This window comes from Cibotium barometz, chromosome 15 (assembly GCF_041138505.1).
Source record: "Cibotium barometz isolate CiBa-2024 chromosome 15, ASM4113850v1, whole genome shotgun sequence".
Taxonomy (NCBI): domain Eukaryota; kingdom Viridiplantae; phylum Streptophyta; class Polypodiopsida; order Cyatheales; family Cibotiaceae; genus Cibotium; species Cibotium barometz.
The window spans coordinates 1,710,585-1,782,673 of record NC_141060.1 but is presented as its reverse complement, the minus strand read 5'-3'; the positions used below and the strand labels follow the sequence as shown (position 1 = coordinate 1,782,673).

At 42.5% G+C, this 72,089-nt stretch overlaps 1 protein-coding gene and 1 pseudogene across 5 annotated transcripts; both read left to right on the top strand.

The window, feature by feature from the left end:
* Window positions 1-16,530: 16,530 nt before the first annotated feature.
* Window positions 16,531-30,243, top strand: LOC147630838 (putative pentatricopeptide repeat-containing protein At1g68930 pseudogene; annotated as a pseudogene). 3 transcript variants are annotated; one of them, XR_015267490.1, is made up of 5 exons: window positions 16,534-16,986; window positions 17,097-18,478; window positions 29,424-29,531; window positions 29,694-29,741; window positions 29,877-30,243. The product of XR_015267490.1 is annotated as a putative pentatricopeptide repeat-containing protein At1g68930 pseudogene, transcript variant X3 (transcript). The 3 variants fall into 3 exon arrangements; XR_015267488.1 differs by having other exon boundaries at window positions 16,531-18,478; XR_015267489.1 differs by having other exon boundaries at window positions 16,531-18,478; window positions 28,937-29,531.
* Window positions 30,244-53,077: 22,834 nt separating this feature from the next.
* Window positions 53,078-57,593, top strand: LOC147630837 (uncharacterized). 2 transcript variants are annotated; one of them, XR_015267486.1, is made up of 6 exons: window positions 53,078-54,396; window positions 54,633-54,701; window positions 54,780-54,848; window positions 55,228-56,315; window positions 56,411-56,478; window positions 56,577-57,593. XR_015267486.1 is itself a non-coding variant. In XM_086809215.1 (6 exons), exons 1-6 carry the CDS (start codon window positions 53,428-53,430, stop codon window positions 56,698-56,700), a joined length of 1,386 nt encoding a protein of 461 aa, XP_086665341.1. In that variant the 5' UTR covers window positions 53,078-53,427; the 3' UTR covers window positions 56,701-57,593. The 2 variants fall into 2 exon arrangements, 1 of the variants encoding a protein (XP_086665341.1); XM_086809215.1 differs by having other exon boundaries at window positions 56,229-56,315.
* Window positions 57,594-72,089: the final 14,496 nt, after the last annotated feature.

Genomic DNA, 72,089 nt, shown 5'->3' with positions numbered 1-72,089 from the left:
CCTTTGGTGTATTGGGTCTTTTGAGTTTTATAGTCACTCAAATATTTCCTTCATCTATGGAGATTATGTTCTTAGACACCATGTGTCCTATAATTACGCCTTGTCTCACCATAAACTTGCACTTTTCACGGTTCAAGCACAGTTTGTATCGTCTTCATGCCTTTTTAACAGTAGCCTTAAATGGGGTATGTGCTCTCCTCTCAAGTTTGAGTTTACATAGAGATCATCCATTAAGATCTCTAAAAATTTCCTTAGGAATTTCTTGTATGCTATACACATGTCTTTGAAATGTATTTATTGGTGCATTGGTTAAACCAAACATTATTACTTTATTTTGCAAATGTTCCCCATTCTCTAGTGTGAATGCTATTTTGTGCTGGTCCTCTAGGTCTATGGATACTTGGTTCTACCTTAAAAATCCATATATATGCTTCTTTTCCTACCACTCTCTTAAGCACATGTTCAGTGTATGGCAGCAAGTAATGATCTCTTACCATGGCTATATTTACTTTTTTCAAATTAATGCACATGCATATCTTACCATTCTTCTTGGGAAATCAATGATGACTGGAAATACCCAATGTGTGTGTTTGATCTCATAAATTGAAACCCGTACTGATAAATGTTGAGAAATGTGGTGCCATTGAGGACAAGGAAGAGGTAGGAAGTGAGTATAAATAGCTAAGCAAGAGCAAAGGGAATTATCCCACATTGATGTGTAAGCCAAAAGGTGTACCTCCTCATATAAAAGGGGACCATTTTCAAGCAATGAACATATCACTTGCACTTATCTGAAGTTTCTTTATGTATCCAAGCTAATTTATCTTGGTGTCTAATTGTACTTGAGTGTATCTTAATTAGCACGCACTCATGATGAGTTTTCTTTGTTTTTATCCACCTTAGATTACTATTGTCATTAGTATAAGATTAGTTTCTAATTAGATAGATGCCTTGTCATTAGGAGAGCTCGATCCATGTTCTTAACATGGTATCATATCTTAGCTCTATCTCTCTTAGTTTAGGTTTAGATCATTAGCAAAGTGATTAGTGTTAGGTTACTTAATTAGGGCTTAATCTCCAAGCTGTCAAGAGAGGCTACTAGCATCAACATTCAGTGAGATTGGTTGAGCTGAATTATTTTCTCAATCTTAGTAGCACAGGAAAGAGAGAGAGAGAGAGAGAGAGAGAGAGAGAGAGAGTCTACAATGGGAAATCTTCTCCATTGAAAGACTGCCGCCGCTTCTCAGAAGTGGCATATTGATCCAGACCCTGCAGATGTGGACTCTAATTGGTGCATATGGGCATATGCTGCGTGCCCCTTGGCTCGGCTCCAATGGGACCCTGGCGAGTACGAGTGGCATGATCCTTATGTGTCCCCCAAGGCCATAGAGATCACCTTTTTCCATACACTGTTCGGTTGGGGAGGCATATTTTGACTGCGAGGAGGATGGTCTCTCCAGCTGCATCAGAGCATTGGCGGCTATAGGGACTCTCACAGGAGTTCTTGGAGGATTTTTGGACCAGGCTCTGGCTAGCAGACAGGCACGTAGGATCTCGGCTTTTCAGTGGTGGTTGGTTGCCCACAGGGGCTCTGTAGTTGGCACCTGACAGTGGCCTTCCACTGGCCTTCGTCCGCTGTGGCCACCCATTGGAGACACAGCAACATTGCCTATGGGACTGTCCACAGGCGCAGCAGATTTGGCTGAGGATTCTGCGCATTTTGGCCCCCCTCTCTCCAGAGGGAATGTATACGTGGGGAGCCGCTGCTTGGTCGACTTGGGGGCCAACCTCGCCTTGTTTCTTCACCGAATTTCTCGACAGCCGGCTAGACACAGGAGAGGGATTTACAATGGGAGCTCCTCAGTAGCCTCACCATATGGTTCACCTGGAGAGCCCGTTGTTTTAGGGCTTTTGAGGGGAGATTGGAGCCACCAACAGAGACTGTTCGGGCTATCTGGTAGGAGTTGATTCACACCCTGCGAGGACAGTATGACCGCATCTCGGGGTGACTCGGATGATTGAGCGATCTTACGACGCCAGGCTTTCCACACCACTTGGCGCAGCGGCCCTTTCTATACTCTACACGCGGGTACCCTATACCCCTGCTGGCACTACAGGCCATCTGTTTGGATTTCCCCCCCTCCTATTGTATGATATAGCCTCTCAGTTTATTTGTACTTTTCTGCACCTAGGGAGAGTCTCCCTAGCTGCCTTGATTGGTCTCTGCTCTGCCTTCTTATGAGCAGGAGAGAGTTTGTAGTCCATTGTGCTTTTTTATAACTAATGAAAGGATCTTTTCATGGGGAAAAAAAACACTATCAAGTATTTGAGTTACTTAGGAAGCATTGCTAAAGAAAGTAAATGTGAATTCTTTGTAAAAGACATTCAATACTTAGGCCACATAATCTCGAAAGATGGCATTTGTATGGATCCAGTGAAGTTGAAGCCATATTGAAATGGCCACATCCAATTTTTCTTGGTTTGTCTGGATTCTATATAAAGTATGTTCGAGATTATGCTAAGATAGTTGTTCCCATGACGCATCACCTTAAAGGAAAGGGAAAGACCTTCATTTGGGGGGATTCCCAGCAAAGAATGGAAAAACTTAAGGTAGCTATAGCTATAGCTCCCATTCTCCCAGTTGTCGATCCAAATCAACCTTCTGTGTGGAAGAGACGAATGCTAGTAATGATGCAGTAGGAGCAGTCCTCTTACAAGGGGGGAAACCTATTGCATTTGAAAGTAAAAAGTTGGACAGAGCTCAACAAAATTATTCAGCTTATGAAAGGGAGTTATATGCTATAATTCATGCCTTAAAGAAGTGGAGGAATTATTGATATGGTGCCAAATTTGAGATAATATTTGATCATGAGCGTATGAAATGGCTATCTAGTCAAAGAGAGTTGAAGGAATGCAAAGCTCGATGGACAGAGTTGCTCCAAGAGTTTGACTTTCAACTGAGATATAGAAAAGGATGTTACAATGTGGTAGCCAATTCATTGAGTCGCATGCCCATGGTTAACGAGTTGAGTTTTACTCAAATCAAGAGTGATTTTTTGGAATCACTCAAGGGGAAGTGCGTTGATGATCTACATTATGCACTTCCCCTTGAGTTATGGGGAAGTGCGTTGATGATCTACATTATGCCCACATGTGGAGTGTCATAGAGAAGAGGGATCCCTTGACTATATAAATAAAGATAGCCCCGTTAACGAGATTGACACTTCCACTAGCGGTAAGAGATCTCTCAAGGAGACATGTCGCTTATAAGTGATGAAAGAAATCATTGGAAGAATTTTTCCATCGATAATGGCTACCTACTTTCCAAAGTTAAAGTATGTATCCCTTCAGACTCAAACATTAGGCACCGTATTTTATATGAATGTCATGATAGTCCGAGTGCTAGTCATCTTAGAATACAAAAGACATATGCACTAGTTAAGAGCCAATTTTATTGGTCTAGCATAAGTAAGGACGTCTAACACTATATCTTAAAATGCCAAAAGTTCTAAGTCTAGGTGATTTATTAAGTCCACCAGAGATCCCAAATGGCAAGTGGGAGAGTATCTCAATGGACTTTATAGTTGTATTACCTAAAACGAACAGAGGCCACGATTCGGTTTGGGTGGTCGTGGATAGGTTGACTAAAATGGGTTGATTTATTTTGACAAAAATGACAATAACTATGCCTCAATTAGCCAGGCTATTCATTGAAAATATCTATCGATTATATGGCTTACCTGCTGCCGATATAGTTAGTGATAGAGATAGAAAGTTTCATAGAGTCATTTTTGGCGTGTTGTGTTTAAGAAATTGGACACCATGCTAAGTATGAGGACAACTGATCATCCTCAAAGTGATGGTCAAACCTAGAGATTCAACTAAGTCTTGGAAGATATGCTATGAGCATATGTAAGCAAAAAACAAACCAATATTTACCCATATTGGAATTTGCTTATAATAGTGCCAAACCTTCGTCAACAACGGGATTTAGTCCATTTATGTTGATGTATGGTTTTCAACCACGAGCTCTAGTGGCCATTGGACTCGAGAAAGAAAAGATACAAAAGGTTAACGATTTTCTTTAAGATCTCGAAGAGATGACGAAAATCATGAAGATAATGTTAAGAGCACAGGACCGTGCTAAACATTATGCAGACAAAGATCATAGACAAATCATCTTTGAGAAAGGTGATAAAGTGTTTTTAAAGGTTCCCACACACTCCAAATCTTTGAAAATGGGGAGAATTCTGAAGCTATCTCCAAGGTATTGTGGTCCATTTACAATACTTAAAAAAGTAGGTAGTGTTGCTTATAAGTTAGCTTTACGAAAAAGCTCTAAAGTTCATCCAGTTTTTCATGTCAATAGACTAAAAAAGAAGTTGGGTGATGATGATAATCTCGTCAGTCAAGAGATCCTAGTAGAACTTATCGAACCCCCATCCCTACCACACAAATCAGAAAAAGTCTTAGATTTCCAAGAGAAAAGAACTCGACACTCTGTACGACATGAGTGTTTAGTCAAGTGGAAGGATATACTAGAAGAAGGTTCTACTTGGGAAAAAAAGTAAGCACACTCAGAAAGATGTTTCCAAATCTCATTTTTGAGGACAAAAACTCTTAAGGGGGGAGTAATGTCAAGACAATGGAATTATCGGGAGCCTAGAGAGCTCAACCTGTTGGGAAAAGCATAATGAGTGATAATACAAGCTTAATGTGAGTAAGGAATGATAAATGAGCTATGGTGGTTCAAGATAATCCATGGTGGTCACATGAGCAAAAAGATAATTAACTAGCACTTAATCAAGGATTAAGAGAACATAATGACAGCATGATAAGGAGCTTCTACATAGCATAAAAATTCATGTTTTTCTCATTAGGAGGGTCACCATTTTATAGCCAAGGTGTACATGGTTGAGTGACATCACTGCTTACATATCATCAAGAGCATCCAAGGCCATCTCCCCCCACATGGCTCCCTAGAATATAGCCTCCAGAGCATCTTCTGAAACTCGCCTATCTCAAGTGGGGGTTTACCCTTCATTCACCTGGATTCTCTTCATATTACATGGTCCTTTTACATTTCATTGTGTGCCTTAACCTTAGACCATGACATTGATCATATATTCCAACACCCTCCCTTGATCATGGCATGGTATGTTGCCCTCCCTTGATCCAAACATTACATGAAATAAAAAGCTTAACTCATAAGGAGTATAGCTCTACAGTACATAAAAGAAATTAGCATTGCTCATAGGGAGCATAGCTTCTACATTGCGAAATGAAAACATTCCTACATGAAAACATTCCTCTCCCATACCCCATCATCATCATAGCATCATCATCATCATGTCCATGGGCATCATCATCATTTGTTGGTCATGGAGACCCAACTCCCCATCAATCCCCCCTTGAGGGCTACATGGCCTACTGAGAGATATTGTGGGCATCATAATAACACATAACCTACATCATCGGTGGTTAGAGGTGTCCATACATAAACATTTGGGTAAGAGAGGGCATAAACATTGTTGGCTTTAGAAAGCCCATTCTGCATCTTCCGCTTCATCAAAAGAGGTAGTAACATTGTTACATGCTTGAATTGCTTCTTCGGAATCATTCGAAGTGCTTGCAATATTTGCCTGGTTGGTGTAACATTTGTCGGCGAGGTGACCTGGCTTTCCACATTTGGTGCATATTCGCTTTGGCTTGTCTTTGTGGTAGCAATTCTTGGCAAGATGTCCTGTCCTTCCACAATGTGTACATTGGAGTGTTTTGCCGACTTGCTTTTGAACAAGGTATGCCTGGTTTGAGACAAGATCAATGGCTCTACCTTTCAACTTCTTCTCTTCTTCTAAGAGAACACTCTCTATTCCCTCCAAAGTGGGATCTTGCATGTACTTTAAGGTTGGCATGAGTGTATCATACTCGGATGGCATTGACTTTAGGAGGATGGCTATGGCATCACTCTCCTTGACTGGTTCATTGATGGCTTCGAGCTGGGCCATCAAGCTCTTCATGGTGTTGATGTGAGATGCAAGTGTCTCATCAACCTTGTACTCTAGACTGTAAAAGTCTACTTTAAGACTGATTTTGCTGTGGAGGCCTTGAGCACCAAAGGATTTATCCAGTGAATTCCAAGCAATTTGTGAAGATGTTCCATTACCAATGTAATGTATATAACTATCTTCAACTCCAAGGGCAATGAGAGCTAATGCTTCCTCATCCTTGGTTTGCCAAGAGACTTCTCCTTCTCGTGTGGCAGGTTTAGGTATAGTACCATTGACTATGCCCCAAACTCCTTCTTTCATTAGTAAAAACCTCATTTTGACTTGCCAAGTGTGGAAGTCATGACCGTTGAATTTCTTGATGAAAGAGGATGATATGTAAGTTGATTCCATGATTGGATTTGAACAATGCAAAGTATTAAAAGCTAGAATCCCCCTTCACCATATAGATGCATAATATTACTCAAGAATTCCCCAAACCCATAAGCCTTTGCATAGTAATAATAACTGGGCCTAGACTTGATTTTCATCCTAGGTTTTCTAGTTTTGCTTTTGGGTTTCAATGATTTCTTGATATAAGCTTCATTAGATGATTCCGCATCCGAAGGCATGATTGCAAAGAGATATTCAACTCAATATGCATATTAGAATGTCATCTCAATAGATAATTACTATTAAGTATATGATGATTAACGGAGGTGATTAATTCAAAGAGAAAAAACTGCCCCAAAAATAGAGTGAGCTTTGAGCAATTGAATGAAGCTCTTCCCAAATGAGAAACATAAAATGCTTTAAACCAAGTGAAAACCAAGGTGTTGGCTTTAAACTCAGCACTCAAACATGTCAAGATGCTGCTTCAATCTTTGGAAATCTTCTCTGCAACACAGCATGTACTGTCACTGATAAATTAGTTCAAACAGCAGCTACAGTGGACCGTTGCTCATGAAAATTAACACGTGGGAGCTTCATAGCATCAATGTTATGCTCACAAGAGGAATTAGCAAACCATTCATCGTACGGCGCTAATTTGACGAATTTCGTTGCGCAAAAGCGTGCTGTTGTTGCAGAGTTGATTACGCTGCGTGTAGTCGTGGGAGCTCAAATGGAGCTGGGCGTCGATGGAGCCGGCTGTTAGCTTTCTTTTGAATCAAAAAGCTTGTGATTTGATGGACTATAGAGCTCATATGAAGCAAAAGACCAGCAGGGGTGAGTTGGAGCTTTAATGGAAAGCTTGAAAAATGAGAAATCTAATTAATGTGGTTAATTACTATGCCTAAGGATAATCATGGCTCTGATACCATGTTGGGAAAATCATAATGAGTGATAATACAAGCTTAATGTGAGTAAGGAATGATAAATGAGCTATGGTGGTTCAAGATAATCCATGGTGGTCACATGAGCAAAAAGATAATTAACTAGCACTTAATCAAGGATTAAGAGAACATAATGACAGCATGATAAGGAGCTTCTACATAGCATAAAAATTTGTGTTTTTCTCATTAGGAGGGTCACCATTTTATAGCCAAGGTGTACATGGTTGAGTGACATCACTGCTTACATATCATCAAGAGCATCCAAGGCCATCTCCCCCCACATGGCTCCCTAGAATATAGCCTCCAGAGCATCTTCTGAAACTCGCCTATCTCAAGTGGGGGTTTACCCTTCATTCACCTGGATTCTCTTCATATTACATGGTCCTTTTACATTTCATTGTGTGCCTTAACCTTAGACCATGACATTGATCATATATTCCAACACAACCATCTAAGCAAATCACGGGCAGGGTTTAGCGAAGCCAAAAATGACTGGATATGGACTCTAGGGTGATCATGCACTAATAAGAGTGGCACTAATAAGAGTGGCACTAATAAGAGTGGCCGGGCACATGTGAAGAGAAACTAGCTAATAAAAGAGTTGGGTCCAATCTTAGAGGGTCATGTTTTATTTTGGCTGTGGTTGGGAGGAGAACCTAGAGCTCTCAGCACCCTTCTTTGGGGTAGAAGAACGTGCAGTCATGGCTGACTAACACCATGTGGATGATGATTTAGGGAGTCTCAATCGGGACCCTTTTTGGGTGATTGACATAACTAGAGAAAGCTTGGAAGATTGGATAGCCTCTATGCAGGAATACTTTAAACTTTCCAACTACTCTGAAGAAGCAAATAAGGCTATTATGGTTTGACTTAAACTTGATGGTCCTACCAAGAGTTGGTGAAAATTGGCATTCCTAACTCAAGGTTTAAATAAATGTGGTCTCTCTTGGACTCACATAAAAGATATATTAAAGAGTCTTTACCTTCTCCCTACTCACAACCAAAGATGAACGAATTTTGCTCTTGTATGTAGAGGAATCGCCCTATGGAAGCTCACCACAAGGAATTTATCTAAGTTTCCAAGTACACGCCTGATATGTACTCTCTCTCTCTCTCTCTCTCTCTCTCTCTCTCTCTCTCTCTCTCTCTCTCTCATAATACTTTCCCATTTGGTTGATCGAGATTTGAACTGATTCTAGTGGGCCTTCCATTTCTTCAACTAATTCCAAATCGTCTGATCAGTAAGGGTAATTCTTCCTTAGTTTCCATATTAGCTTGCATTCTCCCTTCCACCTAGTCTTTTAAATCAATCCAAAGTTGGGGGTTTCCTCTCAGGCAAGTTTCAATTTGCATTTTTATCGCTACCAGAGAGAAACATTTTAAGCCCTGTCACATCCATGGGTATTCAAAATCAACCAATATTATTGATGTATGATTCTAGGTTAGGATTTATCAAGTCATATAGAGGATACTCTCCTCTTTCCTCAGAAATCCTTGAGAATAAACCATTCTTCCCTTCTTCAAAGTCGGTCGCACCCTCATTGTGTTTTGGCACAGGATCTAGGACATTCAACTATTTTAATTCCCACGTAGTGTTTCATATAGGATCGATTGTTTTAGTAGCACCCCTGTTGGCTTGCAACCGTTCCTCATGTTGAGATGTCAAGCTCAACATGAGCTAACACTCACAAGGCACCAACATATATTTGCCAGAGATTCTATTAGCTAGACTACACTGACTAGTCCACATCTATCTACTCCACTTTAGCATATTCACATTATGGAGGACCGCTTGTATATGCTCTAGTATGTGTGTTAGTCACTTTATCCCTTTTGTAAACCTCTTTTGTTAGAGAAGTAGAAGAACAATTTTCAGCCTCTCACATTGTGCTCTCTTCTAGGGTTTGTGAGAGTGTGTGTGTGTGCTTGCAAGAGCTCAAGCTCCCTTCTCCCTTGTATCTTTTCATGGTATCATAGCCTAGTTTAGGCTAAGGAGCTAAGCAAAAAGCAAGAGAAGCACATGAAGCAGTACGAGGATAAGAGCGTCATCTACTCTTCCTCCTTTGTGTTGGCTACTACACCCTTGTATTTTAGGAGCTCTTCGGGAGAGGCGCCGACAAACAAACTCCCATTGAGGAGCTTTATTCGCGGGAGTAGAGCTTAAGGGCAACAATACAATCCTTTGGACACAGTGTTTCAAGCCGAAAATGCATTTTGGGCACGTCTGGACCTCTGTTTTTTAGTTCGCCAGGCGTTCATGGGCACTGCGGGTAAGTTTTGATTCTTTGCAAAATTATATCTTTAATACTACAGAAAGGGTGATTGGTTATGCAGACACTGTGTGTACTGCAAAGAGGTCTTATAATTGTCATTGGGTATATGTATGCAAATTGAGGTCATTGGTTATGATAGTTAGGGTGTAGTATAGCACCACTGCAAAGAATATAGCAGTTTGTGTAGGTGAAACAAGAGTGTTATTTTTTGGTGAGTTTGTGTTGTAGACAAGATGTCGAATGATGGAATTAACTAGATTGTTGCAAAAAAGCTTGACAAGAACAACTTCCATGCTTGGAGATTTAGATTAACAAATTTCTTGAAGGGAAAAGGCTATTGGGACTACATTGAAGGTGGACACGAGGAGGCACCAGAGATACCGAAGATTAATCCAACAGCTATAGATGTAAAAGAATACAAGGATTAGAATCAAGGAGCAAGGAAAGTCATGTATTGGCACACATGACACTATGATTGGGCATATATAGGAGGATGCTAAGTCACCCAAGAAAGCATGGGACACCTTGGTGAAGCTGTGTATAAAACTAATACCAAGGCATAAAAGATTCAATCGAAGAATGAGCTTAACACTGTAGAGAAGAAAAACATGTATGTGAATGATTATGCCTTGAAGATCAAGGGCATTGTGGAATCCCTTGCATCTATTGGTGTTTCTGTTGATGTAATGGTAAGGTGGAAGTATGTCCACCACATGGTCTGGGGCCACAATACAAGACATTTAAGATGTCTATTCAGACTCGAGAAAACATTCCCAACTTTACAGATTTGGTGTCAATGTTGATCATTAAAGAGAAGAATTTGGGTGAAGATCAACAGTCTTTACAAAACAAAAACAGTTCAGAAAGCAGTAGGCCTTCTATACAAGTTCAAAGGATGAGGTAGAGGTCATGGACATGGCCAAGGTGGTGGCCGAAGGTAATCAAAATTATGGTCAGCACAGCAACACCAACAATCCCACGAATCACAACAACAATACATAGGTGGAAGAGGCTAGTTTAGAGGTAGGGGGAGTCAAAGAGGTCATGGTAATTGGCAAAGGCAATATAATGATACACGAGGCTATTTTTACTATGGTAAGCCTGGACATGTGCATGCAGATTGCTATATAAGAAGCATAATGATATTCAAAATGGAAAAGTGCAGCAAAATAACTATGCGTCCTCTAGCAGAAATAATAAGGATAATGAGAGGTATTTTGTTATGTAACATGAGTTAATGCTGTGTCTGGAAATGATGTAGCGGATGTAAGGATGATATATGGTATGTTGATTCAGGTGCTTCAAACCACATGACAAGTCATGGTGAGTGGTTCAAGGAAATAAAGAGTCTTGAAAGACCAGGTTTTGTTAAAACAGGGGATGACACTGCTTATCCGATTGCCCAAAGAATCTAGTTTCTATTGGCTAGATGATTGAGCAAGGTTTGCAGGTGCGATTCAACCCTGATGGTTGTTATGTAGAAGACTTTAAAGATAAGTGTAGGTTGGTTGTAAAAGGTATCAAAGTGGGCAGAATGTTTACATTGAATGTAAATATGCCTGAAGTGAGTGCTGCAATGTTTGCAAATGGTTTAGGAGTTGTTGTAGATACAGACATTTGGCATAAGAGAATTGGGCATGTAAATGTGCAAAGAATGAAGTCTATGCAGACTAAAGAAATTATGACAGGGTTGCCTAAGTTTAAGGTTGAAGGTATGTCTGCATGTGAATTATGTCAATTTGGAAAGAAAATAAAGCATGTATTTCCACAAGACAGAAATGTAAGTAGGAATGTACTAGATGTTGTGCATTCAGATGTATGGGGTCCTGCGAAGACTATGTCTATGGTGGGTACAGGTAGTATGTAACATTCATTGATGACCACACGAGGAAAGTGTGGGTGTATTTCATGAAGGAGAAGAGTGAAGTTTTCACTCATTTTCAAAATTTCAGTGATAGCTGAAAAGCAGACAGGAAAACATGTGAAAGTGCCTAAGGTTAGATGGAGGGGAAGAATACTTCTCCAATGAGTTCTTTGATTTCTTGCGAAAGAATGGCATTCAAAGATAGTTTACATGTAGATACTCTCTGTAGCAAAATGGAGTTGTTGAGCAGAAAAACAAGCACATTGTTGAGATTATGTGAGTATTAATGGGCAGAGAAGAATATGCTACATAACTATTGGGATGAGGCTGTGTCTTTATCAGTTTATATCATGAATAGGACTCCTATTGTAGCCATACATGATGTAACACCAGAGGAGAAGTTTACTGGCAAGAAACCTGATTTGTCGCACTTGAAAGTTTTTGGATGCATTGCATATGTGCATGTGCGAGATAAGTTGCTTACTAAGTTGGATCCAAAGGCAAAAAAATGTGTGTTTATTGGGTATTCCCTTGAGAAAAAGGGATATAGATTTTATAATCTTGCTACGAGTGAATTGAGGGTAAGCAGGGATGTTGTATTTGATGAGATGAGTAGTTAGTATGGTACTGAAAAAGATGTTGTTGGGGCTGATATAAGTGGAAATGTGGTTGCACAGAATGCAAGTTAGCAATCACAGTCATTGAGTGGACCAGGAGAGTCCTCATGGATTGGTTCTATTGATAGACCATAGAGTGGTAAGCTATGTCATAATACCAGTCCTGGAAATGTAGTTGGTACAACACATAAAGGCAAAGAGAAAGTGGTTGAGCCCCTTGGTATACGTGATATTTCTGCAGGGCATTCTCTTGTTGATGGAGAATCTAGTGGCTCGAAGATGAGCCTTGATAAGGAGCTTGGGATTCTAGCAATGAGGACACCTAGTGTAAAGAAGGTTTTGGAAGCCATGAATGCAAAGTTACGAAGATCTAGAAGAGTCAAAAATCTTATACAAAGATTGACTTACGATGGTTATGTGGCACATCACTATGCTTACATGGCAAAATTTGTGCAGGTTGTAGAGCCCACATGTTTTGATGAGGCTATGGGAAATGTGTATTGGGAGAATGCTATAGATGAGGAGATGGATGCATTGTATGGAAATGAGACTTGGGATTTGGTGCCATTGCGTGAAGGCAAGAAAGCTATTGGATGTAAGTGGGTGTATAAGGTGAAACATAACAGTGATGTTACCATAAGCAAGTATAAGGATAGATTGGAAGCTATTGGATGTAAGTGGGTGTATATGGTGAAACATAACAGTGATGGTACCATAAGCAAGTATAAGGATAGATTGGTAGCCACCAAAAGGATATGCGTAGACACATGGGATTGATTACGAGGAGACGTTTGCCCCGGTTACAACTGTGAGAGCTTTGATTGTGGTGGTTGCAGAGCTAAAGACTGGTTTTTACATAAGATGGATGTAAAAAATGCATTCTTACATGGTGACTTGCAAGAAGAAGTGTATATGGATCAGCCACCTAGTTTTGAGGATACATGTCACCTAGTGTATATATGTAAGCTTCATAAGGCCTTGTATGGGCTAAAGCAAGCTCCACAAGTATTGCATGACAAGATTGTTGAGTATCTTGTCACTATTGGTTTTCATATGGCAGATGCAGATCACCCTATATATGTAAGCTTCGTAAGGCCTTGCATGGGCTAAAGCAAGCTCCACAAGTATTGCATGACAAGATTGCTGAGTATCTTATCACTATTGGTTTTCATATGGTATATGCAGATCACTCTTTGTATGTGTGCAAGAGTGATAAGGGTATCGTGATCATCACCATCTATGTAGATGATCTTATTGTTGGGGGTGGCAACCTAGAAGCATGTGAAAAGTCTTCTCAAAAGGAAGTTTGAAATGAAGGATTTGGGAGATCTGCGCTACTTTTTGGGCATTGAGGTCATTCGCACACTTGATGGTATTTGGCTGTCACATAGAGACAATATATAGTGGACATGTTGTCCAAGTATGGGATGGCTGGTTGTAAATCAATCTCAGTGCCATTAGATCAAAATGGCAAGCTCAGTGCAGATGTAGGTTATGTGTTGGAGGACCCCACTATGTATACGAAGATTGTGGGGAGTTTCATATAAGTCACGATCAGCAGGCCAGATTGGAGTTACACTGTTGGCTTAGAGAGCCAGTTTATGCAGGTTCCGCGGAAACCACATCTTGACAGTGTGCGACCCACACTTCGGTATTTGAGGGCCATTATTGATTATGCATTGTTTATGCAATAGGTGTACCATTAGAGCTATATGGGTAGATGCAGATTGGGCAGGTAGCATCTCAGAAGAGGAGATCTACTAGTGGATTTTATGTTTTCATTGGGGAGTGCTGTTGTGACATGGAGCAGCAAGAAGCAGCCCGCAGTTGCCTTGTCGAGTACAAAGGTAGACTATAGAGGAGCTGCGGTGGCAACGTGTGAGGTGGCTTAGTTACGTAAGCTACTTGTTGCTGATTTGGGGTTGCAAGTGGAGAGAAAGGTTGTCATATATTATGACAATCTTAGCAGTTTACAGTTGGCTAGGAACCCAGTTTTCCATGTGCGGACGAAACACATTGAGGTACATTACCACTTCATAAGGAAGAGAGCAAGCGACATCGACTTGGCCTACGTTAGGACACAGGATCATGTCGCTGACATCTTCACAAAGGCCTTGGGAGCTACAGATTTCAAGATATGCTTGGAGTTTACGAGCTGTAGTTGAGCTTAAGGGGGAGGGTTGAGATGTCAAGACCAACATGAGCTGACACTCACGAGGGTTGAGATGTCAAGACCAACATGAGCTTAAGGGGGAGGGTTGAGATGTCAAGACCAACATGAGCTAACACTCACGAGGCGCTTGTGTGACTGTTTGACATTTACATCACTCGCAGGTTTGGTAGCTGGTACCAACATATCTTTGCCAGAGATTCTATAAGACTATACTGACTAGTCCACATCTACCTACTCCACTTTAGTGTATTCACATTATGGACCGCTTGTATATACTCTAGTATATGTGTTAGTTACTTTATCTCTTTTGTAGACCTCTTTTGTTGGAGAAGAAGAACAATTTTCAGCCTCTCACCTTGTGTGTTATCTTCTAGGGTTTGTGAGAGTGTGTATGCCCTTGCAAGAACTCAAGCTCCCTTCTCCCCTACATCTTTTCACCTCGAACTTCTTTTGTCTTTCCTGAACTAGGGCTCGTGCAACCTCCAGTTTCTCTATTTTCTTATGGGCATTTGGGTACTTCCCACCCCTCTAGGTGTTTTGGGTTCGATGGGCTGGTTTAGCTTCTTTTTGTGTCACCACTTTCTTTCTTTCTATCAACACATTCTCATGGCTTGACTTGATGGTGGATGCAATATTAAGTGTTCCCATCCGAACCATCCTATATCACCATTGCTGAGTCTAATTGTCCCACTTTCTTAGCACTTATTCTTATTCTTCCTGATATATGAGTACAAGACATACCTAAACGTTGTTTATTGTTCTCTAGGGTCTTTTGTGCTTACACATGAGGCATGACGCTCTCAGTGGTGTCGTAACCCTTGATCGCACCCCAATCATTCGGAGTCCCGTGGTTGGGTTAGTGGTCGTCGACGTCTCTCCTGTGCTTCTGTAGGGACAATCCTTGATTAGGTGATCAATTTCGCATTTCAGACAACTCAAACCTAGGTGTGTACTAGCTTGGGTAGTCTACAGGTTTATTACATTGACCTTGAGGACACTCACAAGGTCAGCCACACATGGTGAGGTCCTTGGCAGTGATAACATTGTAGTAGGGCTCTCCTTGTTGTGGTGTTAATATCCTTGCCCTTCCATTGCACTATAGCTCGGAGCACTGGTATTGGTGTGTTCCCTTGCATTAGAAAATATTCCAGGGTTACCTCATCTAACTCCTCCATGGTGTGTTGAGGTTCCCATACATAATCTCCTTGCATTAGAAAATATTACAAGGTTACCTCCCAAGTGTCATCTAACTCCTCCATGGTTTGTCGAGGTTCCCATACATAATTTCCTTCTTTTGGAACCTCTTCAATGATCATTTGATTCATTGGTAGTTCTCTAGGTGTCGGTGGTTGTGGTGGTAGGAAAGGTGGTGGTATAGGCACTTCAGGTACTCTATACATTCCCCTTGTTTGGTTTTACACATTTGATATGCTTGCCCCTAGAGCATTCCCTTGCCTCAATGGTGCTGGTAAAGCTAAATATTGTTGTGTAGGAGGCAACTGAGGCAATTGAGGTACTTTGTGGTTATTGTGGCTACTCCTTGAGGTGCTCTAGGACTAAGGTCCTAGAGGTGGTATTCTTCCACATGGTGTGTCAAGTCTTGTAGGTTGCCTTGGACTCAAGGACGAGTGACATTGTGGACTTAAAGGGTAGAGTTAGCTAGAGCTAGCTCGTCCTAGGGGTGTTCTATGACTCAAGTCCTAAAGGTACACATTATAGAGATAGCTCTATGACTCAAGTCCTACAGGTGCACATTATAGAGATAGCTCTAAGACTTAAGTATCAGAAGAGCAACTCTAAAACTTGAGTCCTAGAGGTGCTGTAGGAATTCAGTCCTTGAGGTGCATGTGGTAAAGTAAGCTCTAGGGCTCAAGTCTTATAGTTACTCGTTTTATAGATTTAAGTTCTAGATGTGATTTTGGATTCAAGTCCCAAAGGCGCTTCTAGGATTTGAGGTGTCAAGCTAGATATATTATTATACACCATGTGTGTATTCTTTCTAAAATAAAAGAAACATAAGACATATTAAATGTTTCCAGAGATAGAAGATATTACTAAATGTTTCCAGAGATGGAAGATATTACTAAATGTTTTAAACATTGAACACTAAATTAAAAGAAGACATATGAAATGTTGAAAGAAATAGAAGACATAAAATATATTGACAACGTCATGCTTATAAGTTTAAAGCTTGTTTTCTTGTGATTTGAACAAATAGTGGAGACCACAAAATATCAAAAGTGTGGTACTGAGCAATGATGCTGGCGACGAGAGGAGGTGAGTGAAAGGTATACCTTACATATTTATTTATGCCACGTCAGTGGCATTAATAAATATGCATACTGAACGTTTTCTGAATATGCATACTGTCAAATATGTGCAGACAACGTTTTTTTTGGTTGCCATTAATTAATTATGCAGGAATAACTGCTCTTAACATTTTGCAGGTTTCTAACAAAATGTGAATGAATTTGAAGGTATACATCATATAATACATGGGTATTGTTAATGCACTCTCTAAGACGAAAAATACAAACCCTGGCGAAGCTAATGCGCCCACGGTACAGCGCCAGGCTTCTGTCTGAACAAGAGTCGTTGAGTGCAGCACTGAAAGAACTGGAACGCATGTGCAGACAGGGAACACAAGTTCCTGACGAGGTCTTCTGTTCTCTGCTGCAAGAATGCCTGAGAAAAAAAGACTTAGCAATCGGGAGAAAAGCTCACGCTCTCATCATCAGGTGTGGATCCTATCCAAAATTTCTCTTGAAAAATAACCTCATTCGCATGTTTTCTGCCTGTGGAAGCTTAGCAGAAGCAAAACAGGTTTTTCTCACTATTTGTGCTCCAGATGTGTATACCTGGCAAGCAATCTTATCCGCACATGTAGCATGCGGACATAGTGAGCAAGCCATCGATTTGTACCACACGTTGAGATCTTCCAGTGTCAAGCCAAATGATTATGTATATGTGGCTGCCTTAAAGGCTTGTGCTAGTGCCACAATGGTAGCTCAGGGCAGGGTAATTCATAATCACATCCTGCAGTCGTGCAAGGATATCAGCTTGCATGTTGGAAGTGTCTTGGTTGACATGTATGCGAAGTGTGGATGTGTAAGTGAGGCGAGCAAAATGTTTGACCGCTTGCCTGCACGAGATTTAGTGCTATGGAATGCGATGATTGCAGGATATACTCAACATGGGCTCGATAAGGAGGCTTTCTTGCTGTTTGAGGAGATGCAAGCTGAGGGCATTACACCAGACACTATCACATTTGCGTGTGTGTTCAAAGTATGTGGCAGTGCAGGTGCCATAGAAGAGGGCAAGCATATCCATTCTCTGATGCTTAAGACTGGGTGCAAGCCAAATTTGTTTGTTGGCAATACCTTAATTGACATGTATGGAAAGTGTGGCCTTTTTGGTGAGGCTAAACAATTATTTAATGACTTGCCAGAACGCGATGTGGTTTCATGGACTGCAATGATGAATGCACATGAGCAGCTTAACGATTGGAAGATGGCCATACAGTGTTTTGAGGAAATGCAAAGGCAGGGTGTGAAGCCAGATGGGGCAACATTCAGATGTCTTTTGACTGCCTGCAGTCACGCAGGACTAGTGAATCAAGGTCAACTTTACTTTCAGAAAATGAAAGGACATTATGGTATAACTCCTACGGTGGAACACATTATCTGCATGGCTGATCTTCTTGCGAGATCAGGGCAGTTGTATGAGGCAGAAAAGCTTCTTCTTACCGCACCTTCTCAGCATGATGCTGGGTGGACATCTTTGCTGTCTGCTTGCAAAAGTCATGGTAATGTGGAGCTTGGAAGGCGATGTTTTGATCATGCTGTAAAGATTAATCCTACTTATGGCTCAGGATACACGCTTATGTCAAGCATATATGCAGATGCACAAAGTTGGGAACATGTGTATGAAATAGAAGAGCTTAGAAAGCATGCTGGTGTATGAAAAGCTTTGATTGAGAAAAGCCACAGCGTAGAGGAGTTTATTGGTGTGGATAAAACTCATCCCCAGAGCCATGAAATTTGTGCTAAGCTGAAGTCCCTTTGCTTAAAAATGAAGGAAGCACTTAGCAGGCTATCAACCGCAATGAAAATCGAGCCCCTTTTAGACGAGGAGAGAGAGATATCTTTTTGAAGTCTTGCTGAAAGTTAGACATAGCCTTTGGGCTTCTCAATGGTCTTCAAGGCACAAGGCATTCACCTCACACGGCTGGTAAGTTCATTTTTGAATAGTAGTTCTGGTTTATGTGGGTGAAGAATTTAAACATATTTGGCATAATAGCAAAAATGATGGGTTTGTAATGCACAAAATTGTGGAGCACTAAGTGTAAGGTTTTTAGGGACATGCCTCCTATTAACACTTCTCTATTGGGTTATTAGGGCAGGCTGTCGGCAGGTAAGAGTGTATTATGCTTGCCAAAAAACTGCCCAAGTACACAATTTGTCTTTCTTTTCTTGTAGTTAAGAAAGCTACCTTTGATGGCCCTTTTGTGATCACTAACTTGATCCCTTTAAATCTAGAAGTACAAGCTTACAAGATTGTCCAATTATAAAGCATGTTTGCCTGGGTATGATTTGCACGCGTGAAATTATTTTCCAGTGTGGACATCGCCTGGTTTTTAATGCTCTGCACTGTGTTTGCTCGTGTTCCCAGATTTGGTCATCATCTCCTGTGTATTCTGACATGGTATTAGAGCCCTAGGCTCTTGATAGTTCTTGGGATTTGTGTGAGCAAGAGGGGGACTGTTGTGTTGCTGAATGGTGGACTGTTTTGGACTGTTCGGGAAGAGGAGAAGTAAGAGGAAGGCGGGCTGATTTGTTGGACAACCACTTGCAGGTTTAAGTTCTTCTTTGTTCCCACCCACCGACCCTTTTTCAGTTACATCCCCGCAATGGCAGATCTGCATGAGATGGCTGAGAGACATGTGAAGATCCCTACACTCCCCACGTTCTCGGTGGACGGGAACAACTACGGCATATGGAAAGTTATGATGGAATCTGTTCTGGAGTCATACGACCTTGCTGATTTCATCGTTGTTGGGGTTCCATGGCCAGAGGTAGAGGAAGGGGAGTTACCGTCGATTTGTAAGGACTGGGAGGCACAGGCACAGTTGTGGGATCGTGTCAACGCGAGGGTCCGTTCATTTATCTCCCTCAACTGCACACCGCAGGTAATCAATCATATCAAGCATATGATTCTGGCCAGAGGTATATGGCAGCATTTGGCTTCTCTTTATAACAGGGTATCGCCCATGAAGAGGATTTCCTTGGAAGTATAGATGTGGGTTATGAGGCCGGCAAAGTCGTCGACGATGCGGGAGCATATTAACAATCTGCAGGCTCTTTAGCAGGAAGTTCTTCTGGCTGGGAAGGAGATATCATCAGAGGACATGGCCATAACGTTGTTGTTGCATTTGCCCTCTCAGTATTCAGCATTCTACTCGTCTTTGATTACCAGTGGCAGGCTCAACACCATCACGTGGGAGGAACTTGTGTCCATGGTCTTGGACCAGGAGGAAAGATTCTCGAACCCTCCACAGGGCAGAGGTTCGGAGGCCTTAACTGGCCAACGGTCGCAAGGCCGTAACAAGGGCAAAGGGAAGGCTTCATCGGAGAAGTCTTTTGAGAAGAAGTCCGACGCTGACCACGAGAAACTGAAGGCAGAGAGGATCTGTAATGATTGTGGCGAGAAAGGCCACTATTGGAGGCAGTGTCCCAAGCAGAAGACCGAGAAGGGTGAAGACTCCTTAGCAGCAATGGTGAAGACTCTAGCTTTTGTGCACCTGGAGGTGATGGACACCGATGTTTCATTTTCTTCAGGCAGGGAGGAGGTTGGAGGACTCGCTGCTACGGATACCGGGAGTGGATTCTAGACAATGGTACTTCCAGGCACATGACTCCTACCCGTTCAGATTTATAGGATCTCTGCAGGTATTTTGGTCACATTCTTATTGGGGATACATCCACTATCCCAGTTCATAGTGAGGGCAGGTTGGAGATAGTTCTCGATGGCAGAGGGGGGAAGCATTCCTCCTAGGTGTTGTATGTTCCTACACTTGGTTTTCATTTGTTGTCAGTGCATCAGGTTTGCAAGACTGGCATACGGGTGGAGTTTGATTAGCATTTTGTTGCTCTCTGGGCCAAGGCAACAGGCCAGGTAGTTTGGAAAGGCGGAGTGGAGAATGGAGTTTACAAACTTTAAGCACTCTCTCTCCCAGGTCCTCAGTTTTGTGATGAGTGGCAGTCTGGTAGTGGCCACTTAAGTGTGGATACGCTGCAGTGCAGACTTTCTGGGACTAGATGGAGGATAGCTTGCTAGTTGATGGCAGCAGTTGGCAGGAACTTTCCAGTACAGATGTTGGTAGTTCTTGTGTTCGTCAGTCAGAGGAAACTTTACAGGTAACTTATGCTTTGATGTCTCGTAGTATTCGGGACAAAGAAACTCCTGTAGATGAGGAAGTTCTTTCCATGGGGACCTCTTGGAAAGCCGGGTAGGTGGCAGTTGATTACTTGCAGAAGGAGGTGGATCCTGTTAGAAGTCATCTCCTGTCTAGATTTATACACCAGGGCCTTTGTTGTGGGTGTGCCCGCCCTTATGAGGTGTTTTATCATTTTTCCCCACTCTCCGTATTTTTCCCCTATTTTTTCCCATTTTTCTGAGGCTTGGGAGGGCTGCCAGGTGATGCCAGGAGCACTCTGAAGCTGGCCGACTGCATCTGTAGCAGTCGTGGGCTGTCTGAGTGCTGGCCGACTTGTTCTGTGCAGACATGGGGCACCAGATGCTGGCCGACTGCTGTTTTTCAGCAGTCGTGGGTTTTGTCCAGTCGTGGGCCTCTTCCAGTGCTGGCCGACTGCCCTCTAGGGGAGTATATATAGCTCCTCAGCCCCCATACCTCATTTGTATCATATTCGGGATCTTCTTGTGTATATCAGAGCAGAGTTACACGCCTACATCTCTCTCTTTTTGTGCTGTTTTTTCTGCCTGCGTTTTTGCTCTTGTGTTCCCAGATTTGGTCATCATCTCCGCTGCATATTCTGACATGGTATCAGAGCCTAGGCTCTAGATAGGTCTTGGGATTTGTGTGAGCAAGAGTGGGGCTGTTTTGTGGCTGATTGGTGGACTGTTTTGGGCTGATCGGGAAGAGGAGAAGCAAGAGGAAGGCGGGCTGATTTGCTGGACAGCCACTTGCAGGGATCAGTTCTTCTTTGTTCCCACCCACCCACCCTTTTCAGAGTACATCCCCGCTATGGCAGATCTGTTTGAGATGGCCGAGAGACATGTGAAGATCCCGACACTCCCCACGTTCCCGGTGGACCGTCAGTTGGACGGGAGCAACTACGGCATATGGAAGGTGATGATGGAATCCGTTCTGGAGTCCTACGATCTCGCCGATTTCGTCGTTGTTGGTGTTCCACGGCCGGAAGTAGAGGAAGGGGAGTTACCGTCAACCCGAAAGGACCGGGAGGCCCAGACACAGATGTGGGATCGTGTCAACGCCAGGGTCCGTTCGTTTATTTTCCTCAACTGCACACCACAGGTAATTAATCATGTAAAGCACATGACGCTGGCCAGAGGTATATGGCAGCACTTGGCTTCTCTGTACAACAGGGTATCGCCCATGAAGAGGATTTCCTTGGAAGTACAGATGCGGGTTATGAGCCCTGCAAAGTCGTCGACGATGCGGGAGCATATTAACAAGCTGCAGGCTCTTCAGCAGGAAGTTCTCCAGGCTGGGAAGGAGATATCGTCAGAGGACATGGCCATAACGTTGCTGTCACATTTGCCCTCTTCGTACTCAGCATTCTACTCGTCGTTGATTACCAGTGGCAGGCTCAGCACCATCACGTGGGAGGAGCTTGTGCCCATGGTCTTGGACCAGGAGGAACGATTTACGAACCCTCCTCAGGGTGGAGGTTCGGAGGCCTTTACTGGCCAACGGTCGAAAGGTCGTAACTCGGGCAAGGGGAAGGCTTCATCGGAGAAGTCTTCTGAGAAGATGTCCGACGCTGACCGCGAGAAACTAAAGGCAGAGAGGACCTGTAATGATTGTGGCGAGAAAGGCCACTACTGGAGGCAGTGTCCCAAGCGGAAGACCGAGAAGGGTGAAGACTCCTCAGCAATCATGAAGACTCCGGCTTTTGTGCACCTGGAGGTGATGGACACCGATGCTTCATTTTCTTCAGGCAGGGAGGAGATTGGAGGACTCTCCGCAACGGATACTCGGGAATGGATTCTCGATAGTGGTGCTTCCAGGCACATGACTCCTTCCCGTTCCGGTTTACAGGATCTCTGCAGGCTTTCTGGTCATATTCTTACTGGGGATACGTCCACTATCCCAGTTCACAGTGAGGGCAGGATGGAGATAGTTCCCGATGGCAGAGGGGGGAAGCATTCCTCCCAGGTGTTGTATGTTCCGGCACTAGGTTTTCATCTGTTGTCAGTGCATCAGGTTTGCAAGACTGGCGTACGGGTGGAGTTTGATGAGCATTTTGTTGCTCTCCGGGACAAAGCAACAGGCCAAGTGGTTTGGGAAGGTGGAGTGGAGAATGGAGTCTACAGGCTTTCAGCACTCTCTCTCCCAGGTCCTCAAGATTGTGATGAGTGGCAGTGTGGTAATAGCTACTCACGTGTGGATACGCTGCAGGTGCGAGCTTTCCGAGACCAGATGGTGGATAGCTTACCAGTAGATGGCAGCAGTTGGCAGGAACTTTCCAGTACTGAGGTTGGTAGTTCTTGTGTTCGTGAGTCAGAGGAAGCTGAACAGGTCACTTATGCTCTGATGTCTCGTAGTGTCCGGGACATAGAACTTCCAGTAGTTGAGGATGTTCTTTCCACGGGAACCTTTCGGAAAGCTAGGCAGGTGACAGGTGATTACTTGCAGAAGGAGGTGGTTTCTCCAGGCTTTGTGGTTCCGGATTCAGAGGGGGTGGTTGACAGGTTTCAGAAGGCCTTGCGTGGTCTTCAGAAGGTTTCCAGGACTTGCTTGTGCACCGTAACAGGTGTTGATCCTTGTGAGCAGTGTGATGTCTCTGTGATTCAGAAGCTGTATGGTTCATGGATCTGGTTGATGGACACCGGATTGGACGGGAGCTTCCTGATGAGGCAGTTGAGCTCTTGGTTGCAGATGTCTCTTTGTGAGGCAGGATTGCGTTTCCTGTGGTTTCTGCGGCATGCGAAGGATCATGGACTCTTGTACACAAGAGGGGGATTGTTGGATGGAGTCCGACTCCGCGGTTGGAGTGACTCAGTTTGGGGAGGAGATTCGGACACGAGGGGATCTACTTATGGCCCAGGAGCAGTTTTACGGAGCAGGAGGAGGTTACATTGCAGGTTTGGGCTTCCACTGGAGGAACCCATGGTCATCCAGAGGCACTTTGTTCGTGAACAGATTGTTGCAGATGACATCTTGCTGGAGTTCTGTTCGACGGAGGACAGTACGGTGGACCTCTTCACGAAGTCGCTCTCAGGATTTGCTCAGGCGGCACCCCAGCTCCCAGTGGTTGGTCACACAGCCAGGAGCTGAGAGGGGGTGTTAGAAGTCATCTCCTGTCTAGATTTATACACCAGGGCCTTTGTTGTGGGTGTGCCCGCCCTTATGAGGTGTTTTATCATTTTTCCCCACTCTCCGTATTTTTCCCCTATTTTTTCCCATTTTTCTGAGGCTTGGGAGGGCTGCCAGGTGATGCCAGGAGCACTCTGAAGCTGGCCGACTGCATCTGTAGCAGTCGTGGGCTGTCTGAGTGCTGGCCGACTTGTTCTGTGCAGACATGGGGCACCAGATGCTGGCCGACTGCTGTTTTTCAGCAGTCGTGGGTTTTGTCCAGTCGTGGGCCTCTTCCAGTGCTGGCCGACTGCCCTCTAGGGGAGTATATATAGCTCCTCAGCCCCCATACCTCATTTGTATCATATTCGGGATCTTCTTGTGTATATCAGAGCAGAGTTACACGCCTACATCTCTCTCTTTTTGTGCTGTTTTTTCTGCCTGCGTTTTTGCTCTTGTGTTCCCAGATTTGGTCATCATCTCCGCTGCATATTCTGACAGATCCTCCAGGCTTTGTGGTTCTAGATTCAGAGGGGGTGGTTGACAGGTTTCAGAAGGCCTTGCGTGGTCTTCAGCAGGTTTCCAGGACTTGGCTTTCCACTGTAACAGGTGTTGATCCTTGTGAGCAGTATGATGTCTCTTTGACTCGGAAGCAGAATGGTTTATTGATTTGGTTGATGGATACCAGATTGGACGGAAGCTTCTTGATGAGGCTGTTGAGCTCGTGTTTGGAGATGACTCTTTGGGAGGCAGGATTGCGTATCTCACACCAGGGTGTAAATATATATATATATATATATATATATACATGGTTGTTTCTCGTACGCGTACGAACCTATTCGTACGTACGAGTCGTACGGTACGATACCGTACGAATTCGTACGATATCGTACGGTACGAGTTAGGTTTTTTTTTTTTTTTTTTTTTCCCCCAAATTTTTTTTTTCCTTGAAAAAAAATTTCCAAATGCTTAAAAAAAATAGAAACCCTGCTTTACGAAGATCCCAAATGCTCGCAATACTTCGCAACTTTTGTGTCCACTCAGTATTCCATATGGGGTTGTGGAGAGAAACTAAAAAATCTGGCGAGGTAGACTGGTAGTGTACACTTGATTGGTAGGATGAGAGAATCTTGCTACATCACTTGGGGATCCCTGGTATAGGTAGGCTAGACAATTAGATTCTCAAGTTATGCACAAGGGAGAACATTTGGACATGGCCATTTTGATCTAGAGAGGAGTCCCTAAACTTATCACCCTAGATGCACTCCTCGTATTTGTGCAAGGACGGTCCCTTAGTCATAAACGCTACACTGGGAGACCTTTGGTATTGCATTACCCATCCAGGTTCTTTTTTGGAGACAATCGGGAGATCCAACCGGGAGAGACACATATCCATGTACTGGTTTCTCAAGCACTGTAGACTCCTCCCCTCCCAACCTTCCCTCACATTCAAGCTTGAACCTCCATAGCTTGTAAGTGTAAAAAATAAAAACCGTATTTTATCGTACCGTATCCCAAAATTTCATATCGTACCGAATATTCCCGTACGGTATCGTACCGTACCGTATCGTATTTTCGTACCGTGACAACTATGTATATATATATATAGTTTCACATGGCAACCCCTCCGTCGATGACTAAAGTGTGAAACTGATAGCTTAGTGTTGGTACTGGTGGTGGTTGATATTCTGTTCAGGGTGGAAGTTATGCTCAGCCGTACACAGGGCAGAGGCAGCACGTGTACTCTAAAAGAGGTGCTGCAGACTTAAATGGCGCAGGCTCTTCAGGGCAGTGAGGAAGGCAGAAGCGACGCTATGCAGAGGGATGTTGCAAGTGGCGCTACTGATAAGGCGGCGACTGGCGCTGACTGCTGGTTTGCTCTGCTCAGGGTGGCACAGAGTTCACAAGGCAAGGGCGGCTGGCGTTGCAGAGCGGCGCTCAGAGGCCACAGCTGGTGTCGGAGCTGGAGGTGCAGGCGGTGCACAGTAGCAGTAGGCAACGAAAGGTAGCGGCGCTTTTAGCGGTGCACAGAACTGATGAAGGCGACGGCGGCAGCAGCAGCGTACTCTGAATAGGGGCACAGGGTGGCGGAGCGCCGGCGGAGGAGGGTGTTGTTGGGCGGAGCGTCGGTGGCAGCTTCCCAAGTTGACGGTTGTATATGGCTATAGGGGCAACACACGAGAAGAATGATGATGCCCATCCTGAAGTTCTGTATTGGCCTCAGTTTTTCCCTTCATTAGGCCCTTGGTCTCCCTCTACTCTCGACATGGCTCTGTCACCCCAAGAAAGTTTCTTCAAGAGAAATCCTGCTCTGATACCACTGTAAGCTCAACGGGGCATGCAGTGACAGACTCAACTACGTGTCCAAGAGATAAAGATAGAGAGAGAGAGAGAAGGGAATAGGTATCTTGCACAATATACCACACTAAACAGGGAATAGGCCCCGCCTCCTTTCAGGAATTTATTTAGGAACAATCCACGGGCACGCTAGCTAGGATCAATACAATCAACGAATACAAAACAAACATATATGCCGATGTAGGATATCCAAGTCGATGTTGATGTCAATGTCTAGGCACGAGATCCTTGATATAGAGCACACCACGGTGATGACCCTCTCACCGGGCTAGTACCACATCCAATATCCAATGAATCCAAGTCCAAGTCCCAATCCAATGTCCAAATCCAAGTCCATATCCAAGTCCAAGTCCATATCCAAGTCCAAGTTCATATCCAAGTCCAAGTTCCAGATCCAAGTCCCAGTCCAAGTCCAAGTAAACACTCGCTCATCCCATGAGTAATCTCCACAACTCTATAGCCTTGTCGATGAAGAAAACCATGGAAAGCTCTTTTTTTTTTTTTCAATTGGCCTTTGGCCCAAGATCCTCCCATAGTTACCAAATTTCACCGTCCGTAGACAGCCGCCCATAGGCGCTTATTTATCCACCTGTAGGCAATGCCGCCGAGGAAGCACCAAGGGTGGTTTTGAACCTAGGACCTCTTGGTACCAGGCAAACACCTTCACCACTTGAGCTATCACCTCATTGGCATTGAAAAGCTCTTTATCGCAAGAAAAGTAATATAAAACCTGTTTTCGGACGATAAAAATCTCCAAAAAGAAAATTTTAGGGTTTTTGGAGCAGTTTTAAGATTCTGAAATTTTTAGGGTTTCTGATTTTTTGTCCGTACGGTTTTGTACCTGCCCATACAGCCCCACATGGCTGTACGGATCCGTACAGTCATACGGACAGATGATGACATGGCACTGCAGTTGATGGATGCACACGGAATCAGCGGACAACGATGAAAAACTCCATGATTTGGTTCATAGATGATGATGGAGAAGGTGATCTCCACGCTTTAGTGAAGATGGCAACACGATGAAGAGATTCTTCTTCAACTTGATGCTCAACAGAGGCTCATGCTTCTTTTATACTTGGGGAAGCCTTGCTTTTTACCAAAAAAGTGATGCTTTTGCTTTGTTTTGCCTTTTACTTTTCTTTTGGTCTTTTTAATAGTAAAATATTACTCAACTTTAGTCAATAGTTCTTGTTTTTCTTTTCTAGCTTCAGGGCCTTGCTTTTTGGTCCTAGAGCTGCTTTTTGAAAAAGCAGCTTTTAGCTTTTTGGTCCAGCTCAATCTCCTCTTTCCAATGGTACCCTTGGCTCGCAGTCAACCTTGTTTGAACTTTTGCTTTTTCTTGCTTTTTGACCAAGAATGGTGCTTTTTCTTAATCAAACCTTATGGACCTTGTCCCCATGTCTTCTTCAACCTGTGTGGTGTCGGGGCATGGGTTTCATCATGTGAAATAGAGCTAGGAGGGCCAAATAGTTACAAGTTAAGTCAGCATTTAGGACAACAGTAGCATAAGTATTATCATCTACAGCATCATCCTCATCAACAGTTGCGACATCATCATCATCATCAATAACAACACATAAGCATCATCAATAACAGCACATAAGTTGATATTGTGCTTATTCTTTCTATCTTTAGCGGTGCATTTGTCCTATCAACTACTTATTTGATGTACTAATTCTTTCTATTTGCTACTTCCCTTAGTGCTAGACTTCATTATGGCTGAGTCTGCCCTGCATCTCCGGAGATTTGACAGAAACTTAGCATGAAGAGCTTTGTGTGAATATATGCTCTTATGTGTGTGTGTGTAGAGTGTGTGTGTGAGAGCATATTTTGATACAGAGTTCTACACCCACTATTGGGCATTGATGATGTTAGTGGGGATGTCGTAGTATCTAGTCCATACTATGCATGATGGAGTTGATAGTTATATAGTCTTGTGGGTTGACTACCATGAGTATATAACATGCACATTCGTAAAAGGTGAATTTGGGCATGTTCCTAGATTCATCTAGGTATATATATCATAAAGGAGGGTATGGGCCTTGTCGGTAGCCCTCAAGTGGGTCTAGGCAGCAGGCAATGGTCAGCTAGTGTGGGCAGGCATAGAAAGATGCGCGTCATTTTTCAGAATTTTATTCATGAGCTTTTGTCTAGAGCAAGCGGTCTGTAGCATATGTTGGCTGACTAACACCTCAAGCATCATATATAAGAAGGCATAAATCAACATATTCTCAAATCATTCATTCATTCATAAGTCTAGTCAGCAGTAGAAATTATGTAGAGACCAGAGGTCAACCCTCTAGGGCTAACCAAGGGCTTGCATCATGTACAAGCATTTATGCAACCTTTTTGTACCATATAAAAATACAAGAAAACCTTGACACCAATCTCTCTCTTTTTCTCTCTCCTTTGTCTTAATCATGTTTAAATCAACATCTTGTTCTTAATCAGGCTTAGGACTGTGGATTAGTACAACAAGGCTTCCGCGCATACAACACAGCTATCTCGGTTGCCTCTCATGGAGACTTGTGTGCCATGCGTGATTTGTACCATATGGATGCTGATTTTGCTACTATTTGGGTTGATTTGATGGCCGGTCAAGCACATGCCTTATATGTGATCAACGAGGGTTATCTTATGAAAGATAATTGTGGTGTCTGACATGAGGCAAAAGGTTTTGGATGAGTGCCATGCGCCTCCATATGATGTTGGTCATAAAGGCATAATGTTTACTACGCACATGATTGAGCGGTATTTCTTTTGGCTAGGTATGCAGAAGGACATAGAGGCACATGTACGTGCATGTATCACTTTTCAAAAGGTGAAATTTGATAGGCAAAAGGCACCAGGGTTGCTTCAGCCATTGCCTATTCCCACGCAGCCATGGGAAAGTATTACAATGGATTTCATTATGGACTTGCCACGGACTCAACAGGGTAATGATGCTATTTGGACAATTGTGGACAGGTTTAGCAAGCAAGCTGACTTCTTACCGGTCAAGAAGACCAAAGCTTAGCATATGGTTAAGATATATCTTGCACATGTATTCATTCTCTTTCCCTTTCAGAATACCTTTCAATTGTTCAAAACACTTACAAACAGACGTAACCTCTCGCAGTCTAAGGAGAGATTTGGAGATGACACTGGATGATGTTGATTGCAAACTTCTTATGATATGTGCATTGATCTGTTTTTGTCTTAATGTCCATAATCCAATATGTGCAGCACCTTTTGTTTTTTGGGATCCTTCAACAGGTACAAAGCATCTTACCAGTGGCAGGACAGTAGACGGTCCCCTTCTGAGACTGAAATGCAGCTTGGTGGAAGCAGCTAAAACATTTACTTGAATCTGGAAAGCACAAGGTATGCACTCATTCGGTACACATGTACTGTTACATTTGCACATCAAACGTGATGTGATTTTTCTGGCCCTTTTCTTTGTGTGGACTGTTTTGGTGTGTGTGCACATTAGAATCAATGCAGGACCCATGTACTCTTGGGCACTAACAGTCTTAAGATATGCAGGGTGAGTTGAATGCTCCCTTGGCCTTTCTAGGGATTGGCTTTGCGAAGGTATGTGGAGGAGATTATATTTTTATACAACTACACTTGCTTGGATTGGGATGTTACTTTCAAGCCATGCTAAGTTGCATGGTAGAGCTGTACCATAATTTAGAGTTTTCATGAGGCTTTCATTTTTCCTTTCAGGTTTCAAAGCATATAAACCATTTGTTGCTTGAGGCACCCTTCTGTGTGCATCCCTAAACAGTTATGCTTTGTTCTGTTTGGCAAAACAAAAAGCTGTTCAACATGCAGCAATCATGACTCTTTTGCCTTTGTGGGCATGTTAGTAAACTGTTTCACTTACTATTGAATTCGTTTCGTATGGGCGTGACCATTTAAATTTGGTTAATTGGTAGAGTTTTCACGCCCATTGTGAGGAATGTGATAGTTGACTCCATGGCAGTACCGACTTTTGCAGATGTCTTCTTCTAAGAGCTTTCCTTCACCATTTATTGCTTGTAGGACATCACTAAGCTAACCTTTCTTTATTTAATCGAAATGATAACACTTGTGATGGGTTGATGTATTTTTAGCCTCTCTTCCTATGTTAGCTCTAATAAATATGCCTGATATTTGAGGGCCAGTTAGTTTTAGGTCTCCAAGATAGAGGCATTGGTGAGGGGTTTATGTGCATGGCAATCCACAACATCACTTCTTTGGTTACCATGAGATTGTGGACCATGGAATAGAGGTCATGCATATGCTTATGAGTTGTTTGCAATCACGTGGTTTGTGCTTCAAGAAGATCTGGTCGTGCTCAAGGAAGACGGGGGGTCAATGTTTGATTTGGATCATGTATGGTATACATGGTTTCTTGCTGAAGCGATGAAGCTAGACCATGGCACAATGACAGTTCATTGGTATTTCCATGGGTGCGCTTCAACAAACACATGTGGCTTTGCATCAGCATCGAAGCTAAGGGCTTGACTTTGCATCGAATAGTTGTAATCAAACCTCGAGGACATGTGAAGTGCAAGGCCACGTTGACGTGTACATGCACAAATGTTCTAGCTTTATTCATAATTAGACATAGGGGTGTTGGTCTGTGTTCGTAGTGTGTAGGAGGACAAATATATGAAAGGGGGAATTTTGTTGTGTGTGAGAAAAAGCCAAGAGAATAGTGTTTTTTTGAAAAGCTAAAAATAGCTTTACTCGACCTATAAGGTCTTGCTTTCCCGTAAATACATCAGGATAGAGCCGAATGATTGCGAAGACAGATTAGATGGAGTAAAATACAGTACCTAGCATAGCTTGAGGTTCTTTCTCACTATTCCGTGTGCTTTAGATCAAAGCATCGATGAGTTGTGGCTTGTTGGCTTGTGGCCTTGTTCGTCTCGAGAGTTCTAGGGGACATAATTGTGCTGGGTATTCTTGGGCCTAACCAGAGGGCATTTTATTATTATTATTTTATATTGTATGCTCCACAAGTAGGATGTCCTACCTCATTCACAAACATGTGTGAAGCTCACTCATATGCATAAGTGCAACGTGTTCATGAACTTCAGTATATTTTGGCACAAAAGCAAGTCTACATGTGAATGAAAACGTAGCTCACTCAGACATAAGTGGTGGTAGCTCATTCCCAAACGTTTGTGAAGGCCGCTCATATATGTAAGTGCAACTTGTTCATGAACTTTAGCGTAGGTCATAAATATTGGCACAAAAGGAAGTCTACATGTGAATAAAATCTATCCTTTCTCATTCCTCTCTCTCTCTCTCTCTCTCTCTCTTGTGCCTTCTCCACTCTGTCAAAATATATCCCTCTTCCTTCTCTCTCTCTCTCTCTCTCTCTCCCCCCCCTATCCCTCTCTCTCTTTATCTATCATTCTCTCTCTATCTCTCTCTCTCTTTATCTATCATTCCCTCTCTCTGTCTCTCCTCACCTTCTTTCTCTCTCTAATATTTTCTTCTTTTCCCTTCTCTCTCTCTCTCTCTCTCTCTCTCTCTCTAACATAGATTTATTTGTGTGTAAATACTCAAAATCTTAACATAGAAGTGATCTAAGCTTGCAACAAAAAAAACCTAGTTTAGAAGTGGTCTAAGTTTACGTCAAACATAGAAGTGGTCTAATTTTACGACAAAAAAAAGGAATGAAAAAGTCTATACAAATGAGAGATCTCTAACCAAAATGAGTAAGTCTACACATTTATATTTTTTAGTTACCATGATCATCACTTTTATTCAATTCATGGTAACACTATATGGTCTATTACCCCTTCTAAACTAGGTGTGTTTTTCTTGCACCGTCTTCCCAAGCTCCTCTCAAAGAACGGATTCTTCCTTGTCATTTATGTAGCCATATGCACGTCAACTTCCTATTGTAGTACTCAAATTCATATTCCATTGATATACCTCTCCATCTTCAAATGGACCATCTTCATTCAGTTTGTTCCATAGCTTTTGTGCTTCTAGATTTTGGTGCGCTCTAACACTTCACGTACATTTTGGCTCTTATCTTTCATCTACACTCTTTGTACAAGACTGTGGAGATGGCTTCTTTGATATTGTTCAACATAGTGCTACTCGAGCTAGACATGTTGGAAGGATGAGAGGGTGAGAGATAGAGGGTTTGGGGTTGATGTGAGAGAGAGACACTTAGGGAGAGAGGAACAACTTGTTGAGAGACTATGCATTCCAAGAGAGGGATCATGGTAGATCTAATGAGCTCCAAGCCATACCTTTATATAGTTTTAAGTTGGTCTAATTATAGCCTTTGCATGTTAATTTTAATAAGGACCTCTCCTTTTTTTTGTTGCATGTAAAAAGTAGTGATTAAAATAACCTCTCATTTAAAAGAGTGATTAAAGGAACACCTCTCCTTTTTTTGGTGCTTTCAGACTGAGGGAGAGAGAGAGAGTGCACATGATCTCGTCCTATTTATAACCTAAACACTCGTTATTTGAAAAAAAAAGCGAATTCTACATTTATGGTTAATTTAATGAAAGTCAACTATCAGTACATTGTTCACAAGGTCGCTTGAAAGACACACATTCTCCAATTGTTAGCTTTAGGGTAAAATCTTTCAAAAACATTCGTTAAAAAAAAATTTCAATACACTTCGTAAGTTTTGGACAATGTGAGAAGATAAGCAGGTCAAGAAATCCAAAACCTTTAAAAAACTTGCCATAAACAGAGATTGACAAAATACTTCCTTGGGCACACCATGTTTACATTGGCATTGACCTTCTGACACTAAAAATCTTGGCTAGATCTTCCTTTTTGAGATGTGGCTAGTGTATAAACATATTATTTGCATCGAGCCCAAGTACACGTAGATAAATAAAATACATGTGCTTACATGCAATAAACGGACATTTGCTATCTGCTCTCATTTGAAAATCTGGACATGTACAGTACGATAGCTTTGCAATTGTGATATCATACCTCTCACCTTACATCCTTGAAAAATCAGTTTCTACGACAAACATCTCATGTTCCATTTTCTTCACGACCCTTGTGCAATGATTGAAGCTGACGAAGTGAGAGCATTGTCTATCCTCTTGGTTGCTATCTACGACACTCCTATCTTGTATCTTAGGGTTATGCTTCTTGTTGTGTTCTCTTCTTGTAAACTCTCCTTTTGCAAAACAAATCCAACTCCTTCTAGAGCTTGCACCTCGTCGCTCGTAAGGTTTGTGTCCTTTTCAACTGGCCAAACACTTGGAGGTCGCACATGTGTATTTGTGATTGTTGAGCATATGGACCATGTGTCCTTTTGAACTGGCCAAACACTTGGAGGTCGCACATGTGTATTTGTGATTGTTGAGCATATGGACCATGTGTGGTCCATGCTTGTGTTGGAGAACCACATGAATTGTCTACACTGGTGACCTGTCTGCTTATGCATTCCGTAAAAGCTTGGTGCCGGGATCCCTTTTCCTGACTGTTTGTGATTTGTTTTCTATACTTCTCTACTTGGCCACCTAGCCATGCTTGACAAGTGACTTCGCTGTTTATTTTCATGCGACAAATTGTCCATATTGTATCATGAATATCTATTTTCCACGCTCTTCGCATTCCCTTCTTCTCCTCTCTTTGCACACCTTTGTTTATTTGTTGTTTTGGAGGAAAATCAAGTTTTTTCCTTTAGCCTTTCGGGTTTGATTCTCTGTAACATATTTTGGCCTATGGGAGCTATTTCCATCCTCATTTATTATGGTTTATCGATGCTGCTTATGGTGCATTGTCTTATTGTTGCCCATGACATTGGGAATGTGGAACATAGGAGTTCCTCTAATTGTTTCTCCCACCATCCTATTTGTTGCAGTTGGGCTGGGTGATAATCCACTTTTACTAGCACACCTCTCTAATAACCTTGCGATGCTTAGACCAGATCCTAAGTGCTTTCCTTGTTGAAATGCGTGCCTTTTTGCACTTTAAATTAGTGCGTTGGTGGCTAGGTTTGTTCACTGTAGCTTCGTAAAGAGGGATGGTCCCCTTGAATCCCTCATTAGTAAGCCAACTTGCGTGCTTGGACTCCGCCAAGTTCATTCGTGGAATGTGGTCACTTGTTTTGTCATCCACAATTTGTGAAACGAGACAAAAATAAAAGCAATTTCAAATAGAAACATAATTGTCACAAATCAACATTGATTCTCTCACCCCAAGAATTTATTTTCTCCAATGAGGGTATTGTACATTCCACCAGCTCAGTCAACAATCCATAGGCAGGAATATTTCCATCTGCCACTTCACCATTACTTCGCCATGCTCTTATGTATTTGTATTTAGCTAAGGCATCCTCTTCGCTTTTCGCACACCTCCATTGTTTATACAAAATCTTATGCTTGTCCTGATAATTCTTGACCATCTATTGTTGTGTATGTATGTGAAGACTTTGTTACCAATGAAACAAGCATGATATTTCTCTACCCTCCATTCTCTTATCTGGCCTGCCATTGTAAATAGGCATCATAGCTCTCCAATTTGCTACCTTGCCTACCATGAAGCCGGCAAAGTTAGATTTTGGTAGTCCCTTTTACTCCACTACCTCATTAAGGATTTGCCAAAACATTTCTTGTGTATCTATGTCTTCCCTTTTCATTTTGCAAGTGCCGATTGTCATAAGCTCCTACATGCTGAAGTATGTACTTCAATGTATGAATACATGTAAAATCTTAGTAGAGCATGGAAATTGTATAAGTACTATCACAACGTATACCTAGGGTCATAAACATGTGCCATCATCGTGGTCCACCCTGTAACCCTGCGTACATGGTCACAAAGCATACCCATGCGTGCCTCAAATCTCCATTCCTAGAGTGATGCATCCTACTCATAAGGTCGACACCCAATGGTGGTCCAATAGTTGATATCTTAAATACATAGCAACGCTCGTGGCCTTTTGTCCCTTGTCCTGGAAATCTACTCCCGTGAAAGAATTCATATGCACATTGTTTTTTCAGCTCTAGTATGCTTGACTCTGCACCACTTGAGCAACCACCATGCTTTGAGCCTTAACAATTCTCTTAAACCTAAGTTGCACGAAAGAACTAATAACATTAGATGGAAAAAAGTTCACTCAAAAGAGTTCGAAATATATAGATTTTGGAATCCTTTATGTGTGTGCTTGAATGAGAGGTTGCATTTCTTCTAAAAGACTTCCAAACTCCACTGGTCCGATTTTATTTTCCATTGTACTTGGTGTTCTCACCATTGCATCCATGGCAAGACGCTTTGCGATATTCATTCGAATTTTGCATGGTCCAGAGGATGATAAATCAGATACTGCCTCCTTAACTAGCTCCTTAGTCCTATTAATGGCAGCTTATGAAGTTCCTTTTTGGAGTGCATGTTGATGCACACCTTGGTGTATCATCAACCTCATTGAATGTGCATGGGTAGGCATGCAGTAGTATACTGAAGCCCCACATTTTACAATGCAAATAGGCATGCATTTGCAAAAAAAAACATTGCAAGGATCCAAAGCCATGGGTAGAAATCCCCACTTGGGGTACTTTCTTTGTTAATTTACTTGCAATTCAAGACATTAGTTAGTTGCATCCTATTGTGTGATTAATGTGTGAAATATCTATAAACACTCACCACTCCATGACAATTTGTTTGCCTTACCACAATTGATTCTAAAGCTTATATTTGTGTATTAAAAAACCCCAAAATGCTCGGAAACTTTACGTGTCTTCATCGGTTTAGTCTAGCAATGGCCATCATATATTTGTTCCATTCCATGCATGGGAGAAAGACAAGAATCACTTGTGAAAGGGAGCTCAAAAGCAATGCTACCATTATATATTTTAAAAACTAGAAAATTTCTCTATACACAAACATCCCAACATTTTCTTTAATATACCATCATGAGAGTTACTATTCATTTTTAGGACATTGACATCGTTGTTCAACTCGTCACCCTTTGGAACCACACTGAGGGTCATTGAAGGTTCTTCAATCATGAGATCCACCACCTCTACAGACCTTGATGGAGCATCTTACGTGAGATCCATGAAATCTATTTTTAAATATGGAGTAATTTTTTACATTTGGAGCAGACTGCTCACCCCTCACTTGACTAAATCACTAGATATTATAGCACCAAGCTCTCATTGCTGTGAACATTCTTGGTTTTATGTTGACATGGTGCATCGATTTGCAAGGGCCTATGTGTCTTAATTTCAATTCCTAGTTGCTATGATGGGTACTTCTAGGATGACAAAGTGGTGTTAGCTCTGTCTTAAGAAGGAATGTCATTATTTGTGTGAGCCTCATAAGGGGGTAGATGCAAACATTATTGCATGGTTGATCTTGTTGAGGAGTTGTACGGAATCATTAAAGCATTAAAGAGAGCAAAATCATATGCGAGCCTTGTCAAAGTGGTGTCATCGCATTAAGGAATGTCCTTACTTGTATGAGCCTTGTCTAAGGAGGGTAAATGCAAATATTATTCCATGGTTGACCTTGTTGAGGAATTTTATGGAATCATTAAAGAATTAAAGAAAGAAAAATCATCCCGGGTAGTTGGAGAGAGCGGAAGAGAACTTGGAGGATTTTTCAGATATTCTAGAGGATGCGTATGATTATTATGAAAGGGGTAAACACAAATCATGTTCTTGTTGCAAGAGGATATCTATATTGCAGCAGCCAGCCCCATAGAGGAGCTAGAGGAGACCTATGAGAGTGACTCAGATTCAGATGATAGTGATCATGAGAGTGATATGGGATGGATATGGTGGAGGTTGAGAGTGCATGGGAGAACCAAGAAGGCGAGAAGTGCCAAGAGGAGTTCTTGGACATCCCTAGTTTTGCATCAGATGGATCTTAGGATTTGGATGATGGTCAGGATGATTATGATGATGGGATGGATATGATGGAGGATGATAGCCATGATGATGGGATGGATATGGTGGAGGTTGAGAGTGCATGGAAGAACTAGGAAGGCCAAAAGTACTAGGAGGAGTTCTCAAATGTCCCTAGCTTTGCATCAGATGGATCTTAGGGTATGGATGATGGTCAGGATGATTATGATTCACTAGAGTACACATTCTCTGTTAGTGATGGTCGACTACACAATACTCTCAAGTTCGAAGATGAATCCACAATAGAGGAGGATTTGGTGTCTGACAGTGATTATGATTCACTTGAGTACACATTCTCCATTAGTGATGGTCGATCACACAAAACTCTCAAGTTGGCAGAGGAATCCATGACAGAGGAGGCTTTGATGATTATGATTCACTAGAGTATACATTCTCTGTTAATGATGGTTGACTACACAAAACTCTCAAGTTGGCAGAGGAATCCACGACAAAGGAGGCTTTGGTGTCTGACAGTGATTTTGATATCATGGTACCTGAGGTGGCTCTGTACGTGATGTTGGCCTTCCATAATCGACATCCGACAACTTCTTGTGTTCTCGTGTCTTAGTGACATCCTTATGATCAAAATGGTCTTGGTTTTTTAGAGAAGGACATTTCTATGGTTCTTCCAGATCAGCTATATGTTGTGGATAGAGAGTGTTCTCATGTAGTGACCAGTGTAGATATGCGGATTCTTGTCCAGTTTCAAGTGGTGATGTAGTCGATGATACTTATACCCAATTTCTTGATGATGATCCAGAGGAGCTAGCTTTGGCTAGTATTAGTATTGATGCAGATATGATGAGTCCTTTTGACTCTATTTATGGTGATCCAGTTCTTCATGCAGATGTGGAGACTCACATTGAGTCTACTACACATGATCTAGACTTGGAGGTTCCATCTATTGCGCACATTGATGTGATCAAATTTGTGATTCTCTAGGTTCTCATGATATTGATCTTCATGCATATCATGTTGATGGTTTTCTTATGTGATCAAATTTGTGATTCTCTAGGTTCTCATGATATTGATCTTCATGCATATCATGTTGATGGTTTTCTTATGTGATCAAATTTGTGATTCTCTAGGTTCTCATGATATTGATCTTCATGCATATCATGTTTATTGTTTTTTTATATGGATCATACATTGTGCATGGATGATGTGCTTATTTTGATGATTCTTTTTATGATGATGATGATGATGCAATGATTATGTAGTTTTTGCTTTCTAATGATCATCATGGTGATGATGCTGCCCATGATGATGATGTTTCTCATGATATTATTCTTGATGATGCTATGGTGATCCATGATGATATTTATGATATTTTTTGATGCATGATGGGATTGATTTGCCTATCCATGCAAAATTGGGTTTACAACTACCAATTGTATATAGGCATTTTCTCATAATGAAAAGGACACAATCCCCTTTGTGCTATGAGAGCTCTCCCCTTGTGACTTGAGAAAGAGTGAGGAGTGAGAGTATTCTAGCATTGTGCCTCTTTCATGTTTGTGTGTCTATGATTGTATGGAGAGAGTGAGAGAGAGTGTGATTGGTCTATGTGATAGTGTGAGCGACTTCACGGTGACAGTGTGGAGGTGGAGTTTGGAGTTTGGAGCTTGACAAGCGAGCTTGGAGGCCTCAAGGGACTCGAGATCGAAGCATTGGTGGTAACTACCCCCCACGACAATTGTGTTCTATTGCTCATCTATTAGGTGAATGTGTAGAGTTCCCTCTTGGAGGTGTGGGACACCATAACATTTTTGGCACTGCTGCTGGGGAAGCACCTTTGTTTCTTCCATACTCTTTGAGCTCCAACTCCCATTGCATAGTATTCATCATTATTGCCTTTGTTTCTTCCATACTCTTTGAGCTCCAACTCCCATTGCATAGTATTCATCATTATTGCCTTTGCATTCTAGTAGTGCATTGTGTGGAAAATGAAGGGATAAGGTGTGTGTGGTTGATAAAAAAGTTATAGTTTTGAAGCTGTGAATGTTGTAGAGAGTAGTTTAGGAAAGGATTCATTGGTTACTCTTGATAATTTTGTAGTTAGCATCACAAAAAAACCAACGTGAAGAAGCAGGTTGGGTGTGTTTTCTTTTTTCAAAAAAAATTCATAAAAATAAAAAGCATAAGGGACCATTGATTGAGCCAGGAACTTGCATTTCATTCCTTAGCATTGGCACAATCTAATTTTCATCATTTTTGGATAAGTATTATGCATCCAAAACCACAAATTGCCAATGCAAAAAATTCCACGTACAAGTGCAGGAAAGTTGTTCACAACGTGAACCATTCATTTCCCTACAGTTTCACGTCGCGAATCGCTCACGAAATCAGTGCCGAGATTTTTGCCGAAAATCATGGGATTACATTCCAAAAATAGAAACCCTTATCCTGACACCTCTGACATGGTGCAACCCGCCAAAATTTGGAGCACATGAAAGTGTAGTAAACCTTTCACGACATGAACCATTTCTGAAGCGGTTCACGGCGTGAAACACATATTGTTTCACGACATGAAAGAAATCCTGCAGGTTCACGTGAAGGCCAAACTGACGGATTGACAATACTAAGGCTGTGAGGGTTGGCTTAAGGAAAGGAAATTTGATTGAAAGAAGGAATTTAACCCTAAGGAGGAAAATTGTTGAGCACGTGAAAGTGCAGGAAAACCACACGACACAAACTATTTTCCTGCAGTTTCACGACGTGAAACAAATCCTACTATTTCACGACGTGAAACATTCTATGCTAATTCACGCCTCCTGAACAGAGCGATAGAATCAAAAATTGGGAAACTTGATCTAAAAAAGTCAAATCTAATTGTCAAAATGGCTGATGGAACATCTTCGAGACCCATTGGGCGCTTGGAGAATGTTAAATTCAGACTTTTTACGTTTTCCTATCATGGGTGGTTATGGCGTAGCTGGCGGGGCATAATGGTTGGTGTGATAAGCTTCAATGCTACGCTGACGTCTTGCACAAGAACAAGGCCGACAGTAGCATATTAAAAAGATGTTGGCAAAAATTTAAGGCAATTCAAAGGCTATATATATATACATATATAAACACAAGTAGGCCTTGTGGGGTGTTGGCATAATTATATTAAATGTATTGCGTAACAGTGATAAGCATTAATCACTTTGATAAGCCAGAAAATCAAAAACTTGCCAAATACCAAGACCTATGTAATGCAATGCTCCAAATCATCACCCATTTTTGTGTGCACACCACCAAATTGAGGAATTCCAATGTTATAAACACGATGATAGTGTTATCTTTGATTAATTCACTGATCGAAACTCCAAATAAGCCAAAAAACAACAACGACATTCCACCGATTGATTCCTTTTTAATGCAAAAAAACTAGAATTTTCAAAGCACAATCCTCTTCAATCCAAGCATCAAAATCAAGCACAAATCTTGCCAAATCATGCGCACACATAGCCAATTAGACAAATCAACATGCTCCGGATACAATGGAAATGTTCATTTTTCCCAATTTGGACAATTTAAAAGCTCAAGGGGAGTTTTAGCTCTCTCTCTTTTCTTTTCTTTTTTGATAAAAAACCAAAACATTTTACGCAACAAATCCCTTGCTACATATATCAAATTTTATCAATTCATGTGTACACACATGCAAATAGACTAATTGGCATGCTACGAACACAATGGAGGGGTTTGTTTCATCAAAATCCCATGATTTTGTGCTCAATTGTTTTTCAATTTTCTTGAAAAAGGGTACAAAATTAAACAAAAATTAATAAAATTGACCAAACAAACTTGAAATTGCAAGGATTAAGAGTAACAAGAAGTGATTAGAAACATGAAATTGATGCAAAGAACAACAAAAACACTTGATTTTGGGGGATTTTTGTTAATTGAATTGTTCATTTTCTCATTAATTACTGAAACCCACTTTAAATAAGCAAGTTATGCAAGATGCTTTTGACAAGAGATTTGTGTGCCAGCAATGGAACCATTTATGTCGAGCCTTTCGGCCACTCAATGGAACTCTTCTCTCATGCCTCGAGGAGCCTAAACTCTAGCCCGAACCCTATATGCCATGGGAAACATGTAATGCATTAGTGAGGGTATCTCGTTTTCTTGAATCAGGGACTCCTCATGGTAGCTACGTCAATGGAAGCACGCCAAAGTAGCTCTATAAAGCCACCACCACCATGCCTCAAGTGTAGCCACTGCCCTCTCTCACTCCCACCCTCACACACACACCCACACAAGCATTGAAGGCAAGAGATAGGCAAGGTTTGAGAGAAGAATAGAGCACTATATTCACTTGAGAGCATACAAGAGTGCATATTACAAGAATGAGGATTTAGAGTTACAATTTGACCTTTATACTTGGCTCATAATGTTCACACTTGGCTGGCGAATGTTAAAAATAAGGCCCTAGTGCATCCAAGACTACTTACACTAGTGCAAACACCTTGTCCTAGCTAGTAACTCTAACCTTATTATCCCATGGAATACCTTTCATATACAAGAAATGATTGTGCATGTAAAATAATCCATTACAAGAGAAATATGAATTCTCTAATGCCTAGGCCAATGAATGTAAAATATGTGGTGGCTAACCGCAGTGTCATAGAGGTCTTTGAAAACACTTAATAGTGTAGAAATGGTTGGTTATTTCAATGGTAGCAAACTCAAACGCTACTGTGGCCCTCTCACACTGAGGTTACCTTAAGATCCATCCACGATAAAAAATAGCGCAAGAAAGACCATGAGGATATGAAACAAGCTGCACAATAAGAGGCTAAAGCAAGGTAAGCCAAGCTTTGCCAGAGACACATCATTGTCAATATGGCCCAAGTGGTCGACCTTGAAGAAGAAGAATGGGAGGTGAAGCTAGCTCGGTTGTGGTTAGGAATGACCAACCCGACGAGCTTTGTCCAAAAATTAGCTCGTCGATACAGGGGGTGGTTACAATTTGATGTCCAATGAAACATGGCATTCCGTTGCGGAACCCTCACTAAAAGAAACCCCTGCCACCATCGTTTACCGGTGTAACATCACAGCATGTTCATTATTTAGACATAGTCACGCTTTTATTCCACATTGGAAATAATCCCTTGGAAGGGAAGTTCTATGTGATGCCTACAGGAACCATGCGTGAAGAAATACTCCTTGCAAGGGGTTGGATGGGACATAACCAGTGCAACATTGATTGGGACGCATGGACGATGACCTTACAGCTGGCCTTCGGCTTAGTTACCATCCTCATGAGATGGACAAAGAGCCCCCCCACTGGTCCCCCATGCCACGAGATTCCCCCTTCACCACCCACCATTATTCGGTCACCACACCCCCACAAATCCATCCCACTAAAAAAGAGGCTACTCACCATTCCAACCACATCAATGCCTCTCACTCCCTCCCTGTTAATTCCATTCGGATTAACACCATGATCCTCAAGTGATGAGGACATTGATAAGTGTCATGTAAAGGCACTATAAAGGTTGTACATTATGAGAGATTGGCCACCCAAGGCCTAGTTAGTAAGTTTTGGGTGCCCAAGTGTGAATAAGGGCCAATTGTATATAAGGTATTTTCTCATAATGAAAAGGACACAATCCCGTTTATGCTATTGAGATCTCTTCCCTTATACTTTGTGAAAGAGTGAGGAGTGAGAGCATTCTTGCATTGTGCCTTTTTCATGCTTGTGTGTTCATGCTTGTGTGTTTATGCTTGTGTGAGAGAGTGAGAGAGAGTGTGATTGGCCTATGCGATGGTGTGAGCGATTCCATGGTGACAGTGTGGAGGTGGAGCTTGGAGTTTGGAGCATACAAGCAAGGTTAGAGGCCTCAAGGGAGGAGGCGACATCCCCAGAGGAGGATACACTACCATCCAAACAAATGAAAAAGCACCATAGCTGCCGGATTTTGGAGTGCAACCTGGATGGAGAAAGTAATTCTTAACAGTGCCTGAATATAGCAGCATTTACATGAGTGCGCCGCCAACACTACGAGTGGATCCACTCTACATGCCTATCAAGAGGAGATGGACATTGCTAGAGTTTAAAGATGCCCAAGACATGGATTCTCATATCTGCTGCAACTTTCCTATATTCAATCCAGCAACATTTGTCAATATTCAAGCACAAAGACAACAATTGCTAAATTGGATCAGGGCTTGGCAAAAATCCCAGATCCTGCAATCGTAGCCAGTGTAAGGTTCATGAAATTATTGGTGGTTCTCATCAACCAACCTAAAGAACCTTATGATGGATTTGAGGCTCAGCACCTACAGTTCGACATGAACCATGGGCCATCAGACAGGGGTATCATGCTATATTACCACCATCTAAGATGTCTTCCAGCATATATGCACCTAACATTTGAAGATATGATTGACACAGGATTCTGGAAGTCCCATTCGGCATTCTGCCACACACTCCGAAAACTCTAGTCCCATCGCAATTTCTATCGACATGAGTTCGGTGACTAGGTCTTCCGACCTCGGTAACAGGTTTTGAGGACATAACCTACATCAGGAAGGGGGGAATGTTAATTCCATTAACAACATGATCTTCAACTGAGGACATTAATAAGTGTCATGTAAAGGCACTATAAAGGTTATACATTATGAGAGATTGGCCACCCAAGGCCTAGTTAGTAAGTTTTGGGTGCCCAGGTGTGAATAAGGGCCAATTGTATATAAGGTATTTTCTCATAATGAAAAGGACACAATCCCCTTTGTGCTATTGAGAGCTCTTCCCTTGTACTTTGTGAAAGAGTGAGGAGTGAGAGAATTCTGGCATTATGCCTCTTTCATGCTTGTGTGAGAGAGAGTGTGATTGGCCTATGCGATGGTTTGAGAAATTCCACAACGATAGTGTGGAGGTGGAGCTTGGAGTTTGGAGCATATAAGTGAGCTTGGAGGCCTCAAGAGACAGGAGCTCAAAGCATTGGTAAGTACCCCGCGACGGTTGTGTTCTACTGCTTGTCCAATAGGTGAATGTGTGTAGAGTTCACTCTTGGAGGTGTGGTAGCCCATAACATCACCACGCTGGGCAGCAACCCACTCTCACATCGCCACCTCACAAGCTGCTGACCCACCTACCCAAACTAACCCAACTAACATTTCTAACAAAACTAACAGAACTCCGCGGGGTATGCCATCTCCTCATTGGGTACCTAAGAAACTACTCACAACACAAGGCTATTATGAGGGCAAATCTACATTGTGGATCCCTTGACGATCCAACCAAAAGCTCCTTGTCCCCCACGTTGGCAACAAATTTGCCAACCACAAGCCTACAGGGGGTATAGGACAAATGCAGGCCTAAATGTTTTCCATGGAACCCCAATCCTCAATCAGCCCCTCAACCGTGCTCAAAACCAACCCCTCGGTGGATGCCCAAACCTCTCCTACGAACCCAACACTTCTACAAGGGAAATCATCATATTTGGATCCCCAAATCTCCCCCCCAACTCCAACTTCCACCTCATGTTGCTTAGCAGTCCCCTATCTTTCAATGGAAACCAAAGGTGACTTCTACCACAAAGACTACCCAAGACAAAGGGAAGCAGAAGCTTCACAATGACACTATAACCCCCATTCTGCACCGACAGAGCTGACTAATGATATACCCTCAACGCCAGAAACTCCTCCACCTATCATTGTGAGGCTGCAATAGAGTACTACCATGCCATTACCAATTCCTTCAGTCTCAGGTACTCCCTTGTCAATTGCTTCTGAATTCCTCAAGGAAGTACCTCCCCTTACCTCGGCATCGCCAAATTGGAAACGACTTCTCACCTTGGTGAATTGGGCACGCAGTCAGTACAAAACTTGCAATGGGGTGTTGGCAGCATAGCCTTTGGGTAAAAAACCTAATTCAGGGTGCCCACAAAAAAAAACCGCGGTCGTACCAACGTGTTGGTAGCATAGCCTTTGGGTAAAAAACCTAATTCAGGGTGCCCACAAAAAAAAGCCACGGTCGTACCAACGTGTTTTTGCTGCGGGCATTCTAAATTCACCACGGTCGTACTCTTTCCAAGTTCTGATTTGCCACGGACGCCCGTTCCCTTCTCCATTGCAAAAGCCCACTCCTGTACCAACACCAAATTAGGAGCCCGCACCCGTTCGATCATGATGTCATGGCTATTCGCTTGAGTTGTCGCGCCTGTTTGATCTCATTTTCCCTTTGCCACACGGTCGTTCGCTCAAGATCCCACGACTGTTTGTTCCAATTGCCACGATCGTTCATTGGTGATGCCACGGTCGTTCATTTGTGATGCCACGGTCATTTGTGATGCCACGGTCATACCCTTCTGAAAACTATAAATATGGGCCCCATCCCCTCATTTCCTCACTTTCAGCCAAACTCTTGCAAAATTTTCTCTTGAGCCTTCACATCCTCCCACCTCTTTTACACCATGACTGACACTTTCGACTCCTCCAGGGAGGTTCTCCACCATACCTCCAGGGAGGTTCTCCAGGGAGGTTCTCCACCATACCTCCATCAGGAGAAAGCGAACAACATGGGGAAGATTTGAGGAGTATGAACGCCACCCCACACAATTATCCCATCTGGGGGAGGCCAGGGGGAGGCCATGATGAAGCAGGTGAATAGCCACACTGTGCACTCCCTAATGAAGAATAACCACAAGGTGGAGCGCAAGCTCCTATATTTCACCAGGCCATGCTACAGGGAAATAGCAGCCGACCCTGAAGTTGTATAGAAGATGGAACAGTTGGGCTTGGGGAGATTGCCTACTTTGGAGCTATGGGGGTGAGATCTCTACAACATCTTGTATTTTACAGAGACCTATGATGCCAACATGCATATAGGTGAGGTTTTGGATAATGAAAGCTAGAGACATAGGATCCAGTTTAGCATTGAGCTCTTCAGAGTTGCCCTGCAGATCCCTAACATGTACCAGTCCTATGTCAGCTCACCAATGTCCCCGAGCTGACCAAGGGCGTATACAGAGACAACCCAAACAAAGATGGGGTGGAATGGGCAAACATCATCCAAGAAGATTTAATCATGCCAGCCCGAGCCCTATAATTTTTGCTTACTACTCGCTGGATAGACAGGTGCAACATGACCACATTGGCCCGTGTTGTGCACCAAGGCCAAATGGTGAATTGGGTAGAGTAGCTCTTCAAAGAGCTGCATGGGGTATGTTCGAACCCATAGGGGAAGCTGACAACGGCCACACTACTTACAAAGGTGATCTATCATGCGACTGGGTGGGAGGAGTTGCCCCATACCATACAGCTAAGTGGTCATGATGCGGTGAATACGTCTCTACCCCTGCCATAGACCTCTCCCCACTCCCCACCAGCAAAAAGGCACCACCAAAAGCCTGCGGGTATAGAACAAGTACCTCCACCGCCCAGTCCAGGACCTACCCAAGGCAAGCTGGCAGCTCAAGAAGCACGCAGAAAGGCAAAGGAGGAGGAAAAACAGAAACAAGATTTCTTCCAGCAAAACTTATTTGAGATGCCCCCTCTCTAGGACATTTTACAGATTTCCTTCCATTCTCAGAAGCTGGACCCTCCTTCCCCAATGCAGCTCAGCAGAATACAGTGAATACCCTCCGTTGGGCATGATCAAGAAGTTTTTGCTCTAGCCAGGCCTATGCTAAAAGTGTTCATGTAACCCATGGCGATGTGCCAAATTTTGGTTTGGGATTTTCACATATAGCTAGAGAGCTAAATAACGGATTTCATCTACCGTCAATAAGAGGTGGCTGTCGTTTCACAGAGGGAGATGCTGCTAGCTAAAGCATAGGAGAGACAGGTGTCTGAAGACCTCTTTCAAGCCAACTTGCATAACATGTAGCTCCAAGGCAAGTTTGATGAACAGACACAGCACCTCAAGCATGCCCTCACCAGAATCACTAACCTCCAAGCGCGCGACAATTACAATAGGCCCATGAAGCTACTCTCAGCGGCGGCGGCGGCGGCAGGAGCGAACCGAGTTGGACTTTTAGCAATATAGGGATGTTTCACAAGTCACCATCCACCAGATGGAGGAGCAAATAGGCGAAGCAGAAGCCCGAGCAGCATAGCCCCCTTCCACCCCCTCTGCTCCCTCCTCCAAGCTATGGATCGAAAAGTGGATGCCTTGATGGATACAACCATGGAGCTCCCCATCCTTTCCCTCCCCTCACAAAGCCCATACTAGCCCTTTGACCTCCACTTCAGGAGCATCCATCTCAACCTCCTCCAGCACATTCTCTACTTGGATGATCCCCTCTCTCGACAAAATTACATGTACCTCCTGGCCAAGCTTCCCATCGCCAGCATCACCCTCATTCCCCACTTTTATTTTCAGGGCCTTATCTCCTTCAACCACCCCCACGACTTCTACCAGTTTCCCTCCCACCCTCTCTAAGCCATCGTCCTCAGCAGCAGCAGCTGGTGTCACCTTCTCTGATTCGGCTTCCCCTCTGACCCAGCTAAGGTTATAAACCTATTCGTTTCGGACGATCTCTACCCAGACCCATATTCCTCCCAGAGGACTACAGAGGCTTTACATTATCTATAGGATATGGGATGGCACATGGTGAACAATGCTTACTGCTCCCTCTGTGTTGATCCTCTTCCCCCCTATTCCGCGAAGGGCCTTCTCCTTCTATACCACAGGTGCAATGAGAAAATGCAAGTGATAGTCGCCAATGGCGTTTGCTAGTTCAACGATTCACGCATCACCTTCCCCATTGAATTATCCTCTAAAGAAGCTGAAGCTACAGACGGTTTTTTCAAAGCCCACGGCCTAGTGTGCGGTGGACACCACCAAAGCAGGTCCTGCCCTTGACGACCAAGATGGTGGTGACAATGGCCACAGAAATCTCCCACCACCACGATCCTCCTCTCCCCCACCTCCCCCTTCACCACCCCGTTCCTCTCCCCCCCACCTCCCCCTTCACCACCCCGTTCCTCTCCCCCACCTCCCCCTTCACCACCCCGTTCCTCTCCCCCCCATACCCATACCCATACTCGCACCCCCAACCCCCACCATCCCCACCCCCTCTAGCACATCCAACCTCCCACTCTTCCATTCCCAACCTTCTTCTCCCCCCATTCATTTTCCCATGCCACCCTCACCACCCTTTTTATCATTGTAGCTAGGAATGCACATTGCATTCCGCGACAATCCGTCCAACACCACAAAACCCCCACCCCTCTTTGACACAAGCCTCACCCCCATCGCCGACACAACAACACTCCCCACAAAACCTCAAAGAGGACGAGATTTTGCCGCCACCACTAGTGGAGCGTGAGGACATCCATGTCCTATGCCCTTACCTTGAAGCCAAGCATCGCTAGTGGGCGGGGCAAGAACACCCACCACAAGAACGTGGAGGATACCATCGGCCACCCGCCTATCACGTTCGAACTCATGGGGGCGAGCAGCAGGCCTGGAGGTGCTCTTTCCTCTTCAAACCCTTCATCTGGGAAACTTATTAAAACGCACCCCATGCACTCCCCATCAACCCGGACTACCTTCCTATACAAAGATGATGGGTGCGAGGAGTAGAAGCAGAACCCAAAGCTGGAGTTCAACTTTCCTTGGTTCGCTCCTCTGACAATGCAGCAGCCATGTACCGAAGATACGATGATCCGAAGCTTTAACAACTTCATCTGCTATACTACGATCAAGTCTGAGACGACCTAGCCATGATCGAAACGATCCGCTTTTTCCACTTGATCATCACCTTGTTGGAGTTATTTCCAAATTGGAACCACTACCATGGAGGCGCGCACGGTTTGGCCTTCGACATCAACAAAGGCCAAACCCTCGAGTAGATTTTTGGCTACGACGAGCAGAACACGTGGATGCCCACCATTGGTGCCTACAAACCTTTGAAGACATGATGGAGAACCCTTCTAGACTAGCTACAAGGTCTTCCATCGAGCCCCCCCTACTCTAACCTCGTACCACGACTTCATTCGAACCTACTCGATCTACTATAGATAGATCCGACCAGCTCTGAGGATGGACCTGCATTAGGAAGGGGGGTATGTTAACCACTATGGTTAACATTACCTTTAGTGTGGCTACACTCTTTGTAATCTATCTTTTGTAACCACACAATGCGCTTATTTATAGGATACATGAGATGACCGAGCTTATGGCTTGTGTAATGCCGGTCATAATAAGGAATAGTTGTACATAGAGTTAGAAAGACTAGGAAGACTAGTTTTGGGCCCCCAATTATAAATGGGTGGCCGACCATTGTAACTATGAGCTTTTGTATATAAGTCATTTTATGAAATGTGAAAGGGGACAACCCTATTAGTCTCATTTGAGCTTGCCTCTTCTCTCTCTCTCTCTCTCTCTCTCTCTCATGTGAGATTGCGGATGTATGTTAGCTTGTGTTTTTCTTGCTTGCATGCTTGATTGTCAGTGTATGTAAGTAGTGATGGTAATGCTCTCATTTCTCTTCTCCTCTACTCTCTCTTTGCTATTTACCAAGTCCCTTTGCATGCTTGTCACATGAGGTGAAGGTTGAGCTCTCCATAGCTCCCTCCTTCTTGCTCACTACCTAGCCACCATTGAATCTCTTCTTAGGCGACACAAGAAGAGGTGGAGTGAGCCCTTAGCAGCTTCACATTGAGGAGTTAACCCTCTTAGGGTTGGCTAAGTGCAACTCACCGGACTCGACCCTTGCATGTATCTCTCTTCTCTTCTCTTTCCTTCTTGTGTGAAAGGTAGCATGTTATCCTTAACACCTTATAGTATGTACTCTTATCTCTTTCTGTTAGAGAAAAGAAGAAAATTCTAGCATCCATGTCTCTTGTATGCTTGTCTACTATTGTGTTTGTGTGTGTGTGTTTACTTTTGTAAGGAGCTCAAGCTTATCCTCTCCTCCGCATTCTTCACAACTTTGATTTTTCACGCCATCAAGAACAACATAAAATTGGTGAAAATTACAATCGATGTGCTATGGGAGTAATTCCACATCTCACTTAACCATTTTCCCAAGATTTTTTCATTGTTTCATGCATGCCAATATCAATCATGGAGAAACACTCAACTACAACCTCTATATGAATTATGAATGTCAGGATCAGTCACAACAAAAGTGGGAGAAGTCTTAGCATCATGAAAAACTATGGTTTTTCATGGCCATGAAAAACTCAACTAGTTTTTCATGCCACAAAAGGATCACCAAGAAAATCACCATGCTATGTCAAAAGGAGGCTTCATAATGTGTTCAAAGATTCCCAAATAAGATTAACCATTCTATATCAAAAGGAGGCTTCATAGTGTGTTCAAAGATGCCCAAATAAGCTTAACCAAAATTAACATACTGACTAAGGGGAGCACTATCATCATCAAGAAACCCAAGCCATGCCCAATGTGTAAAGAACACTATCTCACCACATGATATCACCCGTGAAAATCTATTGATTTTCATGGGTGGCCATGAAAATGTTTTGATTTTCACACCCATGGAAAATTCGCTTAAACAACAAGCCCATAAACATGAGTAGATCATATCCTCATTAATAATCTACCAACATTCTGAATCATTAATACTAGCCATATCAATAGGCAAGCTCACTAGCTTGCCATTCTTCATTTCGAATGGCTATCTAGCTTCTCTATGTGAGTAAACACAAGTATGGTGAAAGAACTATAAATTTCAATAGCACCACCCATCAATATCCTTCGAGGTACATCTTTCGATGGGGGCCATGGTGGGCAAAAGCCTGGTCTATGGTACAACCCACATCACTTGGATTTCCCTTGATGAAAGGTACACATGCCCAATAAGTTATCCTCTAACACTTACATTCTTGACAACCCAAACCTCACTGATAATGAAGATGCTTAACAAAATATCTTCACCATCAAGAACATTCCACACTCAAGAATAGTGAAGAAAACTCTTCATTAGCCTCACAAGTTGATTAAATTCTTTCATTAGCCTCTCCAATGGTTTCGACTTCAACAACACAGCTACATCAAGAGTCTAAGTAACTCACATTTATGTATTTCGTTGTATATGTGGTGCTTCTAAAAGCACTTTAAAAAAAGCACATGGGATGAAGAATGCAGGGACATGTCGTCCTGAAGTTTATTTAACAATAGTCCTACAACAGGGAGAACATCAAACCAAAGAAGCTATTATCTTACATTGCTTCAATGTATCAAATGAGAAACTGAGATTCAAACTCTTGTTCTGATGATGGTGTCTATGTTCCTCCCCATCTCTTCTCCTCTATTACTAACAAGCCTTGGAGTCCTGCTAACTTCAACAATAAAACATTGTAACCCTACTTATGATTGCCCAAAAAAGGAAGTGAGAAAAAAAAAATACAAAAAAGAGCTCACAAAAGAAGGAAAAAATACAAAATCACTCACAGAGGTTCCCACCCTATTAAGGTACTCCTGCAAATCATGAATTTCTTCATTTGCTAAATAAGCTTTCCCCATTCCTTTAGGAGGGACAACAAACATTGAGCATTCTCTCATTATCAACAATAATAACAATGAACTTCCCAGTTCTCCCCACAACAAAGTCTTCTACTCGATCACGAGGACGTAATTAACATCGGGAAGGAGGGAATGTTAACCTAAAGAGAAAACACATACACACTAAAGGATGTATGATGATCAAGCTATAAAGCAATGATGTTTAAATTTATAACTTGGATGGACGCCCTTAATGATCCTATGCAATACTTATATGGTTTCTCACTCCAAGAGCATATGATAGCAAGCTAAGATGAATCCCTCGTGAATGTACTTCATGTACGTATTATGAGATTAAGCATTGTATAAGCAATTGGCCACTTATGAGCCTTGGGTGCCCTGCCAATTTTAGTTTAAGTGTGTGCAACTTACGGCCTTATATATAAGAGTTTTCTCTCACTATGCAACACACTATGTAGCAGGGAATTGAGTCATGTTCTTGCTTCACTCTATCCTTATGCTTGTTTAGCTCTACCATAGGTATGTGAGAGAGGAGAGTATGGCTACCCAAGGGATAATAACTGAGCCGCTATGAAACGGATCGGGAGGAGTACGACAATGTAGAGCTCTCCAAAAAGAGAGAGGCTTGTATCCATTGCGGCACATTAGTAACCGAGCCACTATATAAAACGGATCGGGAGGAGTACGTCAATGTAGAGCTCTTTGAAAGAGGAGAGGCTTGTATCCATTGCGGCACATTGGTAAGCTCCCACGATATGCTTTGCTTGTTCCTTTTGTGAATGTGCTTCTAGGAGAGACGAGAATGGGCCATAACATATGGTTACGTGATTATGGATATATGGATCCTAATTGGATGGGATGATAACTTGGTGTTGAAATATGATGAATGCACAAGGGTTGATGAGTCCTATGGGCAACTTAGCTTGGTTTGAAATGGGGTGATTGCTTAGGGCTGATTTTTGATAAGCTCGTCAAGGTTGATAAAACACACAAGTTTTTTTTTTTGGTGTAATTTTTTAAGCAATATCAATTAAGTTGGGAATTTATAATAGCTAAAATACCTAGAAACAATGATAAAAAAATTCACATATTATGGCATGGCATAAAGTGCGAGATCAAAGCAAGGTTGAAATTTTCAACCCTCCTTCCACTTCAAAATTGAAGGCCTAAAAGTTACTCAAGGTGGCCTTCTTTGAAACTTGATTTTCAAAGGTGGGTTTCTTTTAGAAGGTTTAAATGAGCTCTTAGAACCCACCGTTGTTAGACATTATGGGCTAAGAAGTAAACCCACGATCAATAAACACAATGATAAGCAAATAAACAAGCTATATATAATCTTAAAATGATAAACGGAATTGCATGGCTAATCTCTAGTCTCTTAGGTGAACGTGAGCCCAAGAAAGTATGTTGATTTTCAGCTAAAAAATGCACTTCAAGTGATGCCTTGACCAATGTGCCCATCACATCATCAAACTTACATCATCGATGACCTCATTAGTCTAGACCTACACCTTTCCCCCTTTGCTTACCAACTTAGATTCCCCATCAACCTTTTGACTTAGACCTTCCCACACATAAATCAAAAACTCAAGGATTAGGAGACATGCCGGAGCACAATGGGATATACAGAAATGCTACATGAGTTTGCATGGCTTAAAAAATTGAATAGATTATACTATCTATTATAGATACTCAAAGTCAACTTGGAAGGTTCCTTTGTCCCTTCCTTCCTCTCTTCTTGTATCACACTTTTCCCTCCCCTTCTTTCACGTCTCTGCTGCCATCGCCTCCTCCCGCTTTGGGTTGCTGCTGCGGCCTCTGAGATTTCTCTCCAGACCTCCTCCTGCGACCCATCTCGATTCTACCCGCCATGTCTCACCCACAGAATTATTAAGCAGCAGGCACCACTCTGCATCATTACTTCTTTACTCCATTTCGAAAATTCTGCTTCATGGCAACTCAGGTAGCTGCCGCTGCATTCCGGCCCTCTCTCCTCGTCTCCTCTGTGCTGCGCCTCTTCTCTTCTTCGCAGGTCGACACTGGCATCAGGAAGCCCTACGAAGCTTCATCATCATCACCCCCACAGAAGGAGGGCTTCTCGTCATCATCGGCATCGTCATCTTCCTCTTCTTTTTCTGCCGGTCATCGATGTAAAGACGACTTCATCAGGGCTTGGCATGATTCAGGGTTCGCAGACCCGCAGGCCAGAAAAACTCTAGGGCTTGCGAATTCGCAGGCAAGAAAAACCCTAGGTTTTACAGACCCGCAATACAGGAAACGCCTAGGGTTTGAAGACCCTGATGCTCGAACCCTAGCCACTCGCAGCAGGATCAAAGAGTTGGGATCGCTGTTTCTTCAGCAGCACAGGTCGTACGCTTGCATCCCCGAGGGGTTCAGTTTGGGAAAAACTCTGCAGAAGAGCTTGTTGAAGTCATCTGCTACTTCTTTTCCTTCTCCGCCGCAGTGTCTTGATGTCTTCGTCCAGGCGAGCTCTCTCAGGTTGGGTTTCTCTGCTATGCCGAAGTGCTCTCAGTTGCTCCCCTTCCATGCATTCAAATGGCTACCCTGCCATGAGTGCTTTGCAACGTCTTCTGTGAGCTTTGCAACATTTGCGAGCACCAGAGATTCTCCCTCCACCTCTGGTTCTGCCTCTGCCTCTGCCTCTGCCTCTGCCTCTGCCTACAAGGCTAAAGACACTCAAGACGCCACTGCCCAGGCAGCAGTGAATTATTTCCCATCTGGCTGGGAAACCCTCAAATTGCGAACTGGGGTCAGTTGGCCTGCCAGTGGAAGCAAAACCATAATGCCAACGTACATGCTGGCAACCATGCTCAGATGGTTCATAGCAGAACTCAGATTTATCCCTTCTAAATCAATGTTCCCCACCTTCGAAGTTGGTGATCGGATCATCGCAGAAAAGGTCATCTTCTCATATGCAACAAAAATTACTGTGATTAACATATGTAAGCATGCTACAAGAGCATGCAAAAGAGGCAAGGCAGATAATGTGTGTGATTTCTAGAAGCCAATTAGTGAGTTACATTCAATTTCATATGATTAGTGTTGAACATGTCATGTTTATAACCTCCTGTAGTTGGGTCATCATGGAATGCCATCTTTTCTTGCAATTTATGGGGCTATATGGTGGCTTTTCAGGTGTCCTATTATTTCAGGAATCCAGAAATCAATGATATTGTTCTTTTCAAGGTCCCTCGAGCCCTGCAGGTGTGTTTTGCTACTATTTTGTTTGCTTGTAGAAAGTCCCTTGTCCTATACCGTGGGCATTTTTTATCTTATGTGCAGGAGCGAGGCTACAATGCAGGGGCCATCTTCATCAAAAGAGTAGTAGCAAAGGCTGGGGACTCAGTTGAGGTATGTCAACCTTTCTAAGTCATTTTGTGTTGTGAAGTCTTCTTTTTCAATGCTACTTTGTGGATGCAATTGACGGGGCAGAGTGTACGAGCTTGGGGTTAAGGTTGATGACTAAGGAAGACCTGGGCCACTTAGTAAAGGCCACCTGCCCCATTTTTGAGTATCAAAAGGGCAGCCAGACCCAACCAAAATGAGACAGCCTCCAAGAGCTGCCCGGTATCTAGGTGCATCTGGATTGGGGTGGTGATTTGTGAAGCCACCCCAGGTATCTTGTTGGTACGAATTTAAGGACAAGTAAAATCTAATAATACAGATCCGCTAAAGTTTCACAGCAACAATGTTTACAGAATGCTTACAGGTGGTTGTGTGGGCTCTACAGGCAGTATGATTGTAGCATGCATGGCTAAAAAGTGTAGAGTAGAGATGGGAGGATACAAGTGTTTTTAGGGTAAGGATACAGGGCTAAGTAGTTGATATTATGCTTATTCTTTCTATCTTTAGCGGTGCAATCAACTACTTATTTGCTGTACTAATTCTTTCTATTTGCTACTTCCCTTAGTGCTAGGCTTCATTATGGCTGAGTCTGCCTTGCATCTCCAGAGGTTTGACAAAAACTCAGCACGAAGGCCTTTGTGTGAATATATGCTCTTATGTGTGTGTGTGAGCGCATATCTTGATATAGAGTTCTACACCCACTATTGGGCACTGATGATGTTAGTGGGGATGTCATAGTATCTAGTCCATACTATGCATAACGGAGTTGATAGTTATATAGTCTTGTGGGTTGACTGCCATGAGTATATAACGTGCATGTTCTAAAAGGTGAATTTGGGCATGTTCCTGGATTCACCTAGGTATATAATTCAGCCGTATTAGCGGACATGCAGATTTCACATTGTGAATTTTTTGTCCGAGTTGTGGCCAGTTGATATTGTGCTTATTCTTTCTATCTTTATTGGTGCATTTGCCCTATCAACTACTTATTTGCTGTACTAATTCTTTCTATTTGCTACTTCCCTTAGTGCTAGGCTTCATTATGTTTGAGTCTGCCCTGCATCTCCGGAGGTTTGACAGAAACTCAGTATGAAGGCCTTTGTGTGAAAATATGCTCTTATGTGTGTGTGTGTGTGTGTGTGTGTGTGGAGTGCGTGTGTGAGCGCATATCTTGATACATAGTTCTACACCCACTATTGGGCACTGATGACGTTAGTGGGGATGTCATATTATCTAGTCCATACTATGCATAATGGAGTTGATAGTTATATAGTCTTGTGGGTTGACTACCATGAGTATATAACATGCACACGTGAATTTGGGCATGTTCTTGGATTCATCTAGGTATATATATAAGGATGTACCTTGACTGCTCCATATTTCCAGGTGCGAAATGGTGAACTTGTTGTGAATGGGATTGTTCGTGTCGAAGATTTCATTGCAGAGCCTCTTGCATACGAGATGAGTGCAATGGTTAGTGTTTTAGATTGTTTCTTCCAAGCATCATTTTGTCACAACAAACTGTTATATTCTAATGTATCAATTGAATGTGTGTATACATGTGGCAGAATGTTCCAGAAGGTTGCGTCTTTGTTTTAGGTGACAACCGCAATCACAGCAATGATTCTCATAAATGGTAAGAGATTCTCCTCTTCAAGTCTTCAGCATAAAGAGTAACCTGGGTTCTTGGTTCCTCAAATTCTTTTCAAATCTTATGCTTTGCTTTTGTGACAGGGGACCATTGCCAGTGAAGAACATCATGGGACGATCGATATTCAGATACTGGCCACGAGAGCGATCAGGTTGCACGATATGGAAACAGCCCAGTGCTTCTCCATTGCAACTGATAGGTGCATGATAAACTTTGAGGGACAATCTGAAGTTTCTAGAAACTCCTCACCATTTTCAACTCATGGAAGTGAGAGAATTGTGCAGCTCCTTAAGCATGGGCATTCTGCCAAGCTTGCTGAATTTGCTCAGGACTAAACCTTTCTGGTCTGCATCAGATTTTTCCTGATAGTCAGAGCTTCTTCCTTAAGGCAACAAGTTCTGTGCCTAATGGTCTATCAGAAGGCAGACTTGATCATAGAACAGTTACAAGCATATACACAATCGCCATGGCAGAGAGACCTAGCTGCAAGGAAGTGCAGAATAAAAACATGATGTCCGTTGTTCGCAATTCCTGGTTTTTCGCTCCCAGACTGCTGCAAATTAAAGCTAGCGTCTGCGATTTGAGTACCAGGGATAATCTAGGACTGATGATTACACTATTGACTGGGGCAGCCTATTTATAGGCTAATGACGCCTTCAATTATGCATCTCGGGTGCTGTTCGGCAGCCTTATGTTGGTCATGGGCTGGTCTGAGGCATCTGTTCAGCCTGACGGCTTGGTCCGACTGGCCTGTTGATCCGCGTGTTCAGACTGCCGGTGTGTCACACTGTCCCTCTCAAGAATGAGCTGCTGCATAGCCTACTGGTAAGCTTGGAGACGAGAGGGGTCAAGGATGACGGTGGCTGAAACTGGTGATAAACCTGAATTAGGGCCGTTGTGGATGGAGCTGATGTTATGTTTTCTCCACGTTTGAAAAAAGGTACTTCAAAAAACAATCAAGGAATAAAAGCCAAAGGCTGGTGTTATTTTTCCTTCACCGTGTGCACTAACTTCTAAGCCAAACATATGTTTCACGACCCATCATAGCGCTCAGAGACACCATAAATGTTAATTCATCTCAAAACATTATTTTTAGTATAGAAGACACTTCTCCTGACAAGCTATTTGAAAGAATCTATAATTACAACATGAATCATATTACGAGTATTGGCATATTCATATCCAGCTTAACTGGGTCATGGAAGTGCAACACTGATTAACAATTGACTACTCAGAGAGCTAGGTAATTATTCGTTAAAAGCACGAATAAATATGGTGCCTAAGTCTCAGAAAAGCAAGGGGTGTGCTCATAACTGCTTGTTTTGAGCTAACTTTAGTTGCTCCAAATCTAGACTAACCATAGATGTGGGTCTTAGGGTGCTAAGCTTTGTAGGTTACTTCTATGTGTGGTATGGGAAGCTCATGGTGTTGGTTTGATCATGAGGTGGTCTTGAGATCTAAATCCCTCAAGCTATAGTCTGACCACGATGTGGTCTTCAGATCTAAAAGCCTCATGCCAAGGTGTTGCACCCATTCTAACCTCCCAAGCATGGGAGTGGTTTGGAGCAACAAACCTATAGATGGGAATTGAATTTGCCCATTGCTTTTCTTGTGCGTCGTGTGTGGATGTGTAATTGCTATCATAAACTTCTTCTCATCAAAAGGAGAGTTAATAAACACAAGTTCATAAGACAAGGATCAAAGTATGTTGCTTGTTGATTTGAAAGTGTTTTTTAGAGTCCCACATGTGGTATCAAGACATCCTGAATAGGCTTCTAATCTACTTAGGTGACAACCATAGTGTGATCCATACACATACTTCCATCCTTATTGAACTCATCATCAATTATCTTCATGACCAATTGAAGTAACATAAGCATAGGCATACAATTTACTTCCACATTTTTTGATTCACGTATAGCATTTTCATCATGGGGGTAACACTGTGGTGGTAAAACCAATGTATAAGAAGGAGACTCCTTGTGGTAACTTGATTCTCTTGGACTACAAACATTTTGCATTGGTCACATACATCATCCCAATTGACCTACACTCCATTTTGTGTATCAATAAGCAACTCCAACATAACACTTAGAACGATGATGTTGATATCCTCATTGGCATTGCACATTGTGAAGTGCATGGATATAACACCTTTAATTTTGTTTTTCTTTGGTCAATATATTTATGTACGTGGTATATATATATATATATATATATATATATATATATATATATGCACATGCACGCATGCACGCGCGTGCGCACACACACACACACACACGTAACATATATATATATATATGTACATATATGAAACCATGTTAACCTATGACATGGTTAACATATCCCTTAATTAATGGTGATTGTGTCCTCACGTCACCCAAGTCAGTGGTGGTGAAGCTACTTGTAGGGGTGAAAAGGTGTGGATCCAGGATATGCCATGAAGTTGGCGTACGAGATTTAAGTGGTACAATTTGGGACCAATCCACATTCGAATGTAGGGCATATTGGTGATAAGCTTTAGATAGTTTTGGTGTTAGGTAGCTTGTTAAGGCAGCATGGAAGGTAGATACGAAGTACAAGTTCTTCATACGAGGCCTCCTTCAGGTGTGGGAAGTGGCTTCAAGCAATTGGTAGAAGCGGCTAGCATCCTTTGATTGGTGGAATGACTCTGTAAATAAGCATCATGTTGTGATATCATGTCACGCTAAGAAGGTCCACATTGCCATTTGCCCATGCCAATCATTCATTGATACTTGCAAAGTCGATGGTTCTCCAAGTGATGGGTCGTTACTATAAGGTCTCCATAGACCATGTCCAAGGATTATTTGACCTAGAAGCTAGTAGAATTGGCTTGCATCCTTTGATTGATGTAATGAGCTTCAACTTCCAAGACCACCAATGAATGATTGCCATGGGTAAATGGCAATCTGGACTTCTTGTTGTATCATTCATATTATGCCCAAAACTCATAGCATGATGCTTAGAAAGTGCATTTCGTGGTTGATATGTCGGTTAGGGTGAGTTTGGGTTAGTTTGAATTGGATCGAAGAGGTTGCATATATATATATATATATATATATATATATATATATATATAGCTAGAATTTCAATTTCCTACAATGACAGTATTATGAAGGAAAAAAGTGCATTTGATGATAACCCCTCGGCATTGTTAGTAAATACTCTTGCGAGCATGGAGAGCAAGCTGGAGCACCTCCCAGTTCTCCATCGCACTTCCCTGCCTCCCTTCTCTTGATTGCTGCTGCCCGCCTTCGCCCTTCCCCTCCCCCCTCCTCTTGATTGCTGCCGTCCGCTTTTGCCCTCTCCCTCTGCCCCTGCTGCAAAAGCTGCCTTCCACCGCTTGCCTACCCTGCATCCTGTGTGCCCTTTGCCCCCTCCTTCATCCCTCCTCTATATATATATATATATATACAGGAACATGCCCAAATTCACCTTATAAGAAAGTGCAAGTTATATATATACATATATATATATACCTAGATGAATCCAGGAACATGCCCAAATTCACCTTATAAGTGCAAGTTATAAACTCATGGTAGTCATCCACAAGACTATATAACCATCCACTCCATCATGCATAGTATGGACTAGATACTACGACATTCCCACTAACGTCATCAATGCCCAATAGTGGGTGTAGAACTTGGTATCAATATATGCTCCCCCACACACACACCCCACGCACGCACACATATGTCAGAGCATACATTCATACAAAGGTCTGTTTACTGAGTTTTTGTCATAGCTCCGGAGGTGGATGGCAGACTCAACCATAATGAAGCCTAGAACTAAGGGATCATAACAAATAGAAAGAATTATTACAACACAAAGGTAGTTGTTGATAGGGCATATGCACCACTGAAGATAGAAAGAATTAACACAATATCAACTGGCTACAACTTGGACGAAAGCTTCACAATGTGAAATTTGTATGTCCGCTAATACGGCATAAATATATACCTAGATGAATCCAGGAATATGCCCAAATTCACCTTATAACATTAGGAAATTTTTGGACCCAAAAAGGGCCTCCTAAGGATTCCTAATTTTAAGGGATTAGAGCTTAAAAAGTTGGGCTTAAGGGAGACAAAAGCTATGATGACCCCTATTTTTTGCCTTGCCACATCAGCCATACCCCCCTAGTTTCACTTTTTAAAGGGAATATTCTCACTCTCTCTCTTACTTTTTGACTTTTCTCATACTTTCTCTCTTACTTTTGAATTTTTTATCTTCACTCTCTACAAATTGAATCTTTCTTGTCAGTTTGAAATCTCCTTTCTCATTAACTCCTACCATATCTCCCTTCCATATCAGCAAAACATTTTCGTATTTAGGTGGGCCCCAAAAAGTGAAAATTTTTTATTTTTTATTTTTTTACATTTTGAGGTGGAAAAAACACCACCCAACCAATATGTATGATGAAAATATTTTTTTCCCTCCAAAAAGCTTGTAATTCAAGGGTCACGTCAGAAGCCTGTCAGGAGCCAGTACATCCATAACTAACTGTCAGGTCCCCACAACCCCATAAACATAACTAATTGTTAGGAACCACTACATCCATGAGATCCCGAAATTGTGGGAACCCCAAAAATTATTATTTTTTAATTTTTCTCATAAATGTAATTTATTGATGAAAAACTCCATGTTAGTATATTTGTATATCAAAAATATCATTTTCTACTTAGAAAAACGAATTTGTGTTAAACCTGCAGCAACAGTAAAGTTTTACAGTCTCTCTCTCTCACTCCCTCTCTCTCTCTCTCTCTCTCTCTCTCTCTCTCTCTCTCTCTCTCTCCCCCTAATGAGGTCTCTCTGCTTTAGCTTCTTCCTCTGCTTAGCTATGGAGCCTTTGCAAGCTGTGTGTGCAGCCCCTTGTGAAGCTAGAAAATGGAAGGTTGATTTACACATTCGTATTCCTGAAGAGTATGGCATTCTAAAAAAACCCATCCTACTGATGCACAATCTGTCCAAGCTCGTAGGATAGCTAAGGAGAAAAATGTAGATCTTTGGGTTGATGGGCATCTCTATCCAGTTGACCCTCCATTAAGAGCAAACCCTCCTTTCCGCAATTTATCATCTTTTATGCAATTCGTTGGCGAAGGAGAGCTTGGCTTGTTGTTTTAGGATACTGTAGAAGATTGACTACAAGTGGAACTTGGCAAACCCATATTCTCCAATCTCAATTGCAAGCATCACAATTCAGCCTTTTACAATGTCAAGAATGACTTAAAACATCATCAGATAAAATGAAAGAGATCCTCACAGAGAATGTGGAGAAGGATGCAAAGATTCAAAGGCTAGAGGAACTTATCAAACGACTCAAAGCAACGCCAAATGGTGCTCGTGAACACAAAAGTGTGCTAGGTGCTTGGGGACAAAGTAAAGTAACACACTATATGGTAAGTTGTATAGTAAAAAAATAAACTCGTGTTTTAACCTTGACTTTTTCTAATTAAATTCTATTGTCATCTGTACAGCACATAGTTTATGCGCATGGTGCGTATTTCATGAACAAGTATGGATCGCTCGACATGTGGAGTACCCAAGGGATGGAGAAATCACATTATAAAGCAAGAGGGGTTTATTTCAAAAATGCAAGACATGGAGGTGGAGCTTCTGCAGGAGGAACACATACAAACTATCTACAAGAGATGTTCAATTGGTTTTATCGCACAACCTTTAGAAGGGTATTGGTTAGGGAGCGGGCCCAACAATCTAAGCTTGCACAAGAGGCACGCAAGGCTGCAAAAGTCATGCTCAGCTTGAATGGTTGTAGACCAATGCTCCCCCCGTAGGCATGGTGCTTGGCGTGCACACAAATGAGGAGACAAGGAAGGCGTTGGGTTGTGCACGCACCAGCATAAATCTAGATGTAATAAGGCTAAGAAAATAAGTTTAGTTAGGTTTTTTTTTCCCTTAAAAAAACTATTAATAGTTCCTTCTCTCACTTCATTTTCATTTCACTTTTTTAGAGAGCTTGAGCTCAAGATCTACGTAGACACCCCACGTAAGGACACCAGCACATCACCACGTTAGCGTAGTCGTACATGGATATGGCACGCACCAAGAACACCGCACGTGTTTCCATCCCTTCACAAAACACAGTGTAAGGCAACCAACGACCACATACTGGCGACACCACACGGAAGAGAGTGGCCCCTTGGATTCTAGGACACGCCCAATGGGATCACCAGAGTCCCCAACCCTCCTCCCACAGCAACACCAGCATACACACATGCAAGCCCTTCTAGTGGGAGCAAGCGTGTGAAGAAGACCCCACAATAATGCAGCCACCCTAGAGATCAAGACAGAGAGGCCGATGATGAGCAGTTTGACTGGGTTGGTGAAAACATTCCTACATTACGCAGCACCATAGGTGGCAAGACCCTACTACGAGGATAGGGTCCCCTACCTACCCGAGAGGAACTTGATACGCAAGTACCACAGTAACAGGAGGAGAAGGATTCAGACTATGAGAGAGACCAAGAGGAGGTTCCTGCAAGTGTACGCAAGCGTAGAAAGGTCAAGCTCTTCAAGCCAAGGAAGTCCCAACCTCGCCAACGCACTAACACAACACAGAGAGCTCCAAGGAGAAGGATGCGCCAAGGGCATAGGGCTCTATAAGAAATCAAGTTTTATCAGAGGAACACTGATTTATTGATAAGAAGAGTCCCTTTTGCTTGCATAGTGAAGGAGATTCTCCAACGATATAGAACAGAGTTCTATGTGCAGGGGATTGCCCTTGAAGCATTGCAAGAAGCCTCCGAGGCTTACCTTGTTGGGCTTTTTGAAGACACCAACCTCCTTGCAATACATGCAAAGAGGATTACCATATCTACCAAGGACATGCAACTAGCTCGGCGCATTCGAGGCGAGCGAGACACGATCTAGAGATCTTAGATGTTAACCTTTTTTTTGAAGCAACTCTTTTGTTTCAAACCCCCCCTTTGTAACAAGCCTATATGGCTTTCATTTGTAACCTTCTGATAATTAAAATTTTAAGTTTCTCTTACAATGTCTCGATGTCATCATGTTTATTTAACATGGAGTGTCTATCATGTGCCAGTTTGTCACACCCAAGGCATTAGAAATGCTCCTAGAGGACTGAGGAAGCTGTGCCAGAATAGTGCGAATTTGGCCTCCGCACTATTCTGGCACTTCTCCCCTAGCCACTCAGGATCATTGCCAATTTGGGAAGCAAACAAAGCATGTGTTTCCATGTAATAGATATGTGAGCAGAAATGCACTAGATGTTGTGCATTCAGATGTATGGGGTCCTACGAAGACCATATCTGTGGGAGGCTGCAGGTATTATGTGACTTTCATTGATGACCACACAAGGAAAGTGTGGGTATATTTCATGAAAGAGAAGAGTGAGGTGTTCACTCACTTTCAGAATTTCAGAGTTTTGGTTGAAAAGCAAACAGGGAAATATGTAAAGTGCCTAAGGTCAGATGGAGGGGGAGAGTACTTCTCCAATGAGTTCTCTGAATTCTTGAAGAAGAATGGTATTCGGAGACAGTTTACATGCAGATATACTCCGCAGCAAAATGGTGTTGCTGAGCGAAAAAACAGGCACATTGCTAGTTGAGCACACTAATTGTGAGAAACAGTAGTTTATAAGATAAAAACACCTTTAATCATGTGTAAAAATATAGTGTTTATCATCCAATGCATCAGAATTGCTCCTAGAGGACTGAGGAAGCTATGCCAGAACAATGCGAATTTAGGCTCTGTGCAGCGGCGGTGCAGGCTCATAATTTCTGTTCTGGCACTACTCCCCCAGCCAATCAAGATCATTTCTGATGTATTTATAATGAAGTTGAGCACACTAATTGTGAGAAACAGTAGTTTATAAGATAAAAACACCTTTAATCATGTGTAAAAATATAGTGTTTATCATCCAATGCATCAGAATTGCTCCTAGAGGACTGGGGAAGCTATGCCAGAACAGTGCAATTGGTGAGAAACAGTAGTTTATAAGATAAAAACACCTTTAATCAGGTGTAAAAATATAGTGTTTATCATCCAATGCATCAGAATTACTCCTTATGCCAGAATAGTGCGAATTTAGGCTCTACAAAGCAACGGGGCGGTGTAGGCTCAAAATTCGCATTGTTCTGGCACTGCTCCCCTAGCCACTCTCAGGATCATTTCTGATGCATTTATAATGAATTTGAGTACACTAATTATGAGAAACAATAGTTTAATGAATTTGAGTACACTAATTGTGAGAAACAATAGTTTATAAGATAAAAAAGCTTTAATCATGCGTAAAATTACATTGTTTGTCATCCAATGCATCAGAATTTCTCCTGGAGGACTAAGAAAGCTATGCCAGAACAGTGCGAAGCAGTGGTGGCGGTGCAGGCTCAAAATTCACAGTGTTCTGACATTGCTCCCCCAGCCACTCAGGATCATTTCTGATACATTTTTGATACATTTATAATGAAGTTGAGTACATTAATTATAAAAACAGTAATTTACAAAATAAAAATACCTTTAATCATGTATAAAAATACATTATTTGTCATCCAACGCATCAAAATTGCTCCTGGAGGACTTGGGAAGCTATGCCAGAACAGTGCAAATTTGGGCTCTACAGCAGTGGTGTAGACTCAAAATTTGCACTGTTCTGGCACTGCTTCCCCAACCACTCAGAATCATTTTTGATGCATATCAAGTTGAGTATATTGATTATGAGAAATAGTAATTTAATCATGTGTAAAAATACATTATTTGTCATCCAATGCATCAGAATTGCTCCTGAAGGGCTGGGGAAGCTGTGCCAAAACAGTGCAAATTTGGACTCTACAGCAGCGGTGCAGGCTCAAAATTCGTAATGTTTTGGCACTGCTCCCCCAGGCTCCCAGGGTCATTTCTGATGCATTCACAAAAACATTGATGGTACAAACTAGGAAAAACAATGATATACTTGGTGAAAATAAGTTTGTAAAAATTGTATTGTATTCATAATAAGAAGTGATACATCATCTTTACAAAAGCTTTCTTACAATATTGAGCTTCCTTCTCTTGTTATTGGGCAGAGTGTGCTCAAGGAGTGATTAGGCTATTTCTTGAGGATCCTCTATGCCTATGCTTTTGGCTATACCTATACGAGCAAGAAGCTTACCCCTAAATCAAGAACCAAAAAAATCGATGGCAAGGGATTTTTTAATCAGAACTATACAGTTGGTGCTCTGTGCCATAGAGGCTACACAGAGCACCTTAGAGAGGCTTCAAAAAGAAGAGAGTGAAGGCAGATTGAGGGGTGTAGTCCCTATGGATAATGGCGATGCCATCCATAGAAAGTCGACCAAGATAGTGTTCCAACACAGCATCATGTCCATGGACCTTGGCCTGGTCTCTTCCTGCTACTGTCGCCTCTCCCAGCAAATGTGTCAATTTCAACCACCCTCTATAATCAAAGGAAAAATCAAAATATTTTCCCATACATAATTACAAATGTTTCTAGGTTGTAAAAGGTTGATTATTACCTCTTGCTCAATGCCTTCTTTTGCCAAAGTGCTATTGGGGGCGGAGAGGTCAATCGAGGACTTAGCCTCATCCTTTTTTGGTGCTTTGGTCTCCTCCATTACTCCACTAGCAAGGGTATCCTTTTCAGCCTCTAGCTTGTCTTGTAAGGTTGTGAATTCCTCCTCTGGAACTAGGACTTGCTCCGCGGTCTCAACCACAGTTTCCTTGACCAAAGCAACTGTCTCTGCAATAGATTCTCCAAGGGTAATATAGCACTATCTAGGTGAGGACCGAGGTTGGACGTATCAAGGTCCACCTCACATCGCGTGCATATAATGCCCAAGCATTCATCCATTCTCAAGCCAGCTGCCTTTTCAAGGTCATGAAGAAATAAGTATTCTTCACCTTCCACCACAATGGTGCTCAAGAGATTGATCTCAAGCTCTGGCAGCACCTTGCTCTCCTTCTGTGGGGAAGATGGCCCCACATCTTCTACTAGAGTGGGCTGTTCACAGATTGTGCACCCTCTGGAAAGTGCTCCGATGCAAGCTGCTCTTCTATACCAGCACTCGTTCCTACTGCCTTCACTTCCTTGTCATCCCTCAAATACCCTGCAAACTGCAATGCAGGCATCTCTACCTCCTCATTCGAATCCTCATCGCTGCTGATGAGGAACGCAAAAGTGGCGAGCCACGAGAGGAACCTAGTTCTTAAATTGCCCTTCCCCAACCTCTTCACCTCCTGCTTATTGAAGGTACAATAAGCTCCTGCTGGCAGGGATGCAGATGTCGATGAAGCATTCAAGGTGCTGGATGTAGGGGCGGGCATATTGTTGAATGTACTTAAGCAGCTCAACAGGCACCCATCGATCACTGGGGCAATGGGGAAAGGAGATGGAGTGGGGAGCCAAGTACTGCTCCATGTATGCAATCTGTGTCTCATAATGTTGGGACGCAAGGCGAGCGACTTTTTAAAGTCGACTTCACGAGAGAACATGACAAAGAGCTCGCTCTTGCCCGCCCATGGGGTGGTGGAGAGGAACTCATAGAAGTTGTCAAAGTGGGTAGCCATGTGAATGCAAAGAGATAGTGTGAGCTCGTGCTTGGTTTCTATCGCGTGAAAATGAGAAAGAAGGCACCTTTGGCTATTTATAGGTAAAATTTAAAGTTTGGCTTTTTCACACTAGACCGCTAGACAAAAAAATTACAGTTTGCAAAAATATTAAGATTTCAATTAAATAAAGATTGGTTAAAAAAGAACCTGGTACAAAGTTACAAGCATGTCATCTAATCTAAAATTGTTATAATGTCTTCATTTTTTGCCCCTCTTGTGACATTTACTTCATGTTGATCTCCATCTCCTTGTTGACTTGAAAGCTTGTCATTGCCTTCACCTTGATCCTGAAACTCTTGCCCCTCACGTGCATCAAAACAGAGGCTATTTTCCTATATACTCACTTCATCTTCAAGCTCTTCCACATGCCTACTATGTGTTGGTAGGGCTATGCACCTTGCTGCTGGTGGCTGAAAATTCAAGGTCCCCCATAGAAAGTGGCACAATAACTAGAAAGTGTAAGGGTTAATTCTAGACATGTAGTGGAATCAAATATACCTTTCTTTTCATCAACTTATAACTTGACTCTTCCACATTGTCAAAGCCCATGATGCTAAAGTGTTGACGCAGGTCTGCTAGGCTCCAATGCTTGCTTGCTTGCTTCCACTCGCTCAATCCATCCATTTTGCATCATCACAAGCTACCGCAATAGGCATAATTTCTTCTTCTGAGGCTTGAAGTGGGATCCATGTCCCGTGCTTTTGCATCCATCTTTGGTAGTGCAGACGCATGTACAAAATAGAGCGTGCCTTCAAGAACCTGAAAGACACTGTAGAATCTACTACATTGCACTTGTACACATCACCTTGATGCGACCCCTCATTAACCTCCCAACCCTCTCCTAGTAATCCTTGAATGAGGTCAAACCGAAATATACATTGTTTTTGTTTGGTGCATTGGCATGGAATTGAACATGTGCACAAAAACATGTAAAGGACAAAACCAATTTAGCCCTACTGACCTAGATGCCTTTGAAAACTTGAGTGATGTCTTGATATCACTTACCATCTTAAACTTTAAGCATAAGATGGTCCAAGCATCAGGTTTGGGCCATTCGGGATTGTTAAGAGGGGGGTTGGGGATCTCTTCTAGCTTGCCAAATAAACTTGGTTTTTTATCTACAAAATATGAGTGAGAAAAGAAAAAGATATTGTTCTGTACAAGATCACTTGGGATTTGAGATATAAACATTGTCTCTCTAATGGATGCATGCATAGAAAACTCCAGTGAGGCTTTGGAGTGGTTGTTCCTCAACATAATTAGAGGGGAAAATATCTGCAGAGAGACATAAGAAAATGGAGAATCATAAGAAAATTTAAAACAAAAAATCCAATATTAGCATGTTGTTAAAGCTATGTTTATATTACACTGACAATTTGAAGGAAACCTTGGTCGTTGGCCTTGAATGTACAGGTCTCCAAGGGTATACACATGTTGCACTATGGCAACGAGTCCTTCCTTCTTAGTATGCTTGAAGCCTTGTAGCCGCCCCTTCCAATGATGTAGCATATTCCCCAGTTTGACGCACTTGATGTGGTCCCATAGAGCTTGGCTGCATGTAGACCCAAGCCCCAACCCTGAATCTTGTTGGAGCCCAAACTCCATTCTCATCTCTTGTGTTATGCAGCACAAGCTCTTCCACCTTCTCCCTAGGTCTTCTCACATTACTGGAAGAGGCCATGGTGGTGGTAAGAAAAGAGAAGAAGGGAAAAGAAAAGCTTGTTTTACAACAGAGGAGTGGAGAGGAGAGAAAGTTCAGGGTTTTCAGTGCAGCAATGGAAAGCTTAAAAGAGGGTTAGAGTTTGAGAATAGGCTTCTTGAACCTAGAGTAGACTAAAGAGGGATAGAGTTTCTGCACAGCAGCAATGGAGAGGGAGGGAGCTTGAGAGAGAGAGAGAGAGAGGGAGGGAGATTGAGAGGGAGGGAGCTTGAGAAGGAGGGAGAGCTTGAGAGGGATGGAGTTTCTGCAGCAATGGAGAGCTTAGAAAAGGAAGAAAGAGGAAAAGGAAGAAAGAGGAAGAGGGAGCTTAGAAAAGGAAGAAAGAGGAAGAGGGAGCTTGAGACTGAGGGAGCTTGACAAGGAGGGAGAGCTTGAGAGGTATGGAGTTTTTGCAGCAATGGAGAGCTTAGAAGAGGAAGAAAGAGGTTCAAAATGAGCTTTCCAAACCTAGAGTATGTTGGGGGGAAGTTTGATAGGGAAAACACACTTTTGGGAAAAAATTAAAAATTTTCAATTTTTAGGGTTTTTAATCTACGCAATTCTAGGTGTGGGGGGACCTCTAAGTTTGGGCCCAAGAGGTAGGGGGACAAGAGTAGTAATTAGGCCCCATTAGTAAACCAAAGCCTAGGCCCCCTAGGGTCAAAGAAGTCAAAAATGTGCACCCAGCCCTCTTCCTATTGGTCCATTCCTAATCAAAAGTTAATCCAAGAGGCCCTCTTTGGGTCCAAAAAATTCCTAATGAGAAAGTGCAAGTTATAAACTCATGGTAGTCATCCACAAGACTATATAACCATCAACTCCATCATGCATAGTATGGACTAGATACTACGACATCCCTGCTAATGCATCAGTGCGCACAATAGTGGGTGTAGAACTTGGAAATACCTACAAGGTCGATGATTCTCTTAAGTGATGGGTTGTTATTGTAAGGTCTCCACAAATCATGTCCAAGGATTATTTGACTTAGCATCAAAACCCTAACGAGGTGTCATATAGACCCAATGTCGTATGCATCACATCACCGTAATAGATTGAGGTTAGCGACTCACCACCCCTCGAGCCACCCCCGAGCTTGAGGTCTAATTGTAGCCAACCTGCTTGGTACTGATGGCCTTAACCTAGCCTCCCATACTACTAGGCCAAACAACCTACCTTTGCATTTCCATGACCATTGTGGGAAAACCCCAACCATGGCTTTTTCTTCTGAGTGTAAGAGCTTAGGGAGGCTCAAAGATCACTACCATGGTGAGGGTGAGTGAGTGAAAGAGAGTGATAGATACGTGCGCCTATGGGGGCGAGAGTACAATAGCCAAAGATTCAAGATAATGAGATAACTTTTCATTCATAAGAGTGCGTCTTAAATAGGCTGAAGGTACATCAAATTAGCAAGTGATTAGTCAAATGATTAGGTACTGATCTTTCTCCATAATCCACACCTCTATTAACTCCTTAATTTTTCCCACCTCTTTCCTCCAAGAATATCTCCAAGGATGGTGGATGTAGGTGTGTTGATTATGGTGGCTTTATGTCCTTGTTACATGAGTAAAAAGGGCCAATGCTAATACCTTGCTAACCTTTGAGTTTGAACTCTACCAGAGGGGATGTTCATGTGTGCATGTGATGGAGCATATCCAACAACCATGAGGTCTTGCACGTCCTTGGTAGCCCTCCTTTCTACCATGTGAATACCTGAATAACTTATAAGTGTTCCCAAGATCACTTATATAGCAATAACTTGGCTATTATTGGCCCTTGCTTTATTCATATGCTTCCTTGTTTTTTATTTATAAGCTTTTAGTCATTATTAGAATTAGGCTATTAATTATAAGCTCTTAGCCAATCTAGACCTCATCTTCCTAGTGCCCTTAGCTCATGTGTGAACCCTCCAGGTTCCCATATCCTAGCTAAGCTCTTAATCTTAATCTTAGGTTAATCTTAACTCTAATCTTGGGTTAGTACACGTTCCTAGGACATAACACACTTCCCTCCTCTTCTTCAATTTATGTCCTTGTGAATGCATAAGGAGACAAGCCTATGTAAGCGAATCCTGGATACGGACATCCGTTCATAGCATCTACTCAAGTCTACTCCCTCTTACCTAGGTGAGTGTAAGACTCCTCTTGTAGACTCTACTACAAAGATCCAATTGCTTAATGTCAATCCAACTCTCATCCAATATTTGAATCCCAATAGGACATCTAGCCTTAAAGTGTAACAAACTCTACCATAGCAACCCAGCACAAATCCACAACATAACTCACCTATCATACTTAATGGAAGCCTGCATTAGTTGTCAACAAACACTAGTCCACTTGATAGACAAACAAGTCATAGTGCCATGTAATATGGTACTTTCAGTACAATATTGTTATGGATCACTTCGGCCTCTCCTAGAAACACAATCATAAGATATTGCCTTAGCAAGCTATGACTGTCGTGGGAATCTTTCTAGTGGCTGAGCTTGTAATCCTCAAGGTCTCCAAGCTCCCCACCTCCTTGGGGAGCAGTTTCCATCATCGTCTCCCATGAGCGTTGTCACACCATCACATTGGACTACGTGTCCATCCCTTCGATCGCCTCACAACACTCAGATAAGGTCACTAGCATGCATTAAAGAAGAAGATTAGAGAGAGGATTAGCACAAGTCCAAGATTCAAATTGCACAGTGGGAGAGTCTATTGTATTATGAGAGAAAGGGACGTATATAAAAGGCCATAAGTTTTCACACGCACTTGAATGTTGACCAATCGGTCATCCAAGAGTCATATAAGTGGATTGTTGCTCATACAATTCTCAATCTCATAATACATGCATGAAGTACATTCATAGGGAATCCATTCTAGCTTGTTGTCACATGCTTTTGGAGCGGGAATCACCATAAACATTCCATTGGACCATTTTCGAGCACTCGTCCAAGTTGTAAATTTGGACACCGTTGCTTTATAGATTGATCATACATGATTTTGGTGTCTTTGTCTTTGTTGTTTGATATAGAATTATGGTGGCAACTCCTATTAACCCGAAAATGGGTTAACATCCCCCCTTCATGTTCTCGATCACATTCTCGTGATCGAGTAGAGAAGATTGTGTTATGGGGAGACTTAAGAAGTTGTTTGGTTGATGCCTATGATGTTGCATGATGTGTCCAATGGTCATTGTTCCTTAGGAAGGAAAGAGGAAGGCTAGTTAGTAAATGATGAAGTTACTAAGTGAGGTGGGGATTTCTATGAAAGTGATTGCCCCCCCTGATGCACCTGGA

What these genes read in the sequence shown, in the direction of transcription:
- LOC147630837 (XM_086809215.1), top strand. Translation starts at nt 53,428, where the DNA reads ATGGCAACTCAGGTAGCTGCCGCTGCATTCCGGCCCTCTCTCCTCGTC. An exon ending in ATCGGATCATCGCAGAAAAG is followed by an intron (nt 54,397 to 54,632) that starts GTCATCTTCTCA and finishes GTGGCTTTTCAG; the next exon opens with GTGTCCTATTATTTCAGGAA. An exon ending in AGGTCCCTCGAGCCCTGCAG is followed by an intron (nt 54,702 to 54,779) that starts GTGTGTTTTGCT and finishes TCTTATGTGCAG; the next exon opens with GAGCGAGGCTACAATGCAGG.